The sequence below is a fragment of the Papaver somniferum genome, chromosome 7 (genome assembly GCF_003573695.1).
Source record: "Papaver somniferum cultivar HN1 chromosome 7, ASM357369v1, whole genome shotgun sequence".
Classification (NCBI taxonomy): domain Eukaryota; kingdom Viridiplantae; phylum Streptophyta; class Magnoliopsida; order Ranunculales; family Papaveraceae; genus Papaver; species Papaver somniferum.
This window is the reverse complement of record NC_039364.1, coordinates 34,161,311-34,233,399: the sequence shown is the minus strand read 5'-3', so window position 1 is coordinate 34,233,399 and position 72,089 is coordinate 34,161,311. Positions and strand designations below refer to the sequence as shown.

Here is a 72,089-nt window from a genome sequence, read left to right as displayed (position 1 = left end):
TTATTCATAATATTTATGGGTGGAAATGAAAAAGAAAACATGTGATCTATTGGAAGGGCTTCATAATGTTGCAGCTGAAAAAGAAACTCCTAACCTTTGAACTGAAGGATCCGTTTAACTCATCTTAGACATTTTGTTTGCACAGAAAACTATCTTTACATCCTAAAGCAAAGTTACCACACAGACATTGTTAGAGCACTGCTCGGTCAAACTCGCATGCGTTGCTATCTCAAGCATGTTTGTCAATGTTAGTGATCAAAACTATAAGTCTTGATTTCTAGTCTCTTATAGCTAAGTCTCGGACTAGGATAGTAAGCATAGTTGAGCTCAAGGACTTCATGGAGATTCATCATACAAGTAGAATATCTACTCAAGGAACCAGTGAAACTTCTCGACAAAAAGGTATGTGGAGACTTGAACTTATCGGTCACTCAAAAGTCTATCTATTGTATCTCCTACTCTTTGAGACAAAAGTCGTATGTTATATACATTGACTAGATCATACACATTTGGTATTTCGAGCCGAGTATACCTCGCCTATCTATATCTCGAAATATGTGTTGGTAAGCTTTTCGCTTCGACCAAGTATATCTTTACCTAGTGACGAAAGTCATGAATGTTTCAATCACTTTGAAAATTGTTTTGACGAGAAATAGTGTAACAACTGTATAACGTCCTCTAAGAATGTTTCAATGATTGGAATGAGAGTTTAGATTACATAACGAATGAATTCCTTGAACCGAAGTTTTCGAACTTTGTTGATCAAGAGAACCAGAAGTATGGCAAGTGCCAAGTCCGCGAACTCAGTCCGCGAACTGCCGAAGTTCTCAAACCCGAGAATTTTTGCTGGAGTTGACAAATTACTTGCGCGAACCCAGTCGGCGAACCGGCGTAGTTCTCGAACCCGAGAATTTCTGCTGGAGTTTGTAAACTTTATCCGGTGTCTTAAGTCCACGAACCTAGTCTGCGAACTTGAGAAGGTTATATATCTAAAGATGATTTCTGAACTTAATCTTAAAAGACTAAGGAATGCATTTGCAACCCGTGGCTATTAAAGTTCATGAACTGATTTGAGTGAATCAAATCATCTTTGCTTCAATTGTGTGTTGTATAGTTACATAAGATTTTCTTGCAATTGAACAACTCTCTTAACTAGTTCATTTGAGTCAATTGAACTAGTTATGGTGAAGAAGAACATGGTTGGTATGAAACGCTCATATGGTTAACCTCTTTGGGTAAACTATTGTTGAACCAACAATGTACACATTTGGGTACGGTTACCAAACCTAGAAGCGTACAGTCATTTGTGTATGACAAGCTAAGTTTTCGATCTAACGGTTGAGAAATATTAGCTTGAATCTAAATCAGGTTTTCATCTAACGGCGAATATTGATTGCTTTGTAACTAAGGCAAAACCCTGATTTGAAGACTATATAAAGGAGACATTTAGCGTTGAGAAAATTAATCCCCACACATCCGTGTGATACTAGTTTCTCTGCTAGAGTCGATTCTCCTTTAACCTTTGGTTTTCTTCTTCTAAAACCAGGTTAACGACTTAAAGAATTCATTGGGATTGTGAAGCCAGACCGATACTACTTTTATCGTAGTTGTGTGATCTGATCTTGCATCTTCTATCGTAATAGTACAATCATATTGATTGGCTAGATATCGTGAGAGTTCTCCGATAGGAAAGATATAAAAAGTAATCACAAACACCTTCGTCTCATCGTTTGTGATTCCACGACATCTTGTTTCACTACCATACGCTTAAGATTGTTGTGCGGTGATTGATTAATCTAGGATGTTCTTCTGGAATATAAGGTCGGATTATCAATTGGTCTCTGTTCACCTTGATTATTATCAAAAGACGGAAACTTTTAGGGTTTTTCTGTGGGAGACAGATTGATCATTTGATAGACTTGTCTGTGTGAGACAAATTTGTTTATTGTTAAAGCCTGCGATTTTGGGTCGTAGCAACTCTTAGTTGTGGGTGAGATCAGCTAAGGAAATCAAGTACGCAGTATCCTGCTGGGATCAGAGGTGTAGGAGTACAAATGTACCTTGGATCAGTGGGAGACTGATTGGGGTTCAACTATAGTCCAGTCCGAAGTTAGCTTGGAGTAGGATAGTGTCTGTAGCGGCTTAATACAGTGTGTATTCAATCTGGACTAGGTCCCGGGGTTTTTCTACATTTGTGGTTTCCTCGTTAACAAAATTCTGGTGTATGTGTTATTTCTATTTCTGCATTATATTTGTTTATATAATTGAAATAATACAGGTTGTGCGTTTGAATCAATCAATTGGAAATCTGACCTTTGGTTGTTGATTGATCCTTGGACATTGGTCTTTGGTACCGTCCGAGTTATTCCTTGTGTTTGATTATAGACTCGTTGATTTCTATTAGCTTGAGTGAATCAAAACAAGAGAGAGATATTAACTCCTTGAGATACTTTTACCTAGATTGAGTCTGACTGTCTAGTTGATTATCTAGAAAGTGTTTCGGAGTTAGTCCATACAGATTGCTAAGCGAAATATTGGGTGGTGTTGTTAGACCCCCGCTTTTTCAATTGGTATCAGAGCAGACAAACACGTTAAGACCTCACAAGTCTGTGTGTGTAGCGATCTGACTCTATGGACAGAGGTGCTATCTCTATCACCAGTATTCGATGGCTCTAATTACTTATGGTGGAAAATTGATATGCGATATTTTCTTCAAGCACGTGATTTTCAATTATGGGTATATGTTGTTAATGGCTATAATGCTCCCGTTGTGGCAGTTGGAGATGTAAACGTTCCCAAACCTATTGGTGAATACACCCCTGCTGAGATAAATATTACAAAGCAAAATTCCGACGGTTTGAATGCTATCATACATGCCATTACCCCAAATCTTCAGCAGCATGTATCTAATTGCACTCGGTCTAAAGATGCTTAGGATATCTTAAAAACCGTATTTGAAGGTAACTCCAGTGAAAAGGAAGACAGGCTTCAAAACCTTAATTCCAATTGGGAGAACCTTCGTATGGCAGATGGAGATACATTTGATGAGTTTAATCACAAAGTGTCTGAAATTGTTAATGCATCTTTTGCATTGGGTAAGACTATTCCTGAAAAGGACATTGTGATGAAAATTCTCAAATCACTGCCATCCAGATACGAGTCTAAGAAGCATGTCATCGTTGAGGGAAATAACCTTGATAATATTTCCAGAAATACATTGGTTGGAAAGCTAAAGATCTTTGATCATGAGCATACATCCAAAATCGGAAAAGATGTTGCCTTTAAAGCACGAAAGAACACTAAATTACTTGATAAGAGTAAAAGTGTTTATGTCTCTGGGGATGATCAGTCTGAGGGTGATTTTTCAGATGAAGATCTTGACAAATCAGTCTCCTTGATCACAAGACAGTTTAGGAATCTTCTATTGAAGAGAAGTAAACGGTTTTCAAGAGACAAACCTAGGTCATCGGATAAACCTCATAATCGTGTTCCTCCTAAAAACAGGGATGCTGACGAGGATATGTCACAGTGCTTTAAGTGTAAAGGTTTTGGTCATTTTGCAAACGAGGGCCCAAATCGTAGAAAATACACTGGGAACAAAGGTCTTTCTGTAACACTTGATGAGATGTCTGAGATCTATGATTCTGATGAAGATAGGAAATCAAGTGTCGGTCATCTATGTGAAAACATTGATTTTGATAACTGTAGCAATACATATATCAACCTTGATGGTTTCAGTGAAGATAAGAATCCAATCATGCTGGAAGAATCAATTGACCCAACCTTTGGAAACCCTGTCTATAATGTTTCAGGATCTACCGTGTGTTTAGCTGATGTTGCACCACAGATACCTGATTATTATCCAAGATTGACGTGCTCGTTTTGTTCTCAATAGGGTCATGAACTATCAAGATGTTACAAGTACAAACATCAATTGACGCACGCCAACAAACTTCAGGGAAGAGCAAATCAGTTAGCAAGGAAGCTTAAACTTGCTCAGAAGATCGCTGAGGTATGTAGGATTTTATCTTCGTCTAAGAAGTTAGTTTCTAAAGACAAAGCAAGACCATTTGAGAAGAAAGTATGGTCAAATCGCCTTGATAGACAGAAGTCATAGGATTCCTCTCATGAGGAAAATGGTGGACAAATCATTGTTCACCACATCACAAATTAATTGTGTTGTTTGGTAAATATTGTCTCATGTGCCTGTTCAAAAGAGACAAGGTTGTGAATGCACAGGCTTTAGGAAAAGTTTTCTTAGGTTTATTCTTTTTTGTCTATCAAATAAAAGGAAGGGTTACTTTCGACAATTATACTCTTTATAGGGTTTAGAGTTGGACATCCACGAACCTGTTTAAAGGTTTCGAACCCTACATTCCTTTTTCCTCTGTGATATTCTTTATATTCCAAGAATTCTTGTTGAGATTGTGAATTCCAATCACAAAAATCAGTTGGTTATAGTTGTTCTCATAAGCATCATGTCTTTGGATGAAAAGGATGTCAACATGATTGTTAAGGCATCAATCAAGGAAAAAGAAAAATCTCCAGTAATTCCGTCCTTGAGAAGAAAAAAAAAAGGAATACAAGAAAGTCGGGGGTTGTCCCTTCTAACTTTCAGAAATTTTCCGATGTTATTGATGAGTTGAAGGAGGTAAGAAAGGAGATTCGTGATGTAAAAGCTTGTGTTTTAAGGTCTTTGGAAATTCAGAAAGCCCTGGTTCGACATCATCAGCCAAGACGGTTTGTTGATATTAACTCCTATCTTCACGAACCTTATGTACCAATGGTTGTTGATGACAAGGAGTTCGGGAATGATAAAGAATTTCTCAAAGACATTGTTTCCTAGTATGTCTTCTTATTGGCTTAGTTGGAATAATAACTAGTGCTTTGAATAGCGATGATTGTGACTACACATAGCTATTATTTTCATCTTCATGTTTTTAGGTTTTTTGGTTTAAAATTCTAAAACTTTTTGGAGGATGATGTTTTGCAATATCTTTGATTTTGTTATATTGCAAGTTGTTATGGGATATTTGTGTTTACGTCCGTGAACCTTGTTGTCCCATATTTTATCAAAAGTAAAGTCGTTCATGATCGATATTCATGTATTGGTTTAAGAATGAATAGACTTTTGACATATACAAAAGTTAAGCCTATATTTTCAACCCTTGACAGAAGATAAGTTAAAATCTTTTGTATCCAAGGATTATTGCTATTGTATGTGCTTGTGCAAAAGAATGAATCCTTGTGTATTCCACGGTATAGATCTTCATTGATCCATCCTTTTTGTATTACCGTGAGGCTCCGTAATGTGTCTTATGTTGAGCACGATACAACTAAGTTGATTATTTTTGATTAGCTTGGTTGGTTGTTCCGTAAGGTATGTTATGCTGAGCATTTGTGAACTAAAATTAATCATCTTGTTTGGTTATTTAGTTATTGCTCTGTAAGTTCTCTTATGTCGAGCAAAACAAGTTACAATTAAATTGATTAGTTTTGTGATTAGTTTGATTGTGTATTCCAATTAGATTAATTATGGGATCTCTTGTAATTAGTCTAGTTGAGTTTTCATATATTCCATGAGTTTTTCTTGTGTTGAGTGTATGAGCGGCTATCTTAATCATTTTCTAATGGTTATGTTAGTCATATGTTCCGTAAGTTTTCTTATGTTGAGCATAAAACAATTAAGTTGATCACCTTGTGTGTTTAATTTGATTGCATATTCCGATTAAATTAATTATGGGTTTACTTGTGATTAATTTGATTGAGTTTTGGATATAAAAATCATTCTTATGGTTTTGGTGTCCAATAAAAATCCTTTTTTTCTTCGGAATTTAAGGTCGCTCTTGTTGTTCCCTTGGGAATGACATCAAATGGGGGAAAGTTCTTTTGAACTTGTGCTTAATGGTCATATCTTGAGGGGTGTGCGGCTGTGGAATTTTAGAGGGGTTATCTTGTATCTTTAAACTCCTTGATGAATGTTGTTAGCTTCGGCTATATGATTGCATCTAAATAAGATGATGTGTGTTTCTTTCTCTCAGTCATGAAATGTCTCTTACGGAAATTTCATTATGATCCCCTTCTTGTACCTTTGCCAATTTTATTGACAAAAAGGGGGAGAATTAATATGTAGTTCACACTACAAATACATATGGTTTTCGGATCATTGTGTAAGGGGGAGTGGTTTTCATGTGAGATGGAGTATTGACTAAGGGGAGTGATACTTATCACCATAATATTATTGTTGAAGTTGTGATACAATTGGACTTTGACACTATATAATAATACTATGACACTGTATAACAATGATCGAGACCGATGCTTTCTCATTGTTATAACTACGGATCTTCAACAACGGTGATGCTAAACTTACAACCTTTGGGATCATTGGAGTACTTGGAAGTGACGAAGATTTCGAGGAATGTTGAATATTAGACATGTGGAATAGGAGCTACTAAAGTTTCATTATCTTTTTTGTATTCCATATGTATTGATAGTTTTGTCACGAAAATTGACAAAGGGGGAGATTGTTAGAGCACTGCTCGGTCAAACTCGCATGCGTTGCTATCTCAAGCATGTTTGTCAATGTTAGTGATCAAAACTATAAGTCTTGATTTCTAGTCTCTTATAGCTAAGTCTCGGACTAGGATAGTAAGTGTAGTTGAGCTCAAGGACTTCATGGCGATTCATCATACAAGTAGAAGATCTACTCAAGGAACGGGTGGAACTTCTCAACAAAAAGGTGCGTGGAGACTTGAACTTATCTGTCACTCAAAAGTCTATCTATTCTATCTCCTACTCTTTGATACAAAAGTCGTATGCTATATATATAGACTAGATCATACACATTTTATATTTCGAGCCGAGTATACCTCGCCTATCTATATCTCGAAATATGTATTGGTAAGCTTTTCGCTTCGACCAAGTCTATCTTTACCTAGTGACGAAAGTTGTGAGGTGATTGATTAATCTAGGCTGTTCTTCGGGAATATAAGACCGGATTATCAATTGGTTCATGTTCACCTTGATTATTATCAAAAGACGAAACAAAAACTTTTAGGGTTTTTCTGTGGGAGACAGATTGATCCTTTGATAGACTTTTCTGTGTGAGACAGATTTGTTTATTGTTAAAGCCTGCGATTTTGGGTCGTAGCAACTCTTCGTTGTGGGTGAGATCATCTAAGGAAATCAAGTGCGCAGTATCATGCTTGGATCAGAGGCGTAGGAGTACAACTGTACCTTGGATCAGTGGGAGACTGATTGGGGTTCAACTATAGTCCAGTCCGAAGTTATCTTGGAGTAGGCTAGTGTCTGTAGCGGCTTAATACAGTGTGTATTCAATCTGGACTAGGTCCCGGGGTTTTTTTGCATTTGCGGTTTCCTCGTTAACAAAATTTTGGTCTGTGTTATTTCTATTTCCGCATTATATTTGTTTATATAATTGAAATAATACAAGTTGTGCGTTTGAATCAATCAATTGGAAATCCGACCTTTGTTGTTGATTGATATTGATTGATCCTTGGACATTGGTCTTTGGTACCGTCCAAGTTATTCCTTGTGTTTGATTATAGACTCGCTGATTTTTATTAGCTTGAGTGAATCAAAACAAGAGAGAAATATTAACTCCTTGAGATACTTTTACCTAGATTGAGTCTGACTGTCTAGTTGATTCTCTAGAAAGTGTTTCGGAGTTAGTCCATACTTGCTAAGCGAAATATTGGGTGGTGTTGTTAGACCCCCGTTTTTTCAGACATCACTTGAGATTGTATTAGGTAGAGATGTTAGAATCCAGGCCAGTTAGTCTTCTAAAATTTTGTTGTTAAAAGTTAGTTAATAAGTCTTCAAAGGTTGTGCAACCGAATTTTCAACCCGTGTAGGGAATCATAAATTTCGAGTCCCCAGTAGTTAAGACCAAACTTTGAATTAGTTCGGGTATCTTTAATGGCAGAGAAATGACTTCGAAACTCATATTTTCCGTCGACTTGGAAATAAAAACTGCTATATATAATTCTGTAAGAGTAAGCATTGGAAAATTTAGGAACTTTTGCGTATAGTATACGAGTGCAGTCCAGATTTATATACATTATTTTGATGCACTAACTCCTTGGAAGTTGATAGCGATTACTCGAGCACTGTTTAATTTTTCGTTCACAATTTGTAGTTTTATCAGTGTATTATTCTAGCTGTGAATTTGATGTAGGACATCTACCTATTTTCATTGTGTCAACTATTATAGTTGATCCCTTCGTCAGTATCAACAACGGTTGTTGATCCCTTGCGTCTGTTTTAGTTTACTTATTTTGTAAGATTTTTACTTTCCTAGTTTAGGTAAAATTCATTTTTATTTTCTTTTAGTCGGTTCTTGAGAACCTATCTAAAGGCTATGCCTTCTTGTTTAGAGAATACATCTTATGATCAAAATTATTATCGATTCAATTATCAATTTTACAAATCTTAGAATATGTATCCTAGAATCAGATTTTATTAAGTTTCTGACGAAACTTAATGTTAGAGCATAGCTCAGTTGAACCCGCCAAGCGTTGGTATGTCAAGTTTGGTTGTCATATTTTAGTGAATCAAAACTCATTTTAAAAGTCGTTTGATTATGTACTAGAGTAAACTTCGTATAGGAGTATTAGGATATGAGACATTACAAGTATTGTGAAGACTTGAAGAAGTGAAGAAGTAAGAAGCTACAACGACAACATCATCCTTCCACCTGAGGTTAGTGATATTTGACTTGAACTGTTTCATTCCCTAACGTATCTTTCAAGTCGAGCATATTGAAAACTGCGAAGCATGAACACTCTAGATAGACATAGTATTAAGGAATACAATATGAAGTTTATTGCTTAACCATTAAACTTTGTAGATAAGACATCGACATAATCGTTTAAATGCTATTGTGATTAATGAGGTGAGGATTTCATCCTAGGAAACAATGTTTTACATGTGTTTTAAGGAAGTAAGTTCATAAACTTGTTTATGAATCAGAAAGGAAATCGCCAGGCGTTATTGGGATTGTTATTCATTGCATATCTTGTGAACATCCAATATGTGTGATTTAGTATAACCGCCTCACGAATTGTTTGTGTTCTTGGTAAAACTATTGACAAAGGCCTAACTTATGTATTGGTATGACTTTTATTAGTGAAACCGATCTTAAGTAATCACCTGAGATGGTATGATCGAGTTTGTGATTTGTTTGACCGAATCTGGGTAAAGGGGAACCGATCCTATGAAGAGGTGCAACACATCACAAAGGGGAATCGATCCTTGTATGAGGTGCAGCAAGTTTGTGGCAGAAAGGGAACCGATCCTATGAACATGTGCAACACGTTTTTAGGCAAAGGGGAACCGATCCTATGGACATGTGCAACACATACAAGTTAGATACCATATATATGTGGGGAACCGATCCTAGTACCTATTAATCCTAATCTTGGAAAGCTAGTGTCACTATGCACAATACTCACATGGAGGTAGAACCGAAACTTGTTTTGGTAGAACCGTTAAACCCATGATTTGTGATTGAGTGTTTCTTAATCAATCACGTAGTTCTTGAAAGTCATATGAACCAATTCTAAACTTGTTTGGAAGTGTGGCGAATCGGTTTCAAGGTGGTAAGTATGAAAGATGACTTACAAAGTAAGGATGTCGGCATACTTTGAACACGCACAATAATGTTAATCTTTTATTGTTCAAAGTTATTCCTTAATATCTACAAGAAGAAAATCCCAGGATCGAAATCTAAATAAGTTAAGAATCTTTTAATTAAGGTTGTTAATTTTATTTTAGGAAAATGAGAATTAGTAATGTGCATTTACTAATTGAGATTTTCCAAAGAGATTTTCGGTCATTATTTTGGACAGAGCATTTCCAGGAATTATGGAAACCGAATTTGGAATATATTGAATATCTTTGAGAATATTTTCGGTTTTGGAAATTCCTTGGTGTCCAAACTTCCTTGTCTATAAAATATTTGAAGTTTGCATTTCTAGCAAACTAATCCTTCGTGACAACAAACTTCCTTGGTTGTGTTGTTACTAGTGTAGCCGCCTATTCGGAGAGGAGAGTAACCTAATTAGCGAAATCTCTTACGAACGCTCAGTTTAAAGTCTTCTTTGGGATTGATAATCTCTACGAGTACCGTTGGTGGGAAACTATATAATTGCGGTTTATCTTGTGTTTTCGATTGATTTGATTGACTAACGGTGGTTGACCTTTGATTGCACCTAGTTTATTTATGCTTGAGAATCTTCTCTTCTGATACAAGATTCACTCAAACTAGATCGAAGTTTCGACAAGGATCTTTATACTGTTGTTAGTTATAAAAAAGATCTTGTGATAATCCATTGTTAACAGACTCCGTTCTATGCGTGATTGATCACAAGAGATTCAAGTTGTTATGTGCAGGTATTTATTGAAGATCTAAGAAGATTTGAATACAAAGAAGATATTGAAGGTTTCTGATTTGGGGTTCATAATCTTTGGTGTGCACAATACTTGTTACGGTATAAGAGGATCCAACTATAATCGGTTTATCCTTGTGGTAGATTGGATTGATTAGTTGTGTAGATCGACATCAATACAATTCTTTGTGATTAAAAGTATTGATTGCAAAATCTTAACAATTACTTCGGTAGTTGAGAATAAGATAGATCTAAGAACCTGACGAAAGAGTTTATTGAGATAAACAGAAGAGCCTTTGTCGAACTCACATCACTTGGTTGAATAGAGTTGATACCAAACAGATTTGTTGTTCCTTTACTGTTTGGAATACGAACCAAAGGAATTGTTCCAAGTACGTGACTTATTCATAAGTTGGAGGCGTGGGAATACATACGGAACTAGGTGAACTATAGGATCAACTATACGAAGTTAGGTTTAATTTTGTGTAGCGGCTTAATCCTGAGAGTATTCAATTCTGAACAAGGTCCCTGGGTTTTTCTGCATTTGCGGTTTCCTCGTTAACAAAATATTGTTGTGTCATTTACTTTATATTTCCGCATTATAATTGTTTTATTATAATTATGGTAAATTACAAAAACTTTAATTCTTATTTACTTGATAATAAATCCTATTGTGTTTTGTTAAGTCTGAACCTTTTAAAAGTAAACCTACTTCGTTGTTGTATTGTCTTGATCTCGTATCCATTGACGATCACACGAAGTGTGAACCGATTAGTTGCATTGTCTCGACTCAGTCCACAGACAATCACTTTCGGAGAAAGGACTTATAGGTAGGAAAAGTTTTAGCTTGAGGTATATTTGGGTACCCTCGCATTTTCACTTAAACTATCTTCACAACCTCAGCAACTAGTTTGCTCCCATAGTTGGTATCAGATACAATGTTTTTAGATTTTTATCTAAAAACAGATCCTTAAACCCGCTTCCGCAAACTCAAAACCCTATCCCATATTTTTCAAGAAAAAAAAAACCCTAGTTTTCTTATTTTCGTTTTTGATCATGAAGGCAGTACCTATGGAAGATCTTTTGCAGATTAGACTAGAATTATCAACATAAATTCAAAAATATTCCGAGAAAATAATGAAGCTTCGTTGTTTGGTTTATCCTCGCGTAGAAGATGAAAGGAAACTAAATAGGCTTTATTGTGTCGGAGAAGATGAAAATCAAAGATTGGAGAAGCTTGAAGAATATTTGATTGTTGAAGTTGAACATAAAAAACGTGAAAAGTTTAAGATTGCTTTGGCTGAAGCTAAATGTAGTTGTCCACTTCTTTGGGCCAAACTTTCTGGTAGAGAAGTACAACAGAAATCATCGTCTTCTAATGATCCCGTAGCTGTTTCGTCTACCTCAGTTAACACAAAGGAGATGGATGTTGAGAAAGATGAAATTCAGGATAAACAAGTTTTGTCTTCCACTCAAGAGGTTTCGTTATCATCTGTGGATGTTAAAGATGTTTCGACTACATCTATTCCTGACGAAGAAGAAAAAAAGCAGGTATACAAAGCTTCGGTTGCTTCTCAAGAGATTAATGATAAAACAATTACAAGAGCACAATTTGAAGTTTGTGGAATGTTTTATACATTTCAATGAGGTTCCATTTGAACCAGTTCTTATTATAAAGGTTACTTCTGAAAGGAGCGAAGAAGACCAAGAGAATCCTTTTCTTACTAAAGAAAATCAACTCAAGGTTTCGCATGATTCACAGGAGTTTAATAATTCATCATCAACTCAAGAGGAGTTATCGTTTTCTAATGGTTCCTTAAATGTTTCGGACACATCAGTTTGTGAGGAGATTTTAAAAGAAACTTCGCAAAAGGATGAAGAAAATCAGCTGAATGAAGTTTTACATGACTCGTTGGATGATTCGTCGGATCTTAATGGTAAGTCTAGACCTTAGCTTAATAGCTTCTGATGTTGAAATGCCTGAACAAGTTATTGATCAATTGGATACACAAATAGTATAGCATACAAACCCTCGTACGGCTAAACTCGTTGGGATAAGCAATGAGAATTCGTTTGTGTGTCCTTATAATTCTATAGATGTGTTAGTATGTCGATCAAAAGAGTATATTACTATAGAAAATTATACCGATAGACAATTTTTAACCAAAAAGCTATTTTGGGATTTTGAGAACGTCAAGTTTACAGCATATCCAAGTACTGATATTCACATTGAAGAAACGTTTGTGCGATGGTCTACACCAAAAGGTATTGGGCGGAGAAATAAATGTTTTTTACCTGTAGTTGAATACCTAGGATTGAGAGAGAATTATATCGGAAAAATTCGCGGACGTGTTTTCTCAAACTCGAAGAGAATACCAATCCCGAAGGAATTTTCAGCAAAGTTAAGAAACACAGCAAGTTAGGAGGTTGATATTTACTTAAAGAATACTCTTGCAAGAAGTCCAGCGACAAGAAGTATTAGTTGGACAGATGCACATCTAACTTCTGTCGTTTCTTATGACTTTCATTCATCTTTGTTCGAGCCGAAATTATTGATATCAAATGATGGTTACAGTGTTGGCACAAAGTTTTTTTCGACGAACTGTCGCTATGAGAATTTTGATCTTATCAGTAAAAGAAAGTATATACATTTTCCTAGAGTTCTTACATATTTATCAAGCTTGTTCTTGTTAGAAAATGTCAAAGATGATACGTCAAGGTGGTGTGCATCAAATGTGATTGAAAAGACTAACATCTCTTTTATTGATAGGGAGTCAGTCATGGTGGAAATACAAAATTTGTTTAGTAAGCATACAAGGGTTGATAATCTAAGTGTATCTAGTTTTAATGATCTCTTGGGCTCCTTTGTCCAGTCCATTAAGGAAGATAGTTCACTGTATACCCAAGGGATTAAAGTTAGTGCTTTAAGAAGTGACAAAATTGTGATGATTTCTGATTTCAACAAGCTGGTTTTGGTTGCCTATAACAGTGAAAATTATGCTGGAAGAACTCGTGGTAGAATTTTCCCACACACCGGAAGGAAAACGATAGAAGAATATTTAGAAGTTAATCAAATATGCTTCCTTGGGATTAATTTTATACGTGGATATGATGTTGTGTTGGTTCCTGACAAACCAGGTACTATAGTTCGAGATCATACGAACTGGCCTTTGATGAAAATTCAAGTTATTTTTGAGTCTTGGCATGGCAACTGCAACATCTTTTCTTTGAGACTTCATGGAGAGTTTCCGGAAGGAGAAACATCGAGTAAACCCTCGTTCGAAGTTTCTAGTACTCCATTAATACTTCCAGATTTATTTGGAGTCCTTATGTTTGCAATTGATTTTGTGCGCAATGATGTTCCATGGATGGAGAACAATAAGAATCCTGCTTCGCAATATTTTCTACATACAGGACATACCGATGCTATTATGGATTTGCTTCATCTTAAAACCAACTCATGTATTGTTGAGAATCATTGTGTTGGTCGAGGAGGTACAATTTTTCGAATTGGTGGTAGCATGGAGGAATACTTACTAATATTTTTCAAGTTCTTCGAGCTTTCTTCGTCAATCCTAATGCACGCTGTGAAAATGCTACTCCTTTGCTTGATCGAAATATGGTACATCTTCCTGGTGGAATTAAATGTGTTTTTCCTTGCTCGAATTTACTTTCTAGATTTTATCTACTCAACTACCATTGGTAGAATAATATTAGGATTGTCAGCAAAACGCGTTTTTAAGCAAGCCACATGGGAGCCTATAAGGGAATCTCAATTTATTGTGTTCGATGATGATATTGTCAATGAGATTGTCATCTCATCATCACAAAGGTTAGTGATTTTTGCGAACTCTATACTAAAAGATCATTTTTCTTTTCGTTATACTCCAATTACGAGAACTGGAATTATTTGGTTCAACAGAGTACGAAAAATTATCACCATGGCAGGAGAATTCTTTTATAATGTTGTTGCACGTTGGTTAAATATAACTGGGAGTGACATTGTCTATATTTTACTGGAATTCTTGTCAAGTGTATATGATCGGCACATCTTGGAAGTTGAAACAAGTAAAGATAAATCTTTAATGAATAAGTCTCTTATTGATTGTAAGGACTTCGATGCTCCGCTTGCTGAAACATTCTTTAGTACAATTCACAACAACTTTATAAATATTCCACTAACGTCATTAAACAAATGGGTGCATCAGTTTTTGTCCATATACGATGATAAGCTGAAGGATTTTCTGTTGACAACGATTGCAAACAATGCAACAGTTCTACTGGATTTTTCTTTTCCGGATGATTTGGAAATTACTATGAGAGAGGCAAAATAACATTAACGATCTTCAATCAGTGTACTTTGTTTGTGCGATACATCATCTCAATAGCAGGTGCACTACACATGGAAGGTGCAGCGAAAAAGTTTGGAATTAATCCATTTTATTTGTTGTCAGCAGCGAAGATATATTACTTTCTACTACAACTTTGGCTAGATGCGGTTGAGAACTCGTTGGTGAATATTTTTCCAAATATAATACATGAGAAAGAATTTTTGGTGGCTACCGCAACTAACAAGCTAAGACATGCTGAAGTTAAAGAAAGCTTGGAACAGTGGGAGGAAGAATTAATTAAATGTGCTTCCGAAGGTGAGGTTCAAAATTTCGGCGCCATTATTTTTGTTGGATATTAAGGTTAGAAAGGTTAGTTGAGCACATCAGTTTCATGGAGCCAAAAGAAGAATTCCACAATAACGGATACAATATGAGCGGGTTTGGACCAGTTAACGGTAAACAGTTCAATGACATTATTGATTCCATGTTCTTTTCTCCACCTACTTGTGTATCGTCGCTTGCGACAATTTTAGACAACACAGTTGATGCCAGACGTTATGTAGAGGATAAAAGACTTGGTTGGTGGATTCTATTTCCTAACATAAAAGTTGATACTGAAGTCAAGGAGATATTCTTGGACTAGAAAAGGACTGAGTTAACCGAATACGCTTTCAAAGGTGAAGCTCCAAAATTGGAAGACACACATATTATACTCGTGGAAGTCGTTGCTTGCATGGTTTTCGTTACCAACACTACTGACGTGACTTTTGTCTTTGATCGGGGGAAATTTAAGCACAACTCTTATGATGCTTTGAGACACATTTCTTTGCTACTTCAGCTTATGATCTCTCGAGCTACGAGTTTTGTGTTTGATCGTGGTAAACCAATAAACATGATATCTACATTTTTCATTGAGAAAAAGAACTCGTATTATTTGATGACAACTCGAGGTCTAGAGCAATATATGGAGAGAATGACGTTTTTCTTATTAGCTAACTCGAGGGCGAGTTTCTTTCAAGAAGGGGGGACTGATGTAGGACATCTACCTATTTTCATTGTGCCAACTATTATAGTTGATCCCTTCGTTTGTATCAACAATGATTGTTGATCCCTTGCGTCTGTTTTAGTTTACTTGCTTTGCAAGACCTTTACTTTCCTAGTTTAGGTAGAGTTCATTTTTCTTTTCTTTTAGTCGGTTCTCGAGAACCTATTTAAAGGCTATGCCTTCTTGTTTAGAGAATACATCTTATTATCAAAATTATTATCAATTTGAATTATCAAGTTTACAAATCTTATAATCTGTATCCTAGAATCAGATTTTATTAAGTTTCTAACGAAACTTAAACTATCTTCACAACCTCAGCAACTAGTTTGCTCCCATCCCTATCTGTACTACATTAGAATTTCACTGTAAGAAATGAAAAAACGGGGGTCTAACAACCACACCCAGTATTTCGTTTAGGAAATCTGTATGGACTAACTCCAATATAATTCCAAGAGAATCAACTAGGCAGTCAGACTCAATCAAGGAAAATATATCCAAGAGTTTTATCTCTGTTTCTCAATGTAATCAGCAAATCAAACAGATAGATATCCGCGAGCCTGATTATTATCAGAAACAACTTGAACGGTACCAAATACCTATGTTCAAGTGTCAATCAATTTCAATCAGCAACCAAAGGTTGGATTTACCAATTGATTGAACTATGCACAACATGTGATATTTCAATTATATAGAAAATATAACGCGGAAAGAAATAACACAGACACCAGAAGTTTTGTTAACGAGGAAACCGCAAATGCAGAAAAACCCCGGGACCTAGTCCAGATTTGAACACCACATTGTATTAAGCCGCTACAGACTCTAGCCTACTACAAGTTAACTTCGGACTGGAATGCAATTGAGCCCTAACCAATCTCACAATGATTGAGGTACAATCGCGTTCCTTACGCTTCTGAATCCCAGCAGGACTCTGCGCACGTGAATCCCTTAGCTGATCTCACCCACAACTAAGAGTTGCTACGACCCAAATTCGAAAACTTGATAAACAAATCTGTCTCCCACAGAAAATTCTATTCAGATAGATAAAACTGTCTTCTACAGAAATACCTACGAAGTTTGTTCCGTCTTTTGATAATTCAAGGTGAACATGAATCAATTTATAATTCGGTCTTATATTCCCGAAGAACAACCTAGAAATATCAATCACCTCACAATAACTTAACTATATGGTAGTATAACAAGTTATTGTGAAATCACAAATAATGAGACAAAGAGCTTTGTAATTACTTTTTATATCTTACCTATCGGAGATAAATCTCAAGCAAATCTTAGAAAAGATAGTACTCAATACGATATAACAAGTAAGATCAGAACACACAACTACAGAGAAAATAGTTGGGCGTAGCTTCAGGATTCCAATGAGGTCTTTAAGTCGTTAAGAGCATCTCCAAAAGAAGGTGCAAAAAATCATATGTGGATTTTTTATTTAGTCCTTTTATTTATGGGGTCTACACATAGAGTAAATATAAGACCTCATATCTAAAAAACCATCTCCAACAGTGAGAATTCAACCCTTAGAATTAAAAGAAAAGTAGTTAAAAACATGACGCGGAGGTGCAACCGGAGGTGTAGATAACACTTTCTTGAACACCTTCATATTTAGTAATTGGTCCCTCCTAACTTGTAGAACCCTACTGTTGGAGATGGATTTATGCCAAACGGGGGTCTAAAATCCTACGTGTCACTAAAAATAAATAAATCTACCCTCTGTTGGAGATACTCTAACCTATAATGGTTTTAGGAAAAACCTAGGTTAACGGAGAATCGACTCTAGTGGAAACTAGTATCACACATGACGTCTGGGGATTAGTGTTAGAGCATTACTCGGTCGAACTCGCATGCTTGCTATCTCAAGCATGTTTGTCAATGTTAGTGATCAAAACTATAAGTCTTGATTTCTAGTATACTATAGCTAATGTCTCAGACTAGGATAGAAAGTGTAGTTGAGCTCAATAACTCCATGTCAATCATCATACAAGATGAAGGACTAATAAGGAACCGGTGGATCTTCATCGACTAAAAGGTATGTGGAGACTTGAACTTATCTATCACTCAAAAGTCTATTTATCTCCTATCTTGAGACAAAAGTCGTTTTGCTATATAGACTTAGATTATACACATTTGCTATTTCGAGCCGAGTTTATCTCGCCTATCTATTTCTCGAAATATGTGTTGGTAAACTTTCGCTTTAACCAAGTTCATCTTTACCTAGTGACGAAAGTCATGACAAGTTTCAATCACTTTGTAAATTGCTTACTTTGACGAAAAATAGTTTGTGAATAACAACTATAAAATATCAACGTCCTCTAAGAATGTTCCAATGATTGAAATGAGAGTTTAGATTATATAACCATTGGAGGATATAAGCATTGTTGTGGAAACACACATATGTATAAGTCCTTATTCCTTGAACCAAAGTTTACGAACTTTGTTGATCAAGAGAACCGGCATGGTGGCGTGAGCCAAGTCCGCGAACTGAGCCCGCGAACTGGCGGAAGTTCTTGTCCCGAGAATTTCTGCTGGAGTTTGTGAACTCCGTCCGGGAACTTAAGTCCGCGAACCCAGTCCGCGAACTTGAGTAGGTTATATCTAAAAATGATGTTTGTGAACTTATTCTTATATAAACTAAGGAATGCAAATTGCAAACCGTGGTTATATAGTTCATGAACCGATTCGAGTGAATCGAATCATTTTTGCTTCGATTGTGTCTTGTGTAGTCACATAAGTTTTCTTTGTAATTGAACAACTCTCTAAATAGTTCATTTGAGTAATTTGGACTAGTTATGGTGAAGAAGAATATGGTGGATATGAAAGTGATCATATGGCTAACCATTTGATTAACTATTCTTGAACCAACAAATGTTAATTTTTGGGAACGGTTACATAAACCCAAAATTGGACATTTCATTTGTGTGTAACAAGCTAAGGTTTCGATCCAACGGTTGAGAAATATTATCTTGAATCTAATCAGGTTTTCATCTAACGGTGAATATTGAATGCTTTGTTATCAAGCTAACATTGATTGCAAACCCTGATTTGAAAGACTATATAAGGGAGAACTCTAGCAACTGGGAAACCTAATTCCCACACCTTGTGTGTGATAGTAGTTGTGCTATGCTAGAGTCGATTCTCCTTTAACCTTTGGTTTCTTCTTCTAAACCAGGTTAACGACTTAAAGACTTCATTGGGATTTTGAAGCCAGACCGATACTACTTTTCTTGTAGTTGTGTGATCTGATCTTGTTGTTTTTATTGTACGAGTACAATAGTAATAATTGGATTGAGATTGATATCTCCGATAGGCAAGATATAAAATAAATCACAAACACTTCGTCTCATCGTTTGTGATTCCACAATATCTTTTTTCGCTGCGTCGATTAGGATTATTGTGAGGTGATTGATAATACTAGGCTGTTCTTCGGGAATATAAGTCTGGTTTATCAATTGGTTCCTGTTCACCTTGATTTATCAAAAGATGGAACAAAACTCGTAGGTATTTTCGTGGGAGACGGATTTATCTATTACCGTAGACTTTTTTGTGTGTTACAGATTTGTTTATTAAAGTCTTCGACTTTGGGTCGTAGCAACTCTTAGTTGTGGGTGAGATCAGCTAAGGGAATCAAGCACGTAGTATCCTGCTGGGATCAGAGACGTAGGAGCATAAATGTACCTTGTATCAGTGTGAGATTGATTGGGGTTCAACTACAGTCCAGACCGAAGTTAATTTGGAGTAGGCCAGTGTCTGTAGCGTCTTAATACAGTGTGTGTTCAATATGGACTAGGTCCCGTGGTTTTTTTGCATTTGCGGTTTCCTCATTAACAAAATTCTGGTGTCTGTGTTATTTCTTTTCCGCATTATATTTTGTTATATAATTGAAATATCACAGGTTGTGCGTTGTTCAATCAATTAGAATATCCGACCTTTTGGTTGTTGATTTAAATTGATTGACACTTAGATATTGGTCTTTGATACCATCCAAGTTATCTCTCTAGTATTTGATAAAGACTCGCAGATTTCTATTTGCTTGAGTATATATCAAATTGAAAGATTGAGATATAAACTATTTGATATACTTTTTATCTAGATTGAGTCTGACTGTCTAGTTGATTCTCTAGAAAGTATATTGGAGTTTGTCCATACAGATTGCTAAGAAATATTGGGTGTGGTTGGTGTACCCCCACTTTTTCAATTGGTATCAGAGCAGGCAAACACGTTCAAGACCTAACAAGTCTGTGTTTGTAGCAATCTGACTCTATGGACAAAGGTGCTATCTCAATTAACGTACCACCAGTCTTCGATGACTCTAATTACTTATGGTGGAAAATTGTTATGCGAGCTTTTCTTCAAGCACGTGATTTTCAATCATGGGTATATGTTGTTAATGGCTATAATGCTCCCGTCGTGGCAGTTAGAGAAGTAAACGTTCCCAAGCCTATTGGTGAATACACCTCTGCCGAGATAAATGCTGTAAAGCAAAATTCCAATGGTTTGAATGTCATTATACATGCCATTATCCCAAATCTTCAGCACCATGTGTCAAATTGCATGAGGTCTAAAGATGCGTGAGATATCTTAGAAACCGTATTCGAAGGTAACTCCATTGAAAAGGAAGCTAGGCTTCAAAACCTTAATTCCGATTAGGAAAACCTTCGCATGGCAGATGAAGAAACATTTGATGTGTTTAATCACAAAGTGTCTGAAATTGTTAATGCATCTTTTGCATTGGGTGAGACTATTCCTGAAAAGGACATTGTGATGAAAATTCTCAGATCGCTGCCATCTAGATACGACTCTAACAAGCATGCCATCGTTGAGGGAAATAACCTTGATAATCTCTCCAGAAATACGCTGGTTGGGAAGCTTAAGATATTTGATCACGAACATTCATCCAAAACTAAGGATGTTGCGTTCAAAGCACAAAAGGAAACTAAATTACTTGATAAGAGTAAAAAAGTGTATATCTCTGAAGATGATCACTCTGAGACAGATTCATCAGATGAAGATCTTGACAAGTCAGCCTCGATGATCACAAGACAGTTTAGAGATCTTCTGTTGAAGAGAAGTGAACGGTTCTCCAGAGATAAGCCTAAAACATTAGTTAAACCTCATAATCGTATTCCTACAAAAACAGGGAAACAAATGAAACTGATGATGAGGATATGCATCAATGCTTTAAGTGTAAGGGATTTAGTCATTTTGCAAACGAGTTCCCAAATTGTAGAAAATACACCGGGAACAAAGGTCTTGCTGCAACTCTTGATGAAATGTCTGACAACCATGATTCCAATGAAGGCAAGAAATCAAGTGTTGCACTTCTTGGTGAAAAAATTGATTTTGATAACTGTAACAATACATACATCAATCTCAATATTCTTTCAGAAGAAAACCCAACTAATCTGGAAGAAAATTTCTTGGAAACTCTGTTTATAATGTTTCAGGTTCCACCATGTGTCTAGTTGCGTGCACATCTCAGAAGCCTGACTTTTATCCTAGTTTGACGTGCTCGTATTGTTCTCTAAAGGGTCATGAACTTTCAAGGTGTTACAAGTACAAACACCAACTGAGGCACGTCAACAAACTTCAACGAATAGCAAATCAACTAGAAAATAATCTTAAACTTGCTCAGAAGACCGTTGAGGTATGTAGGATCTTATCTTCATCTAAGAAGTTATTTTCCAAGGATAAACCAAGACCATTAGAGAAGAGAGTATGGTCAAATCGTTTTGATAGACAGAGGTCTGCGGATTTCTCTCAAGAGGAAAATGGTGGACAAATTGTTGTTCACCACAACGCAACTTGATTGTGTTGTTTTGAAAATCTTATCTCATGTGCCTGATCAAAAGAGACAATGATTTTGTACCGCTCAGGCTTTAGGAAAAGTTTTCTTTCTTCTTTTCTTAGTTTTTGTTTTTCTTTGTCTATCAACAAAGGAGGGTTATTATCGACAATTATACTCTTTATAGGGTTGTGAGTTGGACGTGTACGAACCTGTTTAAAGGTTTCGAAACCCTACATTCTTTTTCCTTCCTCAAAACCTCTTATTATCTCAAGACTACTTGTTGAGTTCAATTTGTGAATTCCTCTCACAAACTCATTCGTATGGATACTCCAAGCATGATGTCTTCTGATGGAAAAGATGTTAATATGATTGTTAAGCCATCAATCACGAAGGAAAAAGAGAAATCTCCACTACCTCCTACCTTGAAAAGAAAAAGAATGAAAGCGAGGAATCCAAGAGTCGTTCCTTCAAACTCTCAGAAGTTTTCTGGTGTTCTTGAAGAGTTGAAGGAGATGCGAAAGGAGATTCAACAAATAAAGGCTTTTGTGTATAAGACTCATGAGATTCAGAAGGCCATGGTTCGACAACATCAGCCGAGAAGGTTTATTGATATAAACTCCTACCTTAATGAACCTTATGTCCCAATGGCTATTGACGACAAGGAGTTCCGGGACGATAAAGAATTCTTCAAAGGTCTTATTGCCTAGTAAATCTTCTATTTTCTTTTTATTAGAAGAATAACTAGAGTTTGGAATAGCCATTATTGTGTTTACAAATTACTATGTCTAACGTTTTCATCTTCATGTTTTTATATTTATTGGTTTAAACTCTAAATTTGTTTGGAAGATGATTTTTGCAGTATTAACTTTATGGTTTTATATATTGCAAATTTGTTATGGGATATGTGTGTTTACGTCCGTGAACTATGATTGTCCCATACCTTGTCAAAAGTAAAGTCTTTCATATGTCGATATGCATGTATTGATAAAAGAATGAATAGACTTTTGACAAATACAAAAGTTAAGCCTATTATGTCAATTATTGATGGAAGATAGGTTAAAATCTTTTGTTTGCAAGGATTATGTCTATTGAATGTCGTTATGAGAATAGTGATGGAAAATAGAATGAATCCTTGTTTATTCCGCAGTATTAATCTTCCCTGATCCGTATTTTATGTATTACTGTGAGGCTCCGTAAAGTGTCTTATGTTGAGCATTGAACGACCAAGTTGATTATTTTTATGATTAGCTATGTTGTTGTTCCGTGAGGTACTTTATGTCGAGCATATTCAACTAAATTAATTATCTTGTTTGGTTATTTAGTTGTTGCTCTGTAAGCTTTCTTATGTTGAGCATGACCAATTAAACTGATTACTTTTGCGATTAGTTTGGTTGTGTATTTCGATTCGATTAATTATGGTTTCTCTTGTGATTAATCTAATTGTATGTTTTTAAGTCTCCATAAGTTCACTTATGTTGAGCATTTGTCGATTAAATTAATCATGGGTTCTCTTGTGGTTAGTTTAATTGAATACTTTTGGATTCAAATTCATACTTGTATGTGATTTGTTATGTCCAAAGAAATCCTTCTTTTCTTTCGAAATTAAGGTCGCTCTTGTTCTTCTTTCGGGAATGACATTTTATGGGGGAGAGTTCTTTTTGAACTTGCGCTTAATTGCCAAATCTTTGTGGGGGAGTGCCGCTGTGGAATATTATAGGGGTTATCTTGTATCTTTACAAACTCCTTGATGAATGCATTTAGCTTCGGCTTTATGATTTCATCTAAATAAGATGATATATTTTTGCTTTCTTTTGGTCAAGAAATGTCTCTTTCGTAAATTTCATTAGGATCCCGTTCTTGTACCTTTGCCAATTTTATTGACAAAAAGGGGGAGAATTAATATGTAGTTCACACTACAAGTACATATGGTTTTCGGATCATTATGTAAGGGGAGTGGTTTCCATGTGAGATGGAGTACTGACTAAGGGGGTGTGATACGTATCACCATAGTATTGTTGTTGAAGTTGTGATACAATTGAACTTTGACGTCGTGTAATGATACTATGACACTGTATAACAATGATTGAGAACTCTTGTTTTCTCGTTGTTGTAGCTATGGATTTTCAACAACGATGATGCTGAACTTACAACCTTTTGGATCATTGGAGTACTTGGAAGTGACGAAGATTTCAAGTAATGTTGAAAATTAGGGGTATATAATAGGAGCTACAAAAGTTAATTTATTTATTTTTTGTATTCCATATGTATTAATAGTTTTGCCACTAAAATTGATAAAGGGGAGATTGTTAGAGCATTGCTCAGCCGAACTCGCATGAGTTGCTATCTCAAGCATGTTTGTCAATGTTAGTGATAAAACTATAAGTCTTGATTTCTAGTCTACTATAGCTAAGGTCTCGGACTAGGATAGAAAGTGTAGTTGATCTCAAGAACTCCATGGCAATCATCATACAAGACGAAGGACTACTCAAGGAACCAGTGGATCTTCATCGACTAAAAGGTGTGTGGAGATTTGAACTTATCTATCACTCAAAAGTCTATTTATCTCCTATCTTGAGACGAAAGTCGTTTTGCTATATAGACTTAGATTATACACATTTGTTATTTCGAGCCAAGTTTATCTCGCCTATCTATTTATCGAAATATGTGTTGGTAAGCTTCCGCTTTAACCAAGTTCATCTTTACCTAGTGACGACAAGTTTCAATCACTTTGGAAATTGCTTACTTTGACGAAAAATAGTTCGTGAATAACAACTATAGAATATCAACGTCCTATAAGAATGTTCCAATGATTGAAATGAGAGTTTAGATTATATAACCATTGGAGGATATAAGCATTGTTGTGCAAACACATATATGTATAAGTCCTTATTCCTTGAACCAAAGTTTGCGAACTTTGTTGATCAAGAGAACCGGCATGGTGGCGTGAGCCAAGTCCGCGAACTGGCGGAAGTTCTTGTCCCGAGAATTTTTGCTGGAGTTTGTGAACTCCGTCCGGGAACTTAAGTCTGCGAACCCAGTCCGCGAACTTGAGTAGGTTATATCTAAAAACGACGTTTGTGAACTTATTCTTATATAAACTAAGGAATGCAAATTGCAAACCGTGGCTATATAGTTCATGAACCGCTTCGAGTGAATCAAATCGTTTTTGCTTCGATTGTTTCTTGTGTAGTCACATAAGATTTCCTTGCAATTGAACAACTCTCTAACTAGTTCATTTGAGTCATTTGGACTAGTTATGGTGAAGAAGAATATGGTGGATATGAAAGTGATCATATGGCTAACCATTTGGTTAACTATTATTTAACCAATAAATGTTAATGTTTGGGAACGGTTACATAAACCAAAATTGGACATTTCATTCGTGTGTAACAAGCTAAGGTTTCGATCCAACGGTTGAGAAATATTAGCTTGAATCTAATAAGGTTTTCATCTAACGGTGAATATTGAATGCTTTGTTACCAAGCTAACATTGATTGCAAACCCTGATTTGAAAGACTATATAAGGGAGAACTCTAGCAACTGGGAAACCTAATCCCCACACCTTGTGTGTGATACTAGTTGTGCTACGCTAGAGTCGATTCTCCTTTAACCTTTGGTTTCTTCTTCTAAACCAGGCTAAAGACTTAAAGACTTCATTGGGATTGTGAAGCCAGACGGATACTACTTTTCTTGTAGTTGTGTGATCTGATCTTGCTGTTTCTATCGTACGAGTACAATTATAATAATTGGCTTGAGATTGATATCTCCGATAGGCAAGATATAAAAGAAATCACAAACACTTCGTCTCATCGTTTGTGATTCCACAATCACTAGTCCAGAAGGGGCTATAAATGACGTTTTTAAATGACGGATTAATCACGTAAATATAGTTTAACGAACAAAATCCGTGATATAACAAGAAAATAAGTGGACCCACTGTTTAACACTAAAAAAACGTCATTCTCAAACGTGATAATTTACTAAGTGGGTGATTTTATAATGACCCATTAAGTCACGAAATATGTACGACAAATATTTTCTCTTTATATACGCCCACCACCAATCTTCTATGACGCGCCCAAAAATGGCTAGCCATTAGTATAATTCTAAGTTTTTAAAAGTCGTAACTCGTAACCCTTCACCAGTAGGAAATCGGATTTTTAAGATAATTGGGCTTCACTAGAGCAGCAGATATTAGCGGCCAGTCTTTTAGTTAGGCCTCATATCAGGCGGAAAATCCCCGATGGGTGACCTTTTATCATTTAATCTTAACGACCTAAACCCTTACTCTTTCTCATCTTTCGTTCGTCTGCCTCTTATGAAATCGAAATTCACTCTCACAAATCAAATCGAAATCTTACACCATCTCAAAATCAAACCCATTTACCAGCGGAAATCAAAAGCAAACCCTTTTTTTATAACCTTAGATCAAGTTGCTTTGCTCCTGAAACCCTAGGGTTTCAATAATGGGAAGAAGAATCTATCGATCTCAAGATTCAAGATATGGATTCATCATCAACGAAATCATATATGTGAAAATCAGGTATAAACCTTATTCTTGTTATTTGTTTTTGCGATTTTGTACTTGATTCTGCAATTTTTGTTCTCGTTTATTCTGTGTCTGAAGGAATTTGAAAGCATGTATTTGCTTTTGTGTTCAATTATGTGAAGATTTGATGGTTAGGGATTTAAATTCGTCGAGGTTTATGATGTGCTGAAGAACCAGACACGGAAGGGCCTAGTGCTATTGCCATTTCCTTAGCAACCTTTACTGCTTTATCATTGGGGTATATGTATGAGGTTGTCAAGGATAACCTGATCAGAAGTTTATTTTTTTCCCTATTCATAAATATAGTAAGTTGTTTGGGAGAATGTTTCTTTGGATAATTCATTGGTTGTACCACATCATTGATTCCATTATGGAGATTTGAAGGTTTACATAAAATGGCAGAAGGGTTCTAAAGGCTTAAGCAAATTTACGTGCATTCATTTTGCAAATATAATATATGTGATGAGTGGACCAATGAACAACTCAAGCACAGTACAGGGGGGCTGAATTTTCTCAAATAGATTTTAGGTGAGAGGATTCAACGAATAATATTTGTTATTCACCAAGATGCTATTGAATCAAGTTTTACATTGAAAATTTGTCTCTACATTTCTTCGAACAAGTGTCTGGGACGCAGTTGTTTTAATGTTTCCATCTGCATAAACTGTAATTCAAATTGCACGCGGTTTCTACATGTGGCCTAAAATAATTTGTTTACTACACCATATCGAAAGTATTTGAGCATTATGGAATTGTCGGTGCTTATAACAGCCGACAACTATGATGAGTACCTTAATATTAATCTGAATATATTGTTTTTCGCTGTTTAGACACTTTTGATTTTCTTGTCTGTGGTGTGTATGTGGGTGTATATTGTTTGTTAACGGCTACTTGCGTACTTAGAGTAAAACCCATTTTCCTAGGGGAAAAAATATCTATCCATGGTTAGTGCCAGTTTAGCTGGGCACCTATTATTCAATCTCAAATGCTTTGCCAGGGAGTTTCATGTTCGCTGCTTCTTAAGGACTTGAACAATTAATCACTCATGTCTTAACTCTACTAGAACTGAAGCTGTCTGTTTAAGGACAATCTTGGGATGGTCTGAGAGGTGGTGCTGACACATACATGTGAATGTTGATATGCAGGGCACCAAAGAAGACAAATATGCTTCCCGGAGAGCGATTCCCCCTATGCTTCAAGCCGAGGAGGATGAAAGGTGAAATCTGTACTGTCCATCCCCTTTACCCGTCCAATCACACACCTGTTTGTGAAATCAGGACTAAATCCTACCTAACTGTATTTCAGATTCGCCATCCGATGGAAAAAGTATCTAGAGGAAGAAGCGTGAATCATGACGGATGTTCCAGGCTGGAAGGTCGGTGAAAGGGTTTAACACTCTCATGATGTCTGGTAAGAGGTTTGCATGTATAAATTTGTGGAAGTGGATTTCTGTCTTGGTTTACAGCTAGCGGACATAGTTCTCTCAGTTCGGATTTCTTTGCTCTCCTTCTTGAATTAGATTATTATAATATATTACTAGTGTAGCACAGATAAGAAGAAAGCAAACTAGTTGTTGGGTTTTGAGATAGGGTTGAATTTAGAGTTTGATAATTGATAATAAAGAAAAGAGTTTAAACTAGGAAAAAAAAGACTTCAAAAACAAGCAAACTAAAACAGACGTAATTTGTTACCCAGCAGTTTCTTTAAATAAACGGTTGGACTCAACCTTCTTATCCGGCAGTTTCTTTAAATAAATGGCTGGACTCGACCTTCTTATCCGACAATTTCTTTAAATAAACGGCTGGACTCAAAGGGATCAACTTGGAGAGTTGATAAAGAGAAAGATATCCTACATCAGTCCCCCTTCTTGAAAGAAACTCGCCCTCGAGTTAATAAAGAGAAAGAACTCCATTCTCTCCATGAAATGTAAAAATTTCTTGCATATTGAAGATATTAGAGATGTTCCAATTTGATGGAAGATCAATAACATATGCATTATCACTGATTTTCTTCAAAATCTTGAATGGTCCATATTTCTTCATCTTGGTCTTGCTATAAGTACCAGTAGGAAATCGTTTTTTTCTGAGATGAATCATAACCAATTCCTCTTCATCAAAAGTCTCAAGTCTTCTATGTTGATATGCATCCTCCTTGTACTTATTATTAGAATCTGCAAGCTTTGACTTTACTTCTTGATGTATGAGTGAAGCTTTCTCAATAAAGTTATCTGCCTTAGCATTTGATTTACGCAACTATGGAAGCACCACCAAATCCAAAATATGATTAGGAACTTTAGAATAAACAATCTCAAAAGGTGTCTTACCTGTGGACCGATTTACTGAAGTGTTATAAGCAAATTCCATATTTGGAAGGAGATTATCCCATTGCCTCTCTTTTCCTCCAATAATCTTGGCTCTAATCAGATTTCCTAAAGATCGATTGACTACTTCAGTTTGTCCATCTGTTTGGGGATGAGCAGTTGTACTATACTGACGTTTAGTTCCCAAACACATCCATAAAGATTTCTAGAAGTAGCTCAGAAACTTAGTGTCTCGATCGGAAGTAATTGTTTTGGGAATTCCATGCAAACGTACCACTTCTTTGAAAAATAAGTAAGCAACATTGGAGGCATCTGTTGCTTTCTTGCATGCTATGGAGTGAGCCATTTTTGAGTAACGATCAACAACACCATAATAAAATCATTCCCCTGGTAGTACGTGGTACAAGCACAAAATCCATGCTAATATCCACCCAAGGAGCATCAGAAATCGGAAGTGGAGTATACAAGCCTGTGTTTTGAATATTCCCTTTAGACTGCTGACAAACCATGCAGTTTTGCACGTACTTTGGAATGTCCCTTTTAAGAGAAGGCCAGAAATAACGTTCTTCAACCAAATCTATGGTTTTATTACGTCCAAAATGCCCACCAAGGTCACTGCCATGTAATTCTTGGATCAAATGAAGACGTAGAGAACACTGTGGTATATATAAACGATTTCCTTTAAAAAGAAATCCTTCTTGAATGAGAAAATCATCAACACTGCCTGTTGACGAACCACACTTATTCCAGAGTTGCTGAAAATCTTTGTCTTCACTATACAGATCTTTTAAGAAATCAAAAGCTAAACTCTCATGTTTGAGAGTAGCAAGAAGATGAGCTCTTCTACTCAAAGCATCAACTACTTGATTAAGTTTTCCACTCTGATGTTTAATAGAAAATGTGTATTGATTGATAGTTGATAACCACCTATCATGCATTCTATTGACCTTTGCTGAAGTTTTCAAAAACTTAAGAGCCTGATTATCAGTATTGACAACAAACTCACTGTGAATAAGATAAGGACAAGTTCTTAAGAGCTTAAACTAGTGCAATTAATTCCAACTCATAAGTAGGCCATTTCTTTCTTGTATCTGAATTCTTTTCACTGTAGTAAGCAACTGGATGACCTTCTTGAGATAATACAGCTCATATGCCAATAATATAAGCATCACAATGGATCTCAAAAGGTTTACTAAAATCTGGCATGGCAAGAACAGGAGCGCTACATAACTTCTCTTTAAGCAAATTAAAGCTCTTATCTGCATCTTCAGTCCATTCAAAAATATCACGCTTCAAACACTCTGTTAAACCAGCTGCAATAGTGCTAAAATTCCTCACAGATCTTCTATGGAAAGAGGCTAAACCATGAAGACTGCGCACTTCACGTATAGATGTTGGAGTAGGCCAATCAATGATTGCTTTAATCTGAGAGTCACCCACAGAAATACCATTATCTGACACAACATAGCTTAAGAAAGTGACTTTGTTTGTAAAGAAAGTGCACTTCTTTAAGTTCACATACAAAACATTGTCTTGTAGTGCCTGAAAAACTTGAGACAAATGTGTAAGATGTTCTTCTTCATTGTTGCTAAAGATTAAGATGTCATCAAAATATACTATGACAAATTTTCCAAGAAAAGGTTGCAAAACTTGGTCCATGAGACGCATAAAAGTGCTAAGAGCATTAGATAAACCAAAAGGCATTACTAACCATTCATATAAACCTTCCTTTGTCTTGGATGCTGTCTTCCATTCATCACCTTCACGAATACGTATTTGATGATATCCACTACGCAAATTAAGCTTGGTAAAAATTTTAGCACTAGAAAGCATATCAATCATGTCATCAATTCTTGGTATAGGAAACCTATATGGTATAGTCACTCTATTTAAAGCTCGACAGTCTATACACATACGATGACCACCATCTTTCTTGTCTACTAAAAAGGCCGGACTAGCACAAGGACTTTTGCTTAGCCTTATCAAACCCTTTTATAACAAATCATCCACCTGACCTTGTAAAATTTCATGCTCTTTAGGACTTAACCTATAATGAGGTTGATTAGGTATAGATGCTCCAGGGACAAAATCTATTTGATGTTAAAATCTCTCAGTGGAGGTAAAGTCTTGGTAACTCATCAGGAAATAAGTCAGCAAAAGAAGAAAATAATGGTTGTACCTTGTCTGGAATCTCCACCATAGGTTCAGCAACTTCATGAGAGCTCAGAGAATGTGTGATGTAAAGAATGAACAATAGTAGCAACTAAGGCATTTGTCTTCTTATCTGTTGGTTCCTTGACTGAAGTAGAAGTTTGTAAAGGCCACAAAACTTTAGTAAAACCTTCATGAACAAAAGTATAAGTGTTGTCATAACAATTATGAACAACACGAATGTCATATTGCCATGGTCTTCCCAACAGTAAGCTTGCTGCATTCATATTAATAACATCACATAGAGTAGAATCCTTATATCCAGGAAAAGAAAATTTGACTAGGCACTGATGAGTGATTTGCTGAGTTGAAGAACTGTTTATCCAACCAACTGAGTATGGATTTGGATGAGTAGTAACAGGTAAACCAAGTTTTTCAACTAATTTTGCAGAAACATATTTTTCTGTACTCCCACTGTCAATGATTATGTTGCAAAGCTTCTCTTCAATGAGACAATGGGATTTGAAAATACTATGTCGTTGAGTAATACATGGTTCAGTGATTAAAACTGGTCGAATTACTCCAAGAAAATCTGCATCATAAGTCTCATGTTCTTGTAGATAAGTAAGTTCATATTCTTCTAGTGCATCTTCTTCATGTGCATCTTCTGGAATTTCATTAATATAAGCATGAAACTTGCGACAATCACTAGAAGTATGTCCAGTTTGATTGCACTTGTTACATCTATCTCCTCGAAACTTTGAATAAGGATTAGACGGTTTAGTTAAAGGAGGAAATTGTTGTTGATACTTATTACCTCTAGTATTCTGAGCAATATCTCGTTGCTGAGTAGGTTGAGGTGGCTTAGCAGATGGAATATGCATCATTGGAGCAGCTTCTGTAGGTAGAGATGATTGACTGGAAAAATTTGGTGCTTGTTGTTGCTGATAAGATGAACCATAACTTTGCTCTGGTGGATCAACAACGACTGTTGATCCCCTTTCACCTTGGTTACCATAAGAAGAATTATATGGTCTGGCAGTTTTATAAAAATGTTGATGACGAGCTTGTCGTGGATTTGCTTGTCTAGAAGTACTGAGTACACGCCTCTCAATTTTAATAGCTTGTCGAATGGCTTCAACCATTGTAAACACAGATTGTGTCATACCCTGTTGAATTAAGTTGTTTAAACCATCAATTACAGTTGCAGATTTCTTATGAGGATTGTTAATATAACTCTCAAATTGTTTTTTGAACGTAAGAAGTTGTGAAATTTCTTCAGGAATGAAAGTATTCTGAACAAAAGTACTTGGCTTAACTTTCTTTGGTTCATCATCTTCTTTTTCTCCAGTTTTCTTTTCTCCCGTATTGTCTTCTTTATCGTCAGATAAACCTGGAATGGCTGCATTTTCTAAACCTACATGTTTCCAGATTTTGAGTATGCACTCTTCATGAACTCCAAGCTTTGTCTCGAGATCGCTTTTAGTTGTTTTAATCGAAGTTTTAAGTTCAGAGACAGAGGTTTTCAAGAGTTCCTTTAGTTCTTCAAAAGCTTTTGTAAAAGTTGTATCTGCCATTGTTGTGTGATTTTTTTTTATGGTTGTTGAAGTTATGCGGAAGCTGTGTAAGGATCTGTTTCTAGATAAAAACTAAAAACGTTGTATCTGATACCAACTAGTATAACACAGATAAGAAGAAAGCAAACTAGTTGTTGGGTTTTGAGATAGGGTTTAAGTTTCGTCAGAAACTTAATAAAAACCTGATTCTAGGATCAAGAATTTAGAGTTTGATAATTTATAATAAAATTGATAATTGATTAATAATAAGAGATGTCTGTCTAAACAAGATACCTAGCCTTTATATAGGTTTATATGAACCGACTAAAGAAAATAGTTTAAACTAGGAAAGAAAAGACTTCAAAAACAAGCAAACTAAAATAGACGTAATTTGTTACCCAGCAGTTTCTTTAAATAAACGGCTGGACTCAACCTTCTTATCCGACAGTTTCTTTAAATAAATGGCTGGACTCAACCTTCTTATCCGGCAGTTTCTTTAAATAAACGGCTGGACTCAAAGGGATCAATTTGGAGAATATGTCCTACATCAATTACCTGCAATAAATTTTAATAGACAGTCTTGGTTTGTTCTATGGAGTTTAAATACAAGATAATAAAAATATTCATGTGTTAAGGATGCTCTGGTTACTGCATTTTGAGTTGTGCTTCATTTGTCAAGTTCCTTTAACATTTAAGATATTTCTTGGTTGTATGTGAAGATGACGAAGGATACTCTGAGGAGGAACCGGGGGAGCAAGATGTTGATATTGAGAACCAATACTACAGCTCTAAAGGTACTTCCTTCTAAAGTAGGGGTGTAGATTATTGTTTTGGTTTATATCGCGGATACTGCTTGAAGTTTCACTATCAAATTTTTTGTACAGTTAATTACTAGATATTTTGCCGGTATCTTTGGAACTATTTTCTTAGGAGCCGAAGTTGAATGTTTTGCTTTGAACTTCAATATTGTTGTTTTTATTCTTTTGAAGCTCACCCCTCCTAAGTTTTTATTTATATTGTTGTAGGTTTGGTTGAAACTGATCCCGAATGAGCATTGAAAGGATTTTCTGAAGTGGTGCTTGTTGAACTGGGTATGTCAGAAGGGCAAGTTTCGTAAAATGCTAAGCCTGCCATCTAGGTAATAATATGTGGAACTGTATATGTGCATCCCACTTCATTAGAATGTTTATTGGCTCAGGAATAATAATAGACTTCAACTAGTTAAGTACACCTCTCTTCAGTTCTATGTTTCATGTTAGTTGGAAACCAACTAATGGAATCTCTTTTGTATTGTTATGTCAGTGGATGGGGAAGAGCCATGAAGTGAATTTATGCATCTAGGTTGTCTAAGGAAGATTCTCAACAATGAACTAATGGCAGAACCAATCAGTTAGCAGTGTAGGGAAAGAAGGTACAGTCATTGTGGGTAAAATGCAAAAGTATATGAAGATTGTTAATAAATGTAATATCTTGGAAGCACCCAAGTTAATTTCACAACCTGGACTTCCACCTGAGGAAGCAGGGGCCACGATAGCTGACGAATCTTTGGTTTCGTTATTAATTTTATTTTTATTATTAATTTATTTTAGAAATTGTATCCAAAGATTCTATTTGTTTGAATATTATTTTGGGTAACTGATAGAAAGTTATTTCTAACCGTTTTTTAAAAATTTTGTTTCAGGTCCAGAATAAGTTTTAGATAGACCAAATCTTAATCTGATCAGATTCACAAAATCTGAATTAAATAGCCATAAATAAAAGAATATTCTCGGTATTTTTATTTTTATGATAATGCCTCTGTTATGACAGATATTAACCGATATTTTATTTAACACACAGTAACTGTGGTACTTAAAAGCCTCATTTATTTCACGTATCAACCGTTATTTTATGTAACATGCCGTAGCCGTGATACTAAATAACAGTTTCTATTTGTGACTTAGAATCACATATTCTTTTCGTTATATTTAATAACGTTCTCAGTTTTTCATTTATAAAGAGTTACACTAAATAAATAACGGTTCGAACAACAGATGAAAACCGTGATAAATCATGTTTTGTAACAGACTTCATTCGTCATTTATAGCCCCTTCTGGACTAGCGAATATCTTTTTTCGCTGCGTCGATTAGGATTATTGTGAGGTGATTGATAATACTAGGCTGTTCTTCGGGAATACAAGTCTGGTTTATCAATTGGTTCATGTTCACCTTGATTTATCAAAAGACGGAACAAAACTCGTAGGTACATTTGTGGGAGACGGATTTATCTATTACCGTAGACTTTTATGTGTCATACAGATTTGTTTATTAAAGTCGTCGACTTTGGGTCATAGCAACTCTTAGTTTTGGGTGAGATCAGCTAAGGGAATCAAGTACGTAGTATCCTGCTGGGATCAGGATAACTGTACCTTGGATCAATGTGAGATTGATTGGGGTTCAACTACAGTCCAGACCAAAGTTAATTTGGAGTAGGCTAGTGTCTGTAGAGGCTTAATACAGTGTGTGTTCAATCTGGACTAGGTCCCGGGGTTTTTCTGCATTTGCGATTTCCTCGTTAACAAAATTCTGGTGTCTGTGTTATTTCTTTTCCGCATTATATTTTGTTATATAATTGAAATATCACAGGTTGTGCGTTGTTCAATCAATTAGAATATCCGACCTTTTGGTTGTTGATTTAAATTGACTGACACTTGGATATTGGTCTTTGGTACCATCCAAGTTATCTCTCTAGTATTTCATAAAGACTCGCAAATTTCTATTTGCTTGAGTATATATCAAATCGAGAGATTGAGATATAAACTCTTTGATATACTTTTTATCTAGATTGAGCCTGACTGTCTAGTTGATTCTCTAGAAAGTATATTGGAGTTTGTCCATACAGATTGCTAAGCGAAATATTGGGTGTGGTTGTTGTACCCCCACTATTTCAATTAGGTTTCCCAGTTGCTAGAGTTCTCCCTTATATAGTCTTCAAACCAGGGTTTGATAACTTTGGAACAAAGCAATCAATATTCACCGTTAGATGAAACCTGATTCAAGATTCAAGCTAATATCTCTCCACCGTTAGATGGTTTTAGCTTGTTACACACAGATGAAATATACCTTCATTTAGATATAGGTAACCGTACCTAAACGTGTATATTGAGTTGGCTCAATAACAGTTAACCGAAGTTAGTCATATGAACACTTTTGTATTAACCATGTTCATCTTAACACTTCTAGATCAATTGAGAATCAAATGAATCTGATTGTGTTACTCATAGAGTTGTTCAATTGTTTGTATTCTCATAGAAGTATACAAGACACAATTGAAGCATAACTGGATTGATTCAAAAGAATCAGTTCATGACATTTTGGCCACGATTTGTAAAGATTCCATTCCTTAATGTATAAGTGTATTTGTTCATGAGTATGAAATCATAGTTAACCGATTTTAGAACTTGAACCACTTAAGTTTGCAAACAGGTACGCAAACTTTAGCTCCGGATCGAACTCAGTTGAAACCGAATGGGTACGCAAACTTGGTTCCTGGCTTCAACAGTTAAATCAGTTTGCGAAGGGGTATGCAAACTTAAATATCCTGACTTAAACAGTTGAATAAGTTTGTGAACGGGTATGCAAACTTAATTTCCGATCCTGAACTCCATCAAAACAGTTCGCACACTTAATACACAAACAATAATGTATCCAGACAAGAGTTTTATCTCTTAACTCCCATTTCAATCATTGAATCATTCTTAGAAGACGAAAATAGATGTCTCACACAAATTATTAACTTATAAGCAATTTTCAAGTGATCGAATGATCAATACGAAACATTCCGAGTCTACATCAAATGACTGTCTCACACAAATCATGTGAGATGTTACTAGGTGATTTTCACATGATCATCTTTTGACTTTTGTCGAGAATAACGATGAACATAGTTAAAGCATAAAGCTTTCCAACATATATTTCGAGAAAGATATAAGCGAGTTAAACTCAGCTCGAAATATCAAATGTGTATGATGTAAAGTCTATATAGCTATACGACTTTGTCTCAATAGGAGATATAATAGAATTGAATTTTTGTGGTGGTTGGTTTCAAGTCTCCACATACTTTTTGTTGAAGAAGTTCCACAAGCTCCCCTTAGTAGTGCTTCGTCTTTAATCGATGAACGCCGTGAAGTCTAAAACTCAACTACACATTCTATCCTAATCCGATACATAGCTATAAGTAGACTAGAAATCAAGACTTATAGTTTTGACACTAAACTTGACAAACAAGCTTGAGATAGTAACGCTTGCGAGTTCGACCGAGCATTCTAACAACAAAGAATCTATCTTTCACTGCTTTCCAAAAGCAAGTTATTTGATTTTGATGCACTCACTCCGAGTAAGTTGATAATCTGTTTTTGGTTCTGAGTAGGATGTTGAGTTCCTTAATTCAGTGGCTTTAAATCAAGTTGCTGGTCTAAAGCGTATTTGTTGTTTTACATATAGATCGCAACAGAAACAACTATTGAATTCAATGCATGTCGTATTTCATTATGTTACTTATTTTAACTTTGGTTTTTTCACAATGAAAATAATCACAAAAATCACGAATTGGAGTCATCCTATTAAAGGGAATTAGGTAGAATCTATTGACGGATCTAAGAACAAGTGATGGGCGAGATTTGCTCCTACGTACCTAATTGTATATTCTCTTATATCCAAACTCCAAGTCAACAACGGTTTGCTATAACTATGATTTTGCAAACCGAGGTCCGATTTTATAGACTTCAGAGTCAGTTACCATCCATGTAAGTATATCTCTTTAGAATTTGGATATCATTTGATATTTTGGTTATTCATTTTGGTTCCAAATTCAAAAGCAGTGATTGGTGAGTAAGTTAGTCTCTTGACTATCTATACCATGACCTGGATATTCTGATTTGTTTTTATGATGGTGATCCTGTTATAATTTTTTTCTTTTGCTTTTCTTTAAATTTGTTTATTTATTTCTTCATTTTGATGTGGTAACTTAGAATGCCTTTGTATACTATTGATTATATTTCTTTGACTCCATGTGCAGGTAGTGGCGCTCCATCGTTTACCAGATTATGAGTTATTTTTGAAGGTTCCTAAACTGCATAGGGTTCCCGTGCAGGTAGTCGCACTCTATTCTTTTGTCAGTACATATCAAAGTTTCATATATCACAGTCTTGCACCGATCTTTATAAATATTTCACAATTTGAATGAAACTATGATGATGTTTTACTCTTGAAGCCATAACAATTTGTTTTCTTAAATCTTCTAGCCATAAGAATTAGTTTCCTTGGACAAATCAACATGATGTTAATAAGGGGTCCAAGTCTGCTACTAAATCCAGGGTATAAAATTTGCAATTGTTTAACCTTTATGGAATTTGAACTGTATTTATGAGGAGTCCAAGCTAGTTGTATCATTGCTTGATTGACATCTATTATATTTTATATTTATTAATTTAAACTACCTACGAAAGAGTTCACAAACATTGCATCCACATCCACAATCATCATAATGCATAATCCCTAGCTACAATTTTAGATTTTACCCCCGAATACGTCTTATATTTTCTGTAGATATTGCTGAAAATTATGGATTCTTCTTTTGTATCTACTAATAAAGTGAACTGTGGGACTATATTTTGAGAATGTCTGCAATTAGTCTGTTATATTGGGAAAAAACATGGGAATCTAGCTCCCTGTCAATTTTGATTTGTCTTTGAAAAATTGATACTGATTTTATCACCTAATCTAAGGTGTACCAGGACCATTCAGTAAAGTTGTTTGCCCTTAAAGCACATCCTAAATGTGAGGGTGTTTCGTGAGATGATTTTGAAGTAGCATTCAAGGTTCAATATAGTAAGATTTTGTCATTTAGTTAGATTGGGTTGTGCACATGACCTTTAATTCATCATTGTTAAATTTTCACTGAACTCTTTGTTTAGATTATGGACAAGTCAACGTTTGGCCAGACCAGCAAGCTGTCCTCAATCAGTCAATCTGCTGCTTAATGAGGTAAGTCGTAGCTTATGTAGTTACATATATCACCTGATATAGAGAGGTGAAATGCTTTTTTTTTATGCTTTTCCTTTTGGAAATAAATGTGCTCAACGTCCATTGAGGCTGATTTTTTATTTTTAGCCAGTAAAATACCACAAATTGATCAGTATCCCCTGCTCGACTTATATATACAGTAAAAATGGGAGACATAATGTTATTTTTACTCTTTTCCGTTTTGGAAATAATAGCAGGCAACCAACTTACTTACCCCTATTTCATTATATCAGAATGGTCTCTAGTCTTAATACGGGTACATTAATGATCAATTGGTAATAATGAGAAAAATTGATAATAAATGCGCTTTCTTCAATGTCACATCTATTCTTATGATTGCAAATTATACAACGAAAAAGTTGTGGTTTCTCACAGATAATGCGAAAGCGCTTGTGATCTCTGGATTCTCACAGATACTTCAGAAAGATATGGCTTTCCATATTACTCTCAATTCATTCAATATGAAACAGAAAGTCTCAAACAACTTCACTGTCACCCGCTTTAACACCCATACTACGTCTGCGCATTCAAGATCGGGCAAGGATATTTTGTCTTTTGTAAAAGTTGAAGGGAATTCAAGCACTGTTGATTGTACCGCTTAACAAGAAAGATCGCCTTGACGAACTATTCAAATGGATAATAATGAAGCTTATTAATGAGTTCCTCCCCAACACTCGAATATTAGATTGAACAAATATTTAAGCAGCATTGTTCTGAGTTTTATGTTTTCTTTGTTAGCACTCCATGTTTACCAATTTGCTTACATCCTTGATAATATTTATGCTCTATTATCAGGTTCCGCACTTCGACATTTGGTGTTATGTTATGGAACTTTAGAACCTTAAGAGTGATGGCATTTCAGTAGTCTGGAGTTTAATAGGAGGGATGGATTAGTAAGGACTAGGAGTGTTAGAGTTTCATTTGTTGTTTTTAACTACAATCATCTGTGTTCTTTGAAGCAGCGTCCAATGTTATCAGTCATCAAAAATTTATATATATATCGTCATTTTAATTAAATCTTAACCGAATTGTTTGTGGTTCTACTTTGCTTTTGTTAATCTTATCCTATCTGACCATGTGCAATGGTAACTCTACATTTCTATCATCAAGTTGTGCTCAATCAAATAATGCAATTCAAACTCATGGTTTAATGGGTTAAGTGGTAGCTTATGCATTTACATATATCAACTTTCATAGAAAGATAGTTTTGTTGAGAATTCTAAAATACTCGGGCTTCAAAGCAAGGATAAATAAATAAATAGAAAAAAAAACTCAGTATTTGTTAGAGACCACCAATGATTCTGAATTGGTGAACACAAATTCTAAGTTGTTTGGGATAATAAGCCTGAGATGATGTAGCCTAAACAACGAGTATGGTTTAGCCATGAATATGATTCTTCGAATTGGTGAACACAAATTCTCAGGACAACGTGGCACAACAACTTAAATATCTACAACTACATAAAACAAAATTCGAGGGAGGTGCAAAAGTTTAGATTTTTTGAACATATTTTCATGGACATCTAGGTATATTTGGAGATTTCAAATCCATCTTCACTGTTGCTCAATAGTGACATGGACAACATAAGCAAAGCACGAAATTTTTTCAACTTATCTTGACGTAAACAAAAAATAAATTAGAAGTCAAATTCTGACAGATTTATCCAAGGCCCTAACTTAAAACAGTGTGAGACGACACAGATCATTCCCTAATAATTACATGCAGGAGGAGGGTTGGAAGTTCTACTCAAATTAAGGAAGTGGGGTTTCAAGCAATTAGCAATTTTAATTCTCTCAGTTAACCAAACACCCATATTATCTTTAACAGTATCAATCCGATTTCGTCTTCTTATAAAATTTATTTATGATGGAATAAGCTGCATATCTTTCTCCTAAAGGAATACCATCCTCTTTACCTCTTTGACCATAAAAATCAGTCTCAATATTATACCAATAGGTCAATCTATCTTGAAAAAAAGTTAACTGACTATCACTGTGACTAATATTTTGGTCATTCAAGTTTTCTATTTGAACTTTAATTCTGGCATCATTTGCATAAACGTTTTGCTGGAAGTAATTTAATATGCACGACATGCTATTTAGAATTGCATTTTTTGATAAATTAAGCGCCATTGTGATAGGTGTTCAACGTCAATTGAATTACCTCTATTCACTTGGAGTATTTAGAGTTGTGTTTTCCGACAAAGTAAGCGCCATTGCGACTAGTACTCAACGTCAATCAAATTATTTCTATCGCTTAATATTTCACATTTTCTTCAAGTTTGGAATAGCCTGTATTCCACCATTAAACTTTGTTCCAGGAAAAGAAACAACAATCCCAAACAAGCTTTACTCTTGTTTGATAACCGATCTAACCAAACCTTCACCGGTTCGGTACACCGCGTCGATTTTTACATTTCAAATTTTCAATCCTATCTTTTCCGAAATTTGTGGAATCTCCATAATTAATGGGTCCCACTCAATGTAGTTAATATCGGATACCGGTTTGTCTCGGCCGAGAACCGGTACACTGGTACAACATTGTATCGGGGAGATTTCGGTTTCAAATATCGGTGCAATATCGGTTCCAAATTTATATCTATAATTTATATTGTTTCACACAAAATTAGACAACATGAAAATGCTTCAATTTTAGAAAAACAAACAAGTCCATTCAGAACATAAGAACCGTCATATGAAGTTCACTATCTAGAATGATAATTAAACAGGGACATTACATTTTTAATCAAAATTATTTGATTCATCGTAAATATCATAATCTTCCGTAGCTCCATCATCTCCACCAAGTAGTTCATGTTGCAAACCAAAAACCACCAAAATTTGTAGTACCAAAACAGGGACTTGCTAAACCACCTCCAAGTGAGCTACCTGCCTACATGATATACTTCTAAAGGATGGAAAAGTTAAATCTTACTCAATATGTTCTAGAAAGTGACTATCAATAACATAAGGCTTTAAAAGGATGTCACGATAATAAACTCTACTAATCCCATCCTGAGTGAAAAGAAAAACTGCTACTGCAGTGTGTGATGCCCAGTGTAAAGGAACACAATCTAAGAAATCTAAGGCAAAAATATATCAAGATTTAACAAATAAATTCATCAATGAATAATTAGATACAAATCACAGCAAAAGAAGAAATTAACAATCAAAATCCTAACCTCTTGTTAACAGAACGACCATCAATTGAATCACGCCATTAACATTAAGAAGAAAAAAATATTTGGCTGCCAAGAAGGGTTTCTGAAGATTTTTCTGCCAAAAATTTCGATGAGATTTAGGGATTTAATCCTTCCTTCATTTAAATTTCTAAATTGCCCTGACGCTCACAAAAAATTCTGAAACTGTCACATATCGGGAGAACCGCATTGTATCGTTTCGTATATATCGGCCGATATTATCGGCTAAATATCGTACCGCGATATTTGTGTTTTCGTTTCGCTCTAACACTGGTACACGAAATTCCGCCGATATTTCGGCCGGTACGAGCGAAATTGACTACATTGGTCCCACTCCAGAGAGAAATCGTCGAAGAGGAGTAAATTAGTTAAATCTACTGCTCGCAGTAACAAAAACTCGCACCTTCTTTTCTTCCACTCTTTGTTAGAGAAACCCTAAAACCCCATTTTCAAAAGCGTCCACTAGCCAAGAACACAAAAAAAAACCCTAAAACCCCTTTTCCTTTATCATCTCCCGCCCAAAACCTAACCCTATAATTCTCTCCTTCATCATCTCCCGCTCAAAATCCCCACTCTCTCTATTACTTCAACAGAGATTATTAAAAGTTTCAGAAATAATGATAAGAACCAGAGATAAAACTTGATAAGGCTTCATGTGAAATGCTATATGATGCAAAAATTGATACGAAGAAGCCCATCGTCGGGCCCAATTTCTTGTACATCAGTCACTTTTCCTCCTTGGGGAATTCCTACTAAGAAGAAGAAATTCACTTTCACACCACCATCATCATCAATGGCTTCGATTACTTTGGTCGGTGGTTTATCAGCTACTACTGAAACAATTTCTCTATCAAAAAAACTTGTATCTTCTTCTTCTTTTGGTCGTTTTACTTCATCTTCTTGTCGTTGTTCACTTGATGGTAGTAAGGGTATTTCTCCTGTAAGAGCTTGGGTTGGTATTAAAGAAACTCAGTCTTTAGTTTCTAGGCCTGCTTGGTTTACTACAAATGCAAAAGATGGGTTTCAAGTAGTTTCTGCTGCTACAGAGGGTTCTTCTACTTCGGATTGTGTAGAGAAACCGGCAAGGGTACAGAGGAGACAAAGAAGTTCTTCTCCAGGTGGTGGTGGTTTGATTAATTTGCCTGGGAATCCTGACCTTTTAACAATTCCTGGTGTTGGTCCTAGGAATTTGAGGAAATTAGTGGATAAGGGTATTGGAGGAGTTGCTGAATTGAAAAAACTTTACAGAGATAAGGTAAAATTTAGTCTTCAGTTTTGTTTTTGATCTCTTCATTTTATTTGTGATTTTGGTGTTATTAGAAACATGATACTTCCCTTCATAGTTTATGTATTCTGTAGCCATAGTTCTTTCAAACGAAATAGATTGACTATATTGGGTATTGCTCAAGTTTAGTCATGGGCACCCTGCTCTTGTAATCCAGCCGAATGAGTCGCTTAAATTACACAATGAAGAGTGCCCAAGACCTCATACGTGGGTTTGGCACTCTGTATACATGCTAATCGTTTCTTATAGACTGGTCTCATAAACTAAGATATGGTTGAGTCACATACTCGTATGTAAAACCTCATGGTTCTCTCCACTCAATGTGTAATTCTCATATGGGTCTCGTAGGCATAAATGCTACATCACGTAATTTGTCTAGTATTTTCTCATGGTTCACTGTTGAGTGCAAGTACCCGAGTGTTATTTCTCAAAGCTCAGTGCCATTCTTGGTTTTTTATTAAACTTCCCTGTATTTGTTTGAGAATGGGTATTTGTTGTATGTACCATTGTACCTTGCATATGTGGTAGCTTGAAATAGCTTTGGTGCTGCCCTGATGAGTTTTAATTCTGCTACTTCGCAGTTTTTTGGGAAGTCGAGTGAGAAAATGGTTGACTATTTACAAAGTTCAGTAGGGATCATTCACAAAAATCATGCGGAGAGCATTACCTCATTCATCAAAGAGAGTGTTGACGAAGAAGTAAAAAAGGAGAGCCCAGACTCAGATGCTCAGCGTTCTAGGAGCAAACGTCTTACTTTCTGTGTTGAAGGAAATATTAGTGTTGGAAAGAGCACTTTTCTCCAGAGAATAGCTAATGAAACACTTGAGCTACGTGATTTGGTTGAGGTGGTTCCAGAACCTATTGGCAAGTGGCAGGATATTGGGCCTGATCACTTTAACATACTAGATGCATTCTACTCTGAGCCAGAGAGGTACGCCTATACCTTCCAAAATTATGTATTTGTGACAAGAGTCATGCAGGAAAGGGAATCCTCTGGTGGGATAAAGCCACTTAGGCTTATGGAAAGGAGTGTTTTCAGTGACCGAATGGTAAGAAGACTCTCTCTCTCTCTCTCTCTCTCTCTCTCTCTCTCTGTCTCTCAGTTAGATAAACTTCCTTTTGTCTCCTTTAGGAAAATATATGTTCCGAGTTCTTTTGGGTTCATGGCTTACTGCTGTTTACTTGCGCTGTCACATGCTAAAAGGTTTTTGTACGAGCTGTACATGAAGCCAAGTGGATGAATGAGATGGAGATAAGTATCTATGATTCATGGTTTGACCCAGTTGTTTCAACTCTACCTGGACTTATCCCGGATGGATTCATTTATCTTAGAGCAAGCCCCGACACCTGCCACAAGCGAATGATGGGTCGTAGGAGGTCAGAAGAAGGTGGCGTTTCATTGGATTATCTGCGTGGTTTGCATGAAAAGCATGAAAGCTGGTTGTTTCCCGCCCAAACTGGAAACCACGGTGTCTTATCTGTTAGTCAGCTCCCGCTTCATATGGATAGCTCCTTGCATCCTGATATAAGAGATCGTGTCTTCTATTTGGAGGGTGATCATATGCACGCAAGTATTCAAAAGGTCACATTCATTATATTATATAGAATTCTTTTGATCACCAACTTCTCCATTAAATTATCTGAGCTTTGTTTATTTGATCTCTCCAGGTTCCTGCTTTGGTTCTTGACTGTGAACCTAACATTGATTTCAACAAAGACATCGATTTAAAGAGACAGTAAGTCCACATTTACTTTCATATTCTTTCTGTAAAGTTTATTGCGGTACCTTATGTTCATTAGATTCCCATTAATTATTCACAAGCATTTGTTTCATCAAATTCTTTGTCATCAGTGTGCAACCTTGCAGGCGTTGACTTTCTTTTTGCTCGTCTTATGGTATATTAATTATATGTAATGGCTGTGTATGTGTATTATATAACTGGTCGTATTTTAGGATGTGTTAGCAGGTTGCTGCAAGTTCATATCACTTGTACCTGATGGTACTAGTCTATTAGCTTCTAATTGGTATCATTTATGATTTATCTACCCTGGCAGAGTAGGCAACTGACTCTCCGTAGCTCTTTTACTTCACAGAAGCTTAACCTCTTACTTTCATCTAGGAAACCTTTTTGGAGTCGGTAACAACTGCAAATATAGGATCGGTTACATGTTTCATCATCGTGGCTTCAGGGGTGCAGCTACCGTTTGTACAATCGTCAAATCTAGATCCAGCATGTTTTAGGGTACCAAATCCCAATGATCTTGTATGGTTTTTACTGCTCAAATTTTGAAGAAATTGTTGAAAAGGTGTTTGGTTCTTGTTATTTATATAGGAGTAGCGAATCTATGTTTTACAACCTGGCATCAGGACTATATGACGAGTACTCATCTTTGTCCTATCTTTATTTTTGTTGTTTCATGATGAGCGTATTATGGGCAGTCTATGATATATTATGCGTACGAATTTCAACTCTGATGTACTATTGGAATCCTCTATAGTGTTTATTTTGTTGTATGCTGTGGGAACAGTCACAGTAGCCCTTAGCGCCATTTGTGGGTGTCTACTTGAGCATCATTTTCTTCTTTAGCATTCCCTCTATTGTGTTTCTTATGTTGCAAGTTGTGGGAAGAGTCACCGTAGCCCTTAGCGCCATTTGTTGGTATCTACTTAAGCATCAATATCTTCTTTAGCATTCATTTAATCTCTTTAGCTCTTGTAGTCACTACAAAACAGTTTTGTTGCTTACGTTTTCCCCTGTATCTTAACATAGTGCATTTTTGTTTTTGAAGGTATGCTCGGCAAGTGGCTGAATTCTTCGCGTTCGTAAAGAAAAAGAATGAAGCTGCCTCTCCTGTAGCTGGTGACAGTGGGATGATTCCAAAACAACCAGTAGTTATTCCTCATAAAGGATTGTGGGTACCTGGTGGGAAGCACTTTCCGGAGTCAGCCCTAGGTTCTCCAGAATTCAGACGAGCAATGTCGGTACTTTCAGGCTAGTTTTTCTTTTATCTGTTCGCCATGACGTCTCCTTTTTGCCGATATCAAGTTCTTGGGGAGGAAATCCAGGGATTCAATTGACGACTGTAAGCGCGTAGTAGTCTTGTAAAAATTTGCGGTAGTTGTAGTTACTTGTACTTAAATGTGTTAGTGTAAAACTAAAAAGCCAGATCCTTAAGATGCTGAACTTTGTTTTTAAAGATTATATTAGTTAGTGTCACCTAACATTTTCTGTTAGTCTCATCAGTGTGCTGTGATTTACCTTCTTTCTTTACCGAAATTTAGGGATTGAATGGGATTTCTTTTCTGGATTGCACAACTGATACACTGTAAATAGGTCTTCATATTCCATGGATGCTCGTTTTCGCATTTTGTTTTTTTACTGTTTGCCTTTTTTTTACTTTTGCCTGTAACTAGAGTCGTGGAATATTTGTCAGGTTAAGTTGCAAACTCTAGTGATGCAGTTACTTTGGGTAGGCCTTGTAGCATTAAAATTTTGATTCTGATTTCTAACTTTGCTCATGGTTGGCGTGACTTGTGAGGAACATTGCATACAAGTGGTTTGTTCGTATGGATAGTGGTAGTTTTCCATCATCATTTTTAATCATCTGGCGTGTTTCTGTGATGTCCATGAGCACCTGTTTAAATGATTGGAAGATTTCTGTCTCCATTTTATTTATGAAGGTCTGTTTACATTAAAAACGAAAGTGTCCTCTATAGAGATTCTTGGTATGTTCCCAAGAATTCTTCTTATTCGAGTACTTTTTTAGTAGTTACAGTTGCAAGGAAATCATCAATTGATCTAACTGAGGACCCTATAAGGTGACTGCCTTCATCTTCTCTCATTGCAGCACTAATTTTCTCTGCAACCACCATTGCCTTCCTCCTCATTTCTTCTCCTTTACTACTATCCATTGCTTCTTCAATTACTTTCTGCACTTCTTCACTCAATACTTGGACCTTCATTTCCATTAGCCAATTGCACAGAAACCCCCAGTTCTTCTTGCATCATCTTTGAGTTAAAACCTTGTTCTGCTCCCATGGGCCATCCAATTATAGGTACTCCTTGACTCGAACTCTTTAAAACTGAATTCCACCCACAATGACTAAGAAATGCCCCTGTTGACTTGTGACATAGTATCTCCAACTGGGGAGCCCATTTCTTGGCCAGCAACCCTTTCTTAGTTTCATTCATTCTCTCAACAAATCCTTCTGGTAACCATTCCGATTTGAATTCAGATTTTGCATCAAATTCACTTGGTGGTCTTAATACCCATATAAATGACTTGCCACTTTTCTCCAAACCCAGAGCTAATTCCTTCATATTTGAAGTGCTTATTGCGGATTCAGAACCAAATGAAATGTATAGAACTGAAGAAGGTTTATGAAGATTCAACCATTCTATACAACTCTCTGGAGAAATCCCAAATTCCTTTCCTGTCCTCGAGTGTGAAACAACAGACACCGTGTTCTTATTCCCCTGCAGTAAATATGAAGGAAGTAATGGACCAATGGTCCAAACTGGTTTTGACCCCATAATATTTCTAAGAGTCTTCAAACCCACAACTTCAATTTCTTCAACAGAGTTGCATAACATTCCATCTGATTTCGTTGAAGTCAGTTTCTGGAAAAATATAAACATTGGGGAGTCTTTAGTTGCTGCTCTTAGACGCGCGGAAAGTTGAGATACATGTAGTCTACACGTATCAGGAAAATTGGGTACGTGAAACTCTTCAATAAGATCATTGGAACCATCATTTTTACGATGGGGGGAGATTTAAGCAGATTGAGCCGTACATAGCCGATCCATACGCACCAGAAGTGAAACCAAAATGAAGCAATAATACAATTAGGAACACGCTTTTCAGCTGTAACGATTTCGGTTATGAGATTGTCGAAAGAAGGTTTTGGAGTTTGTGATGCCAACAAGAGTGTTAAGATTAGATGAGGTGGTAAAGAATCGGTGTTTTCGGAATCGGGCGGTAACCCATGATCAGCACTTGAGAAAGGAAGCTCAGCTAAAGAGATGTTCTTGTCTGAAGTTACGGCTGATTGAAGGCGTCTGATGTTGAGAGGGGTGCTTACAAATGTGATTTTGATGTTTGGTTTTCTCTGAGAGATGAACCTTGCCAAGGCTAAAAATCGAGTGATATGACCTTGTGCCATGTACGGAAACATAATGATATGACCATCATCTGGTTGTTGTTGTTGGCTATTCATGATTGAACTTTTGTATAGGATGAGTTTCACTGAGAAATTTTTGAGAATTATATACAGCTGAAAGCGTCTGTGTATTTAAATGGCTGAAACCAGGAGGACACCATTTTCTAAACAATTTTCAACCACATGTATTGTACAGTACAAAAGGTTATCCCCCCCAATATGAAAATTTAACACATTACCTAAAACACTATTCAATTCAAACAATTGGCCCGACCACCTTGATTATTACGTCACTAGCTATGTCAACTTGGATCCTTAAGATGCCGACCTATGTTTCCAAAGATTATCCAAGTCTATCCCTTTTTACTTTTTCTGTTACTGTTAATGTGGTTTACCTTGGTTCTTTAGCGAAACGTAGGGATTGAATGGATTTCTTTTCTGGATCCCATGATTGATACACTGTATGGCCTATGCCATGGTTTTTTTTTTTTTTAACTAGAAGATTTTTTGAATATTTGTCAGATATAAGTTGCAAAGATGCAAACTCCAATTACTGATATAGTTACTTTCAGTAGGCCTTGTAGCTTAACTATTTTGATTCTGTTTTTCCATTTGCATCATAAATTTGCTCAAGGTTGGTGTAAGGAACATAGCATACAAGACAAATTAATTACGCAAGACAAATTATGTATAATGTATGGAAGTCTGTTTACAAATATTCTTGGTATGTCGTCAAGAACTCTATTCAACCAATGCAACTTCTTATACAGATACTTATTTAGAAGTTACAGTTGCAAGGAAATCATCAATTGATCTAATAGTAGACCCTTTGAGATGACCACCTTCATCTTCTCTCATCGCAGCACTAATTTTCTCCGCAATCACCATTGCCCTCTTCCTCATTTCTTCTCCTTCACTGCTATCCATCACTTGTTCAATTACTTTCTGCACATCTTCACTCGATACTTCATCTTCATTTCCATTAGCCAATTGCACAGACACCCCCAGTTCTTCTTCCAACATCTTTGAATTAAAAGCTTGTTCTCCTCCTAAAGGCCATCCAATTATAGGCACCCCTAGACTCAAACTCTCCAACACTGAATTCCATCCGCAGTGACTAAGAAATGCTCCTGTAGACTTATGACTTAATATCTCCAGTTGGGGCGCCCATTTTTTGACTAGCAACCCTTTGTTGCTCTCATTCATTCTCTCAAAAAATCCTTCCGGTAACCATTCCGATTTGAATTCAGATTTTATATCGAATTCATTCGGTGGTCTTAGTATCCAGATAAAAGACTTGCCACTTTTCTCCAAACCCAGAGCTAATTCCATCATTTGGGAAGCGTTAATTGCGGATTCAGAGCCAAATGAAATATATAGAACTGAAGATGGTTCATGAAGATTCAACCACTCTATACAACTCTCTGGAGATATCCCAAACTCCTTCCCTGTCCTTGACTGAGAAGCAACGGACACCTTGTTCTTATTCTGATTATTACCCTGAAGTAAATACGAAGGAAGTAAAGGACCAACGGTCCAAACTGGTTTTGACTCCACAATATTTCTAAGAGCCTCCAAACCCACAACTTCTATCTCTTCAACAGAGTTACATAACATTCCATCTGCTTGCAACGTACAAGAAAGCTGTTTCCGGAAATATTGAACATGTGGGGTTTCTTTATTTGCTTCTCTTAGATACACCGGAAGTTGAGATGGTCGACATTTACCAGGGACCTTGGGTACCTGAAATTCTTCAATAAGATCATTGGAACTATCATCCCTGCGATGTGGGAGATGTAAGCAGGTTGAGATAAACATAGCCGATCCATACGCACCACAAGTAAAAGCAAAATGAAGCGTCCCGACACGTTTAGCAATATCATGAACCCAGCCGTACAAAGTATCGCCTATGATACAATTAGGAACACGTTTCTCAGTTGCTATGATTTGTGTTATAAGATTGTCGAATAAAGGTTTCAGATTTTCTGATGCGTATAAGAGTGTTAAGATAAGATGAGGTGGTAAAGAATTGGTGTTGTCGGAATCGGCTGGTAACCCATGATCAGCACTTGAGAAAGGAAGCTCAGCTAAATGAATGTTCTTGTCTGAAGTTAAGGCTGATTGAAGGCGTCTTATGTTGAGAGGAGTACTGACAAATGTGATTTTGATGTTTGGCTTTCTTTGAGAGATGAATCTTGCCAAGGCTAAAAATCGAGTGATATGGCCTTGTGCCATGTACGGAAACATTATTATGTGACCATCATCTTGTTGATGTTGTAGGGTATTCATTGCTTGCTTTGTTTTTTTATCAGGTGAGTTTCACAGAGAGAGTTTTGAGAGAATTATATAGCTGAGTAGGAGGACGAACTCAAGAATGATTTTCAACCACATGTACGGTGCAAAAGGTTATCCATTCCTCCTTCCCACAATGTAAACTAATGCATCATATTCATCAGTCAATATTCAACCAACATGTGGCCTGACCCGTTGATTATTGCCCCATGAGCTGTGTCGGCTAGGGGTGTAAATTCGGGCAGGCCGGGCCGCCCGACCCAAAAACTAAGGCAGGCCGGGCAGACCAGGCTTAATATTTGTGAGCCCGTAAACAAATTCAGGCCGGACAGGCCGGGCACAAGTAGATAATTTACTACCCAAAGACCGTCCAAAGCCCGCTTTTTATACGGGCAGGCCAGATCGGGCCGGACAGGCCACTATTTTGATTTTTTTTTTTTTTTAAGTTTAAATTTTCAAATAAACGGTATTAAATACAATATCCTTTCCTTTCCAACATCGCATATCATAAGTGATAGTATTATTTTATATTTAAATTACACTGATAAATATTTAATTTTAGCCTATAATAAATAATTAATTAGAGTACAATAAACTTTCTAATAAGAAAATATATTACCATTAATGTTTTGAAAAGGTTAATTATAAGTAAAAAAATAATTATATATTTTATTTTTCTTGACACAAAATTGACAATTATAAAATTGTAACTTTTAAGTCTTTTAAGAGGATATTAAATGATTAATGGCACATAGAAGGCTTTCAGGCCGGGCACCAGGCCGGGTATCAGGCCGGGCATCATAATTAATCGCAAAGCCCGAGACCGCCCAATAAATTAATCCAGGCCAGGCCGGGTGGTCCATGACGGACCATAACAGGCTTTGGGCTACTTCGGGTATAGGCGGGCTCGGGCGGATACAGGCAGGCCGAGTATTTTCGGGTATTATTTACACCCCTAGTGTCGGCAGTGGTCGTATTCTCGTATTACAGACTTACGTGAAAAATTACAACATTATCTGACACTAAATTCAAACAATTGATCTGACGACCCCCTTGATCATTACGTCACTAGCTATGTCATAAGAATCTAGAAGAAGACGCAAAACAGAGAGAGAAGAAGGAGAAATTCTTGTTAAATGTGTGTAACAAGCGGCCGTGCACTTCCGGGACAAAACTGGAAAATTTGAAAGCAAAACCATTTTGACGACAACCTGATGAGAAGCGAAAGCTTATAATTGAAATAAATTGAAATTGATAACTTGAAAAGGATAAACAATCAACCAATTTAGTTTCTTCTACCCTTTGAATAAAGGAAGAACCTAATAATGGAGATTCTTCTCAAATAACTAACAATTTCTACCCAATTAAATTGGAAACTATAAGATTATGAGAGGCATCTAGTTGATACTCTAGAATTAGATGATCTAATTCCTCGTAGAGATAACAATTAGGTTTGAAAGAAGAGAATCTCTCATTCTTCACACAAATGTTCTAAAACTAAAAAACTTCCTCCTTTAGCCTTATATCTTCTAATTTATACTAGCACCAAGCACTAGGGAGTTCATTTTATTTTTAGAGAGTTTGAAGACATGGGACCAAGTTTTATGCAAGGCGGAATTTGCTTACAACCGTGCGGTGAACCGAAGTAGTGGTTATTCACCATTCATGGTGGTGTACGAGTTCAATCCAAGAGTACCACTTGACTTGTCCTTAGTACCGGATTTGAAAAGGCCAAATGCTAAGGCGGAAGACTTTGTTTCTCAACTTCACCTTATCCATGAAAGCAACCGAAAGAATTTAGAAGCTTCATCAAGGAAATACAAGAACAAGGTTGATCAAAGACGACGCGTGGTTGAGTTTGAAGTAGGAGATCTTGTTTATGCGGTTCTTACTAAGGAACGTTTTCCCGTGGGTGCGTACAACAAGCTCAAGGAAAGGAAGATTGGACCATTTCCAATTGGAGAAAAGATAAATGATAATGCTTTTTATCGACTCAACTTACCAAGCTCAATTCGTACGCCCGACGTGTTAAATGTTAAGCACTTGGTTCCATATTGGAGTGACAATGCTATGGATGAAGAGATGGACAATTCGAGGGCGAATTTCACTTAAGGAGGGAAGGATGATGCATAATGGTATTTCAAACATACCATCTATGCCCCTTTTATTTCACAATTACTCTTTTATCCTCTTCTTTCCCTTATTTCTCATCTTTGTTTACTACTTATTGTTTCAACCCTAACTCTACTAGTTTGAAGTTTGGTTTTGTTTAGAAAAGTGGTGTAAGAACCATAAAATCCTTCCTAGAGAAGAGCCTCCAACACTTTGATATTTCCAATCTGTAATTGGGTATAAATTTCAATTTGTAAGAGAAGCATCTATTATCTTCTAGTTTCCAATCTTTGAATTGAGTAGAAATTTGAAGATTATTAGAGAAGAACCTCAAATATTTGTATCTTCCTTGTTCCAAGGGTAGAAGAAGCATCATTTGAAGGTTGGTTACTTTTATTTCATGGTGTTTTGTTATAATTTAACAATACAATTTCAATTATAAGTATTACTTCACATTAGTTGGTATCAAGAGCTTTGGTTTGATTTTTGGGGGAAGGTTTGGTAAAGATACTAATATCATCATCAAGGATTTTGGGTTTTGTTTCTTTTTCTTGGTAGTTTTCTTAAATTGGGTATTTCAATTTTATGGTGTTTTATCATGATATCAAAAAGAAGAATGAAAATGGATGGAGGAGTAAAAGTAAGTAATGTTCAAGTGATGAGATTATTGAATAAAATGAGATATAAGATGTTTGATGAAATGTGTCAACTAGTAGAAGAGAAAATTAAGAAGTTGGAAAGTCTTTATATGGACTTATTTGAACTCTCTAATGATTATGAAGATGAAATGGAGTTAGAGAATTCACTTTCCATCGGTAGGTATGGGAATCAAGAGGTTGCCCACAAGATGTTTGATAATTTGTCTCCACCAAAGTTTGATAGTTTCTCAAGTTGTGGGGAAGGTGATATTGATAATGATGTTGCCCACATGGTATTTGATAAAATGTGTCCACCAAAATTTGATAGTTTTTCAAATTTTGAGGAAGGTGAGATTGGTAATGATGTTTACTTTGATCCTACGTCGCCACCCATATTTGATGAAGAACCTAATGAAGAAATGGAAGAAGATTTTATCACCGGTTATCAAATACAAAGATTAGGTTTCATAAACAAATACTCCATGGTTGAACTTGACGACGATGATCAAAGGACAAGGCATGACGCATTCCATACCACTTGTACCATGAGAAGAAAGGTAAGCAAGCTTGTTAATGATTCCAATAGTTATGTTTATGCCATATCCAAAAATGTCATTCAAGAGATGAAATTTGAGAGAAAAATTCACCCAACAACAAGCTCTTTATCAAGTATTAGCAAAGAAAATGAGAAATTAACTTATGTTGACCCAACTTGGGCTTCCTTTGAAGACAAGTATAATGCTAGTCACCATTCAAAGTTGGAGAAACTACTTGGTGTTTCTTTGCTTCTTAAGTGTGCACTTGACTATCACCACAAGAGGTTAGACTTGGTGAGTAATTATAAAGGAAGAAATCGTGGTCGAGTAGTTTTCAAGAAAGGAAGAAGTTCAAGCACAAATGGAGTATACGCTTTGAAGAATTCGAAGACGAATTTGTTTAAAGAAGGGGATGATGATGTATTTTGGATGTCCCATATCGATATTGAAGCACCATTTATAGTTCATCCTAGAATTACTTTGAATATGCCAAGTATGTCCTTGGTGCTAGTATAAATTAGAAGACATAAGGCTAAAGGAGGAAGTTTTTTAGTTTTAGAACAATTAGGTTTGAAAGAAGAGAACCTCTCATTCTTCACACAAATGTTCTAAAACTAAAAAACTTCCTCCTTTAGCCTTATGTCTTCTAATTTATACTAGCACCAAGGACATACTTGGCATATTCAAAGTAATTGTAGGATGAACTATAAATGGTGCTTCAATATCGATATGGGACATCCACAGTACATCATCCTCCCCTTCTTTAAACAAATTCATCCTCGAATTCTTCAAAGCGTATTCTCCATTTGTGCTTGAACTTCTTCCTTTCTTGAAGACAATTCTACCTATCCACCTTCCATTGTAGTTACTCACCAAATGTAGCACTTTCTGGACATCGTTGAGAGCATCCCAAAGTAGTAAAGACACACCAAGTATTTCTTCATTTGTAAATACATCATCCTCCCCTTGTTTGCACAAATTCTTCCACGAATTCTCCAAAGCATATTCTCCATTAGTGCTTGAACTTCTTCCTTGTTTGAAGATAATTCTACCTCTACAGCTTCCATTGTATTTACTCACCAAATGTAGCACTTTGTGGTCATAGTAGAGAGCATATCCAAGTAGTAATGACACACCAAGTATTTTTTCGTTTGTAAATACATCATCCTCCCCTTGTTTGAACAAATTCGTCCACGAATTCTTCAAAGCATATTCTCCATTAGTGCTTGAATTTATTCCTTGCTTGAAGACAATTCTACCTCTACACCTGCCATTATAGTTACTCACCAAATGTAGCATTTTGAGGTCGTGGTTAAAAGCATCTCCAAGTAGTAAAGAAACACCAAGCATTTCTCTCAACCTTGCACGGTAACGAAATCCATGGAACTTGTCTTTAACGAAAGCCCAAATTGGATTCATATATATTGACTTTCCATTTTGTTGTAGCTTGAGTGGAGGCTTGCTTCCGGTAATTGTCGGTTCACATACTTGAAATTGTTCTCGAGATGCATCTAGCATAGCAATTTCCAATTCAATGTCATACCTTGGTACACCAAAACCTTTTACTTCACTACCATTAAATACCTCATCAAAAATTGAACACAAAGGATTGTATTCTTCTTTCTCTTGATTCTTACATGATAGAACTTGGTCCATGATAGTAAAATAATCAAATATTTGATCCACATTCATGCCATCTTGATAGATTGGAAGATTACCCACTATTTCACTTTCCCCATGACTCAAATAACTATCAAATTTTGGTGGAGATATTTCATCAAACATCTTGTCGGTAATTTGTTCATTCTCATATCCACCAACAAAAATTGATACATCTAGTTCACTTACATCATCACAATCATTAGGTAGAATCCTTTCTTGGTTACGGAGACTTACAAGTTTCCAATAATATTCTTCACAAATTTCTCCCATTCTTAGATACATATCATCAAACACTTCATGTACAATATTCATTAACACATCCTTTGAATGAATCCTACCAAAATTAACTTGTCTTTTATAAACCATACTGAAATCAATATAAGATTCAAAAACCCAATTTGAACACTATCAAAGAACATAATAATCAAACCAAAAATACTTGAGAAAGAGATTAGTAGTGTTCACCTCAAAAACAAATATCTTCACCAATCACACCTTTTCCCCTTGAGAATCAAACCAAAGCTCTTGATACCAAATGATGAGAAGCGGAAGCTTATAATTGAAATAAATTGAAATTAATAACTTGAAAAGGATAAACAATCAACCAATTTAGTTTCTTCTACCCTTTGAATAAAAGAAGAACCTAATAATGGAGATTCTTCTCAAATAACTTACAATTTCTACCCAATTAAATTGGAAACTATAAGATTATGAGAGGCATCTAGTTGATACTCTAGAATTAGATGATCTAATTCCCCCTAGAGATAACAATTAGGTCTGAAAGAAGAGAACCTCTCATTCTTCACACAAATGTTCTAAAACTAAAAAACTTTCTCCTTTAGCCTTATGTCTTCTAATTTATACTAGCACCAAGGACATACTTGGCATATTCAAAGTAATTCTAGGATGAACTATAAATGGTGCTTCAATATCGATATGAGACATCCACAATACATCACAACCACCATTTGTTTGTCGAGGGAAAATATTACGAAATCGATAATTGGATCTCAGCTATTCTGAAATGAGATGTCACTCTGCTTGGGAAATTCATAGAATTTTCTTGGTTCTGTTCTTTACATATGTACCCCAAATGGGCCAAATCCATCATTAGTTTTCTCGACTTTTCTTCCATGAAGATATGCATAGTTCGGTTACTATCTATGAATTCATCATCAATTATCAAGTGTGCCTAGGTCGTTAATTGTTTTTACGAGAAAATATATGTATTAGCTCGGTCTTATAATATCATCGTCAAAACCACTAATCAACAAATAATATATTAGTTAGTAAAGTTTCTTTGAACCCAGAGGCTAGATACCATCGATCAATTATTCATGATAAGGTCTATGTCTCCTTCACTTTTTTTCTTCTTTCTTTAAGGTTTAGTAGCCAATTAAAAAGAGATGGTATCGAATAATTTGAGACAAAGATAATCGATTAGACGTTCTCCTATGTCCCCAGCATTATTATTAGGTAAAGAATACCTTTCAATTTTATAGAGTTCGGTAATCCTTGGAGCAGCCTTGTCACGCGTGATCAAATAAAGTACTCCATCCGTCTCATATTAGTTGAGCTAATTGGTTTTAGATTTTGTCCCACAAATAGATGGGCTATTTCACTAATTAAGGGTATATTTCTAAAACTATCTTTTTAATTAATTATTATTTCTATAAGAAATATGTATAATTTGATTGCCATGTTTATATTCGTTATGTAGGTGTTTTAAAATGCTTTTCAAAGATATAAAATTTACGAAAAATCGTGATATAAATTAAGAGATGAATCATTTCGAAGTTTTACAAATTATTATGTATAAGTGGATACTTGTACTCCCCTTCTTTTCTTGCCTTAATAATTGTGCAAACTACAGATGACTCAACTAATTTGGGACTGAGGGAGTAGTTTTAAGTTTTAACACTTGAGATGTAATGATGCACGGGCTAACATATAGTAGTTTATACCAAACGGTCTGAACCAATTACCTAACAGCACAACATAAATAAGTATATACATAGTGTTTGATCTCTGTTAAGGAGATGTGGGAATTTTTCGCATTTGTTTGGCCAGTTTCTTGTGTTACTATCTCAATTAAGTAAGTGATCATATAAATATGTCTTGGTTTAGAGATCCTCGATTGTTTATAGTTTGTGAATTAGATATGCATTTTTACGTAGTAAGGGTTAAGAAAGAATTTGGTAGCCATATTGCGGGAAAATCAGATTTAATAACCGGTGATTGCGAAGAATTAGATTTCTCAAAACATCTTTCTTTTGGCAATAACAGAGAGAGTGATTTTACACATTTCTTATGTTACTGGTCGACTTGTTATTGTAAGTTTATAAACTCCCAAGGTTGGGTCAGTACCTGCACTCAAGTCACATACCCTGAATCCTATACATGGTCTCGCGAGAAACTAGACTCTCATTTTTATAGGCTGCCGGGTCTTTCAAGAAAACCACCAGCTACAAAACCGTTAAAAGGTGTCGCTAATGAAGGAGATGAACGAGAGAAGCATGAGGTACAAGCTCTTGCAAAAAGAGTTTCCGACTTGGAATCAAGCAATTGTGCTCTTAAAGATGAGCGGGATCTAGAGAAGGCTGGGAAACAAGCTCCTGAGAAAAGAGTTTCCGTGTTAGAATTAAACAATCGCGTTTTCAACACGAAGGCAGAAAAAGAAGGTTATTATTGGGGCGTCACACTCCAATAGAGGGGTTTCACTTGGATTTTTAATATCCAAAAAATGGTTATGGGATATCCTAACACATATACAAAATGTCTAAATTATCCTTTAACTAAAATAAAAACTTAAAAACCGTAGAAGTGATTTTACGTCCATGTTTGGATTAATTCCAACCGTAGAATTTTATTCGCATGTAGTTTTACGTCCAGATTTGGATTAGTTCCAACCGTAGAAGCTCATTTTACGTCCAGTTTTCTTTTAATTCCAACCGTAGAATCCGATTTTACGTCCAGTTTTCTTTTAATTCCAACCGCAGAAGTGATTTTACGTCCAGGTTTGAATTATTTCCAACCGTATAAGTGATTTTACGTCCAGGTTTGGATTAATTCCAACCGTAGAATTTTATTTGCATGTAGTTTTACGTCCAGGTTTGAATTAGTTCCAACCGTAGAAGCTCATTTTACGTCCAGGTTCTTTTTAATTCCAACCGTAGAATCTGATTTTATGTCTAGTTTCTTTTAATTCCAACTGTAGAAGTGATTTTACGTCCAGGTTTGGATTATTTCCAACCGTAGAAGTGATTTTACGTCCAGGTTTGGATTATTTCCAACCGTAGAAGTTTATTTTACGCCCAGTTTTTTTTCCCACAAAAACTTTGTCCCAGAATTCATCAAGTATACAACAAAATTCATTAATTTAATTTTTATCTAATTAAATTAAATTTAACTAAATAAGGGTTGTTTAGTTATTACAAAATTATTTTAGATAAGGGGTTTTTGATATTACTTATGGGTGACCCGTTTTTGTCCTATTAGGTGACGCCCCTCTAATGGAATGTGACGCCCCAATAATAGCCTTCCAAAAAACAAGAGGAGAAACAAGCTCTGGAGGAACGAGTTTCCATAATGGAAGCAAAATTCTCAACTTTAAGAGCTGACACTGCTAACCTTGTTTGTTTCATGATGCTGACATGGCTAACATTGTAAACAGGGAAATGGAGTCGACGGGTATGGATATTCTTATATCAAATGCACTAGAGCAACATAAGGAGAAGAACGATAAGCAACCTCTCGAGAAACAAGTTGACACTAGTAGTTCAAGTCCGGAAACTCCTCTTTCCAAAAAAAAAAGAAGAAAAAGAAAAAGAAATTAAACAGAAGGCAAGTTTCTGAGATGACATCAAAACTTGAAGAATGTTGCGGTTCAGGAAGTGGATTGCTGGATGAAGAACCGTCAAGAGATTCCAAGGAGCAATAAACCTTTGATTATCATTAAAAATCAGGCGCTCCGACTTTTGGTGAAGATAATACTGCCTTGCTAATGTTATTTACTTTTCATGTTTGATTTTGCTTTTGTTTGCAAATGTTAGTCCAAGCACCAATCCCTCTATGGCTCAATTGGACAAAATAGCATATCAAGGATGATTTTAAGTCGAAGACATTGATAAACCCTCTAACAAAATATACTTAACAAAGCTTTCACTATCAGTTTTAGAAACCTTGTCAAGTTGTGGATATCATAGCCGAGTAGTCGATCGATCGGACTAGAATAGGAACATAGTGCCTCAAACATTTTCTATTCATTCCAATCTCATTTATTATATGGAAACCTTATCGACAATACCTAATCTGACAACAACGATTTTGATTATACTAATACAACTTGATCATCTACAAACAATAACAAGAGTTAAAATGAGACACCTAAACTTAAACTACCTTTTTGTTTCAACATTGGTACTTCCCAAAATCCGTACAGAATTGTTTGTACCATGAGTAAAAATGGCACATATTAGGCCATATTTCCATTTGATCCACCATTTGGCCCTCATTTAAGTCTGACAATCAGCCAACCAACACAGTATACAGGCTAACCAAGTCCGTCGGCCGATCAATGCTCAAAGTCAACGACCAGTCAACCGTCAAAGTCAATGGTCGATCAACCATCGGTCAACTGTTGAAGCCATGTTGCCAGTCGCGTTTCTAACCAGTTTCCAGCGGTGCTGCCAACCAGCATCCATCCAAGTTGTTAATCGCGTTGGCAACTAGTTTTCAGCCAAGTACTCAGTCGCGCTGTTAGCCAGTCTCCATCCATGTTGCCAGTTGTGATCTCAGCCATCCTCCATCTAGTCTCCTGTCAAGGCGGTCTGCCAGTCAATGATCGATAGTCGCAGTCAACAACGAAAGTCAACCCTGACAGTCAAAGTCAATGTCGTTGGTCAAACCCGCAAGCGCATGTCAATTTAGCCGGCCCGTTTCCATTGATCCAGTGCAAGAACCTTGGAAGAAGCTCTGGAATGTTCCAGATGCCTTGCTGGCCAAATTACTGCCATATGAAGTTTTCTCGAAATTAAGGTTTAACCCAGATATTCAACTGTATAAATAGGGGGGAATTATAACCCTAAAGGGGATAGGCCCTGATAGATGAAAATACACAACAAGTCTTAAAAGGGATCAGAAATCAATTGTATCAATCACATCAATGAAATATCTCTTCCTACAGGAATTCGTCCGTGGATCTAGGCAACACTTTTCGAACCACGTTAAATTTGTGTCTCTGTTATTCCTGCTTGTTTAGTATTATTAACCCTAGTTTTCATCATCATCATCAAACCAATTGTGTTCTGTACCTGGAAATATTTCTGGGTACAAACAAGAATTTTTAAATTTTATGGACCATCTTTGTGGCTATATCCCTCTCCTAAAGCTCATTTAAATTTTCCTTCTTAAAACTTTTTGTGAATAAGATGGGAAAACAACGTTTTAATTTTTCAGAGTTAAATATGGAGGCGTCGAAAACTCCAGATTTTATTAAAATTGGAACATTATTGGATCCCTAATTCCGAAATAAAATTTGGCCCCTTTGGGCTATCATTGTAGGTTCTGTGGCTCTCTCATTAACTTTATCCAAGTTATGAGCTATAGTTAATAGCCAAAGACTGTCCTAGAACGATATTTCTTTGTGACTTGAAGCAAATCTACTTCTCCTATTATATTTCTAAGAATTCTTAGCTTATGTTAATACAATATAAAGATTTTAGTTTACTGAAATATCTCTGAAGAACTTCATTTGAAGTAAAGCAAACATATTCACTTCATTAACAAGTTTAATTTTTCTTTTTCTTCTTTTTCTTTTTATGGAAAAATTATAAATTTGTTATTGCAAGTTCAGGTTTTCAAAGCAGATATTCACTTCTACTGAATAAAAAAAGAGGGCTTTACAGGATTCTAACTTTTATGAATATGTGATTGCACTTGAACAGTTAGGTACAATTGGCTTAAGGGATAAATAAGTACATAAACATGTTTGATGGGCGCACTCTTTTTGGATCGTTCAATTCATTTTGGTAGGTGCTTCCAATCAGCTTTTGGAGCAATCATACATCATCATGGACTAGTACCTTAACTGCATGCCTACAAAGTATTCCTTTAAACAGAAAAATGGAATTTTGTATAACTATTGAAAGACTATAATATTGATAACTCACTTGTATTTGAGAATAAACTTGGACTAACAAGAATTGGTAACTCACACTAGAAATCTGAACTGAGTGTGCCCTTGATCTGAAAGTCCAGTGGTGCAACAAGATCCGTCATGTTGAGATATGGTGGCATTTATTTATTGTTAACTGGAATATATAGGTTCACCTGCTTGGATCCATAGAATACAAAGAAAATCAAGTTGGAAACTATGGGAATAAAAAAATAAAACAGAAAAAGGAAGTTCAGTAGTATTGATTTTAAATAGGTTCCATTTCCATCCTACCCCAACTTGCTTGGGGCTAAAGGCTTGGATATTCTTGCTGTATATGTGACCTCCAGCATCATCGTGTTTTAAAATCCATGAAATCCATCCATTATCAATACTACTTCAGAGAAACTCATAAACTAACAAAACATATGCATATACCTTCCCGGTAAGTTTAAACCAACAAACATTTTCCATCCATGTAGGCGTGTGTACATAATAAACCCATCTGGTCATGGGAGCACTAAACCGTATGCATATGCATATACATAAACTAACACTTGGCAGCATGAACAATACATTATCAATACTGGAAAATAATTCCTAATTCTCCTTTCTTTTGTCTCTAAAAAGTAATTTAATAGGAAAATCGACCAAACTCATGGGATAATCGTTAACTACTAGTAACATAATTCCATGAATAACATTTGATCAGACACCCATAAAAGGATACAATTCCAACATTGTTAGCAGCAAAAATAAAACCTATCAACATCTAATTTTACACATGCATTCAATCGAGCTAGCACCACGTGCACACAATCTATCCAAAAAAAATGTTAGCATTTCGAAAACCCGATAGCACAACCCCCTCTCCTGGATGGTGTAAAATTGGGTAGATATAAGTCTATTGGGTTGGTACCCTAACAAAAACTCACCGCTTAGCACGTTTGGATACAAATCTGTTTCTGACTCTGCTTCTCCAAAAATCGAAGTCAGAAGCAGAACTATTTTGATTCACAAAAAGTTAACTTTTCGACATCTAGAATTCGTTTTGAAATCTGTCAGCCAATTTAACTTATGAATTTTCGACTTCTAGAAATCGAAAAGCTACTTTTGATGTGCTATCCAAACATAATCAACTTCAAACAAAAATATGCATGCCTTCTTTTGGCTCGGTATCGTTAAAGTCAAATTTTGAAAAGACGGTCTCGGAAGCAATAACCAAACAGAAAATCTGTTGTTTCTTTTGGCTCGGGATCGTTGAATCCAATTTTGGAAAGACGGTCTCCAAATTAGTCAACTGAAGGGAAAATATGTTGTTACTTGTTCGAATTTGTTATGAGGAGCACGCACTCACACTTTGAATTTTTTTTTTTACAAAATTCAAACGGTAACAAACTTGAAGCCAGTATTTGAGAATATTTTTCTCTTATAAAGCTCTGTATACCTATCAAATTAACATGCGTGCATTCAAGAAATCTCAAACCTCACTGTCTACTAATTTTAATTTAAATGGTTGAGAATTCGTTAAAAGTCATAATCTCTGATTTTGAAGTTCACGTTTATAAAATGACTTCATGCTTTCAATTTTTTGATCGATAGACATCCTCGGAGTCCTTGCCCAAAAAAGTATTGTTCACAAAAACGCAATACTTATTAAGTATATAGGTCAACTCTTCCATTGTTGACTTATCCTGATTCATGTAATATTAAGACATTGGTATATATTTTACCTTTAAATAATATCTGTATAACAATATGGTAACAACTTAGTGAAAAGGATAGCGTACGAGGTACACTACTAACTTTTTCATTCGGAAACTGTATGGATTAATTTGTTGTAATCAGTAGTATACATCAATAAATAAGATCATATTGCTGAGTTGTAAAACAATTTTACTTGGACGATATCATAAATCAATATCCAAGTAACAACCTAGTATGTACCCGAACTGTTATAAGAACCAAATTCCAACAAGAACAAGTCTTGTAATCTTTCTGTCAAGATACGAATTCTCGATATAAAATCTTGTATATTCCACACATTCTTATAGGCTTAAAACCGTCTAGATTGATTAACGCACTATTTGTGATAACAAAAAACTAGTAATATTATTGCTGGAAAACTAGAATTGTATTGTTATTTCAGTTTCCAGTTATTGATTTGATTGACTAGCGGAAAATTTGAACCTTGATAGATCTAGTTTGTTTATTTTGTGATCATTTTCTTATGATATATAAGGTCACTCGAACTATTTCAAGGATCAACGATTTCATATCTGCTTTATTGCATCTAGATCTGAAGATAATACTTTTTGTATCCCATTAATAACAGACTTTGTTTAGTGCGTGATCGACCATTAATGAAATAAAGTTGTTTGTGCAGGTAATTTGAAGATTGAAAACTAGAAGACTCTGTTCAGTATGTCATCGATCATTACAAGCGGAGACGCTCATCTACCATACATGAACCTTAAATAATTCCAGCATTATAACACAAATCATTGGGTAATAATGGAGAAAGAAAAATTATTACTCTCTCCGTTCCACTTTAGAAGATGGTCTGGATTCTTTTCATGCAGATTAAAAAACATCAAAAAGAATAAATTTTTTTTTTCCGAAGCTACCTTTATTTTTATCTTCCTAATTTTTTTTTTTAGGTTTTAGTTTCTAGATTAGCGTAAATTGGTAATTTCGTATAATTCTACTTGGGATAAACCAAATATTCCTTCGAAATCCTATGTATGATTCCAAAAAGAATTATTTGTCGCTGGTTACAAAGAGAATTAATGATGTGGTGTGATACCAAAGCAGGGGTAAATCAACAAAAATTTGAGAAAAACACCTATACATCTATTTTGGAACATCAAAAAAATCCTAAGCTATCATCTAAAGTAGAATGGAGGGAGTATGTTTTTAAAGAATTATAAATATATTTTCAAACTTTTGTTAGGAGGTTGTAATAGTTCTTATTTCAAACAAAAAGCAAATGTAATCATATTTCATTTATCAAATGTAGGACCACTACTTGATTTTACCTAATCAGTATATTAAATCTGTTTATTTATTTTTCTTAAAGTTAGGAGATAAAAGTAATCATCAACATACACGATAACAAGATCCAACAAAAATGGTTGGCGTAATTTTCCATTTATTGAGTTTTTTATATTGTTTTTCCAATAGGCATATAAAAATCTACATACCTATTTACTTATGAAAAAAATTAAATGAGTTCTAGTTTAAAAACAACATAGCCCTGGAGGTTCTTCATCTCTATCATTTGGTTCACATATGCCGCCTGAATATTTTTCTGATCTGCAAAGAGTAGTCCAATCTTGATCAGCTACACATCTGCCTTCTATTACAGTAGTACACTTATAATTTATTACTTTTCCTGTTTCCACTGCTCCATCTGTATTATCCCACGAACATCACCCATTAGTCAATTGTTATGAGTCATTATGATTCGCGAGAGTAATAAGATATCAAAGTCAGGTTATAAGAAATTATAGAATAAAATAATAACAATAATAAAACAAATAATAAAACTATCTCTTTCTCTTTATTAAGGGAAAAAAAGTATCTATTTGGTAATATCAATATGTTGATTTCTTAAAACTAAAAAACCTAACTGTTAATCCTTCCTGCAGCAGCTTCAACTGAGTAAGAGACACCACCCAAAAGTAACAGGCATAAGATGAGAGCTACAACATATGAATAGTGGTGAAATTGAACACCAATTGTTTCTTTGAGAGACTTGCCATTTTCAAATTTTATTCTCTTTTTCCATTTCTTGATTTTTGCTCTGGATTTATAATAGGCTCTATAACAAAAATTAAATAGGATATAGTAATTACAATAGGATTATTCGCTGATTTCCTTGCTTATTGAATTCTCAGGACTTAATTACAATAAGATTCATATCAAATACAATAATTAAGTTAGCTAGATTTTTTAAAGGATTTTAGGTCATAAACTCCCTCTAGGAAACACCAAGAGTCAACAAATACATGCATCATACTCTTTCCTTTTTGGTTAAAAATCTTGTGGGTTAATTTGAATAGCTAACTCTCATTTACTAAAAAAATACAGAGTGCCAGTTAATTTAAGATATTTTATCATTAACACACGATGCTTAATAATAAATAAAATTTATGTCTTTCATCCATCATTGTCTTATCATTGTTCCCATATTTTGGTAAGCACCGCCGAAAACACTAGCAGACATGGTAACAAAAAGTTTTTGAGAAGCTCTAGTAAAATCTACTAAAGCGCACATTTCGTATAAACAAAGTTTCCATCAACTAATTTATTAATGAAAAATACAATAAACTACAAACATTTTCGACAATCTTTGGGAAGACAATTTTTGTCTTATGCATGGAAAACAATAGAAATTAGTCATTAAAAATAGGATTACTAATAAGATGATATCATAGTTACCATACGCATTACGAGATTCATCCACATCAATGTTGTGAATGGATTAGCTCTTGTGGAGCATTACTTATTTCATTTAAAAACGAATAAGGATTATACGTTTAATACTATGGTTTTACGTTTTCTGCTGTTTCTTGGAAACACATATTGGTTTGGGTACCTTTTACGTAGTAAATATTATTATATGGAAAAATTCATATGTATGGATTAAAAAAATAACTTATTTGTTTTTCATAAAAAGTACGGTGGTTACGTATTTTTTTACTATTTTCTACGCATAGTCATTACCAGATGTCTCAACTAGCATTCATAGATGAAGTGTAAAGACCACAGTTCCCCCATCCCCGACATGTATAAATCATGGATCGTGACATATATGTATATATACATCTTGATAGAAGGTCTTACAATCTTATCTTGATTGTTTTATCACAGATGGAGATAGTCATCTACCACGATCTGCTTTAAATATTAACATTAAAAGATAATTCATTGGATATCAAAGGAGAACGGAAAATTACTGTATTTTTTAAGAAAACAAGAATGAAGAGAAAAATATTATGGATGCCCATAGAAAAACCAAAAAATAATTACAATTTTATAATTATTTCCCATTTATATAAAATTTGCTCAATCGATTATCTATCAAAAATTTCCTTCTGAGAACACCACAAGCAGATTTTTTTTTATCGATATCAACAAATTATTTTGATTCTTATATTGCCTTATATGGACGCGGTAGTTTTTTCCTTTCCTCGGCTCGCACATGACTGCACAAGGCATCACTCCTCGGATAACGATTTTCTTAGAATTGATCTTGCAAGTTCTCCACCCTCTCAAATAATTCTCAAAACTGTCATCCAGAAACCACTAAGTGGCCAGGAGGAAGAAAAATAGTTCAACCGATTGCTACCCATTCGCAGTGTAAGAGTAGATGGTCAATAATACCTGCTTCCTTATTGCAAAGTTTAGAACCTAGTATAATTCCTCTATATTGGAGCATCTATGCTTCTACTAGAATTAAATGATGCGTAAAGGCCCATGTTAGAGCACTGCTCGGTCGAACTCGCATGCGTTGCTATCTCAAGCATGTTTGTCAATGTTAGTGATCAAAACTATAAGTCTTGATTTCTAGTCTACTATAGCTAAGTCTCGGACTAGGATAAAAAGTGTAGTTGAGCTCAAGAACTCCATGGCGATCATCATACAAGACGAAGGACACTCGAGGAACTGGTGGAAATTTATCGACTAAAAGGTATGTGGAGACTTGAACTTATCTATCACTCAAAAGTCTATCTACTCTATCTCCTATCTTGAGACAATAGTCATTTTGCTATATAGACTTTGATTATACACATTTTCTATTTCGAGCCGAGTTTATCTCGCCTATCTATTTCCCGAAATATGTGTTGGTAAGCTTTCGCTTTGGCCAAGTTCATCTTTACCTAGTGACGAGAGTCATGATATGTTTCAATCACTTGAAAATGGCTTTGATGAAAAATGGTTTGTGAATAAAAACTATATAACGTCCTCTAAGAATGTTTCAATGATTGAAATGAGAGTTTAGATTATATAACCATTGTTGGATATAAGCATTATGTGGTAATACATATATGTATAAGTCCTTATTCCTTGAATCCAAGTCCGCGTACTTTGTTGATCAGGAAAACCGGAACAAGAGTTGTGAACTCAGTCCCCGAACCCAGTCCGCAAACTGGCGGAGGTTCTCATGCCGAGAAAATCTGCTGGAGTTTGTGAATTCCTTCCGGGAACTTAAGTCCGCGAACTGAGTCCACGTACTTGAGTTGGTCATATCTAAAGACGATTATTTGTGAACTTATATTTACATTAACTAAGGAATGCAGTTTGCAAACCATGGCTATAAAGTTCATGAATCGATTCGAGTGAATCGAATCGTTTTTGCTTCGATTGTGTCTTGTATACTTCTATAAGATCTAATAAATTGAACAACTCTCTAACTAGTTCATTTGAGTCATTTGAACTAGTTATGGTGAAGAATAATATGGTTGATATGAAAGTTCTCATATGGCTAACCATTTGGTTAACTACTGTTGGACCAACAAATGTATAAGTTTGGGTACGGTTATACAAACCTAAACGTGCATTTCATTTGTGTGTAACAAGCTAAGTTTTTCGATCTAACGCTTGAAAGATATTAGCTTGGATCTAATCAGGTTTTCATCTACCGGTGAATATTGAATGCTTTGTTACTAAGCTAACATTGATTGCAAACCCTGATTTGAAAGACTGCAAAAGGGAGAACTCTAACAACTGGGAAACCTAATCCCCACACCTCTTGTGTGATACTAGTTGTATAAGCTAGAGTCAATTCTCCTTTAACCTTAGGTTTCTTTGAGACCCTGTAAGTTAACGACTTGAAGACTTCATTGGAATTGTGAAGCCAGAACGATACTACTTTTTTATAGTTGTGTGATCTGATCTTGCTGATTCTATCGTGTTGAGTACAATCGTAACGATTGGCTTGAGATTGATATCTCCGATAGGCAAGATATAAAAGTAGTCACAAACATCTTCGTCTCATCGTTTGTGATTCCACAATATCTTCTTTCGCCGCGTCGATTAATATTATTGTGAGGTGATTGATAATTCTAGGTTGTTCTTCGGGAATATAAGTCTGGGTTATCAATTGGTTCCTATTTACCTTGATTTATCAAAAGACGGAACAAAAAATTGTAGGTATTTCTGTGGGAGACATATTTATCTATTACCGTAGACTTTTCTGTGTGATACAGAGTTGTTTATTAAAGTCTTCGACTTTGGGTCGTAGCAACTCTTAGTTGTGGGTGAGATCAGCTAAGGGAATCAAGTGTGTAGTATCCTGATGGGATCAAAGACGTAGGAGCATAACTGTACCTTGGATCAGTGTGAGATTGATTGGGGTACAACTACAGTCCACATCGAAGTTAGTTTGTAGTAGGCTAGTGTCTGTAGCGGCTTAATACAGTGTGTGTTCAATCTGGACAAGATCCCGTGGTTTTTCTACATTTGCGGTTTCCTCGTTAACAAAACTTATGGTATCCATGTTATTTCTTTTCCGCATTATATTTTGTTATATAATTGAAATATCAAAGGTTGTGCGTTTGAATCAATCAATTGGGAAATCCAACCTTTAGTGGTTGATTGAATTGATTGATAATTGAACATTGGTCTTTGGTACCGTTCAAGTGATTTCTCTTGTATTCTATTAAACTCGCAGATTTCTATTTGCTTGAGTAAGTATTGAATCAAGAAAGAGAGATATAACTCTTTGATATACTTTATTAAGATTGAGTCTAGTTGATTCTCTAGAAAGTATATTGGAGTTAGTCCATACAGATTGCTAATCAAAATATTGGGTGTGGTTGTTACACCCCCGTTTTTTCAATTGGTATCAGAGCAGGCTAATACTGTAAACCTGATAAGTTTGTGTTTGTTCGATCCTTAAAAATTGCCCTATGAGAAATTTCTTTGGAAAACTTGCTCTTGGCATCTGTAACGCACACCAGGAATCCTTAAAGATTGCTTAAATATTATTATGGATAAAACCTTCGGTTTCTCATGATAATCTCATTTCATCTAAAAAGGAAAATTTAGATGATGAGAAACAATCTAAAGGAAAAAATAAAAAGATGGGAAGATTGAGGAAACGTTCGTTACGCTCAAAGATATGGACCCTCACTAGATTAACTATTAATCTTTTTGAGAAATACTATCGTAATGGATCAACTGACAAAGATCTATTCAGAGCTTTCGAAAACGTTTTTAAATTCTTAGAAAAACTTAATTCAATTAAGTCTAAGAATCAACCCGATAAAAGTTCTGTACATGTAAAATTATGGAATAATAATGCACGGACTAAAAGTCGGAAGAATCTTCTTTCCAGTCATCTAAAAAGGAAGATATAAAGCTCCGACAACCCTGATTATCATCATTACTTTGATTATGTCACTGGGACTGTTCACAAATATCAACCAGAAATGCTGCATGAGGATCTCTCTGCACATCATGCCTCTTGGTAACATGCCTGAAACTACCCCATTTGTATATATCTTGAGATGGGGAAAGAAATGGTTTGATTTGTGTATAGTTGGGTTAATTTTCGAATAAGCTTTCTACTGCATCCGGTTCCTCTCACAAATTGTGTAGTTACGGAATGCACAACATTGATGTGCGAACATTAAAGAAAAATCCCACATTCCTTTTGTGGGTCACGGTTCATAAACGGGTCCAGGCCCATTAGTGAGTCTATAAAGAAGAAGTACGCGGACCTTCTTCTTCCTCTCTTCTGTCCGCGTACGTGAACTTTCTAGGGTTCATAATTTTCCTCCATTAAAACTTCCTTGGAGAAAAATAAGACAAAGGGGTGGTCAAAGTTTGTTCCAAGTAAGTGATTTCCTCTTGTTTCCTTCCGATTTCTAGATCTCATTATGAATTTCAAAGGTTCAAAAAGAACTTCAAAAAATTTGGGTTCCTCTAGCATGAATCTTCCTTTAGACCAAAATTCTATTAGAATTAGATTTGTCAATGATTCTTGTGCTAATGTTTTTGAAAGGATTTCATCTATGGGTTTTATTTTAGAAAAGAAATTGGATTCTTCTAGTGGACATGATGAGGATTTATTTTGCATTGAAAAATTCAATCTTGGAAACATCTTTGACGGTCTTGGTCAAGGATTTGATACTCTCACAAGAATTTTCTATGCCAACATTCATGATGTTGATCTTGGTAAAATGGAATCCAAAACCATGATAAATAGAGAAATATTTCTTGTTAATAGAGAGTTGATTTCGAAGATTACCAAAATTCCATTGAGAAATGTTCGTCTACCAAGACCAAGTGATGAACGACCATCGCGTGAGGACATCTCTCTTGGCCTTTTCGGTAAGAAGGTGACTTGGAATCAAGGGAAGTTTCCTACTAATATTCTTAGTGCTGCTTTGATGGATTTCGGTAAACTTGGTATCTCTAATCTTTGTCCCTCCACAATTGAGAACTCTCGGTGGAGTCGCGAGTTTGCGGAATTGGTCTATTTCCTTGAATTGGGTGTTCTGAGTCTCGATATTTGTGGTTTTATCATTCTTCAAATGATTTCGATGACTTCACCCATCAAGAAGTTAGGTTCCCCTTGCTTGATTAGTCAAATTTGCCGTGATCGTGGTTTTGATTCAATTGGAAATTCTCTTGGGGTTCCCAAACCTGTTCGTCCCTGTACTTTCATACGTATAAGGGAGAATGTGTGCAAAAGACAAAGAGATGATTCTTTTGACGATTGTGAACCTACCACCTTGGGTCTTCTTCAAAAAATTCACAAGCGTGTGTGTAAGGTCAATGCAAAGGTGAAGTGTATGCAAGAACAATTGTCATCGGTTGCAACTAAGTTTCCCGAGCTCAAGGAAGAATTGAACGCGATTCAAGCATCTTGGAGTGTTTCCGACGATGATGAAGATGATAAGTGAATTATGATTTTATTTTGCCTAGTAAATCTTCGGATGAGAATTTTATTTTTTTCTTTTGTTTAGAAGAATAACTAGAGTTTGGAATAGCCATTATTGTGATTACACATATCTATGCCCAATATTTTCATCTTCATGTTTTTAGGTTTATTTGTTTAAATTCTAAAAAATTCTGTTTGGAAGATGATTTTTGCAGTATTAATCTTTATGGTTTTATATATTGAAATGTGTGATGGGATATGTGTGTTTGCGTCCGTGAACTATGATTGTGCCATATCTTGTCGAAAGTTAAGTCTTTCATATGTCGATATGCATGTATTGATAAAGGAATGAATGAGCTTTTGACATTACAAAAGTTTGAAGCCTATTATGTCATTATGCAAATATTGATGGAATATAGGATGAACTTTTGTTTACAAGGATTATTTCTATTGAATGTCATTGTGCAAATAGTGATGGAAAATAGGATGAATCCTTGTGTATTCCGCAGTATTGGTCGATCTCTGATCCACATTTTTGTGTATATACTGTGTTGCTCCGTAAGGGTTCTTGTGTTTGAGCATAAACGATTGAGTTGAACATTCTCTTATGTCTAACTTAGTTGTTTCTCCATAAGTTCTCTTATGTCGAGCATATCCAATTAAATTTTGTCACTTTTTGTGGTTAATTTGGTTGTAGATTTCCGATTAAGTTAATCATAGGTTTTTCCTGTGGTTAATTTAATTGAGTTTTTTTTTTGGATTCAAATTCATATCCATATGTGATTTGTTATGTCCAAAGAAATCCTTCTTTTCTTTTGAAATTAGGGTCGCTCTTGTTGTTTTTTCGGGAATGACATTTTATGGGGAGAGTTCTTAATTGAACTTGTGCTTAATTGCTAAATCTTTGTGGGGAGTGCGGCTGTGGAATAT

The 72,089-nt window shown here is 35.6% G+C and overlaps 2 protein-coding genes, 1 long non-coding RNA gene and 1 pseudogene across 4 annotated transcripts; 2 read left to right on the top strand and 2 right to left on the bottom strand.

Annotated features, from left to right (window-relative positions):
- Positions 1 to 25,797: 25,797 nt before the first annotated feature.
- On the top strand, positions 25,798 to 33,825 carry LOC113296940. Of its 2 annotated transcripts, XR_003333200.1 has the most exons (7): positions 25,798 to 26,128; positions 26,257 to 26,662; positions 27,280 to 27,350; positions 27,440 to 27,544; positions 32,881 to 32,955; positions 33,187 to 33,299; positions 33,464 to 33,825. It is a non-coding gene; the product is annotated as an uncharacterized LOC113296940 (long non-coding RNA). The 2 variants fall into 2 exon arrangements; XR_003333199.1 differs by lacking the exon at positions 26,257 to 26,662.
- Positions 33,826 to 41,852: 8,027 nt separating this feature from the next.
- On the top strand, positions 41,853 to 46,086 carry LOC113296939. Its single transcript, XM_026545313.1, has 5 exons — positions 41,853 to 42,679; positions 43,291 to 43,758; positions 43,914 to 44,291; positions 44,378 to 44,445; positions 45,500 to 46,086. Exons 1-5 carry the CDS (start codon positions 42,092 to 42,094, stop codon positions 45,705 to 45,707), a joined length of 1,710 nt encoding a protein of 569 aa, XP_026401098.1. The 5' UTR covers positions 41,853 to 42,091; the 3' UTR covers positions 45,708 to 46,086.
- A 262-nt stretch (positions 46,087 to 46,348) lies between these two features.
- LOC113296938 lies at positions 46,349 to 48,034 on the bottom strand (annotated as a pseudogene).
- Positions 48,035 to 48,540: 506 nt separating this feature from the next.
- On the bottom strand, positions 48,541 to 50,242 carry LOC113296937 (UDP-glycosyltransferase 92A1-like). Its single transcript, XM_026545312.1, has one exon. It carries the CDS (start codon positions 50,157 to 50,159, stop codon positions 48,645 to 48,647), a length of 1,515 nt encoding a protein of 504 aa, XP_026401097.1. The 5' UTR covers positions 50,160 to 50,242; the 3' UTR covers positions 48,541 to 48,644.
- Positions 50,243 to 72,089: the final 21,847 nt, after the last annotated feature.

What these genes read in the sequence shown, in the direction of transcription:
- LOC113296937 (XM_026545312.1), bottom strand. Translation starts at nt 50,159, where the DNA reads ATGAATACCCTACAACATCAACAAGATGATGGTCACATAATAATGTTT.
- LOC113296939 (XM_026545313.1), top strand. Translation starts at nt 42,092, where the DNA reads ATGATGCAAAAATTGATACGAAGAAGCCCATCGTCGGGCCCAATTTCT. An exon ending in GTGTTTTCAGTGACCGAATG is followed by an intron (nt 43,759 to 43,913) that starts GTAAGAAGACTC and finishes ACATGCTAAAAG; the next exon opens with GTTTTTGTACGAGCTGTACA. An exon ending in GACATCGATTTAAAGAGACA is followed by an intron (nt 44,446 to 45,499) that starts GTAAGTCCACAT and finishes TTGTTTTTGAAG; the next exon opens with GTATGCTCGGCAAGTGGCTG.